The sequence below is a fragment of the Pseudogymnoascus destructans genome (genome assembly GCF_001641265.1).
Source record: "Pseudogymnoascus destructans isolate 20631-21 unplaced genomic scaffold scaffold_1, whole genome shotgun sequence".
Lineage (NCBI taxonomy): Eukaryota > Fungi > Ascomycota > Leotiomycetes > Thelebolales > Thelebolaceae > Pseudogymnoascus > Pseudogymnoascus destructans.
Genome location: NW_020167520.1, coordinates 1,477,703 through 1,539,468, shown reverse-complemented (window position 1 = coordinate 1,539,468; position 61,766 = coordinate 1,477,703). Strand labels below are relative to the sequence as shown.

Below are 61,766 nucleotides of genomic sequence, written 5' to 3'. Positions count from 1 at the left end.
GATAAATTTATCATAACGTACATGTATAGCGAAAGCGCCAAACAAGCGAAAGCGCCAAAATTATCTACCCTCACGACAAACATTGCGATAAATCTACCACAACATTAGAAATCAATTGAAACTACTCGGAGTCCTCTTCCTCAGAGGTGTCTATTACAATCTGACACGTGCGCGCATTGTGCCCAGTCTCACCACACTTGCCACAGCGATGGGCACGGGTTTCTTCCCTTGGCTTCCGACCACGGCTTGCCCTTATTTCCTGCTCTACCTGCTGCACAACATCCCTCTCATCCTGTAGCTCTTGCGCCCCTTGTTGACTAAGTGATCCTCCTTGCTGTAGTCGTGTTTTCCTAGCTCTCCGGCGCTTGCTTAGTACTTCATTTGCCTGTCGTAGGTTTTGGTTCTCTCCCTTTAGCAGTGCTAATTGATGCATTATTTGCGATGCACCCTTTGTAAACTGGTCAACAGCTGCATAGATTGAGGTTGGAGAGCTATTTTGATGGCGTGAAATCCGAGTTTTAATAAATGTAGACTGTGACATAGCTTCAATTGGGTTGTTTGGTGTCTGAGAAACCCAAGGTTGAGCAGTACCTGGGCGGGAGCTTGGAGGCGTTGGTGTCCTTAACTTAAGATCAAGTGTAGATATCACTCTCTCAGGGTCAAATGGAAGAAGCCCTGCCCCTCGGAACCCGCCTCAAATGTTACTTTCCGTCATTGTAGTGTTAAATGCAGCGTGGAAGGCAGGAAAGAAGTCATCCTTTGTAATATGAGAAATATGAGCCTGCATCATATCTTCAATTTGCCGACCATAGGCCTGCTTTAACGGGCCGAAACAGCCAACATCAAGTGGCTGGAGTAGATGAGAAGAGTGAGCAGGCATACAAAGCGTAATAATGTTGTGTTCCTTGCAGTACTCCTCAAACTCATCTGAGTGGTGGCTCTCATGACCATCAAGGACTAACAAGCGATAACCACCAACACTCCGGGCCTTTGTATGCTTCTCAAAGTGCTGAATCCAATCCATGCCTCTCTCGTTTGTAGTCCAGCCATTTTCAGTAACAGAAATCACCCAATCGCTTGAAAATCCACTATTCTCATACCAAGATGTAAGGTGGTTTTTGCCTGCAACAATGATAAATGGTGGTACTGCCCAACCTTGAGAACTAACGCCTTGGATTACTGTAACCCATTCCCGATTACCAGGCTGTACCTTCTTTGCTTTTGCCCGCCCGTCTGAGCTTGTTACAACCATAGCAGTTGAGATAACGCCCATCATAAACCCAGTCTCATCAAAGTTGTAGATATCTGCTTCATCGATACCATATTTCGCAATTGTGTTACGCACAAGCTCAAACCAGCCATTAATAACTTCTGGATCTTCGCACTTAGCCCTCTGGTAGTCGTATTTGCGCTGAAAGCGTGTCTGGAGCTCTACACGCCGCTTAACAAAGTTTGAAGCCCAACGCGACCCAACGCGTGACGCGTCGCGTGTTGCAAGTAGTCGACTTGCCATATCTTCAACAACAGACAGCCGAGGAGGAAACCCTTTGGCAGCTAGGTCGAGTATATACTGAACAAGGACGGACTCCTCTAGGTTAGTTAATTTCCGTGAGTTGGCTTGGATATCGCGTCGTGAAGGTACACCTTCTAGACGACGACCTAGCTTGCGGTGGTCCACAGAATAGATCCTAGCAGCAACTCGAAGGCGTAACTTTGGGTCGCTTTGCATAGCCTGGATAGCTAGCACTAATTGGCTTTCATCGTTTTTATGGGGCATGTTTTGTTGTTGAGGAATTTAACATTTAGTTGGGGGGTTTGGTCACCGCATCATTTTGGCGCTTTCGCTTGTTTGGCGCTTTCGCTATACATGTACGTTATAGATAATAAATTATGGTAATTACATTAGAGTTATAAGTGCCGTATGTCTCAGAATGCATCAGCTTACAGTGGCTTCCCTACCATCACCACCACCGCCATCGCACACAGGTTTGTGTCGACTTTGGGAGGCCAGCCTTCCTACCACCTAGCGCAAAGGTTGGTATCTATCGCAGTAGTTAACATAATATATTGTTCAAGCTGGTTCCAAATGCTATATAAGGCTAATTAGTGATATATTCCGTTACTGTGAGCCGTTACTCTAACCCACATCTGAATAGTACCCTCCTCTACCTTCTAAGTCATTGCGAATGTCGAGGAGTATCAATGGAGGCTTCATCATTCTGAAGGTCCTTATTTAGAACCCCAAAATTTTGCTTCCTCTGAGTTTCCAATCTTCCATTGTGACCTTGTGTAGCTCTATGTGGCGTTGATGGGTCTGGTAGGTCTTGTTCAGCATCCTCCTCATCAGATGATATTACCATCGTCATAGCAACTTGTCGATCAGAGTCCTCAATTATAGAGTCTGGGTCAGGAGCACCAAATACATGGTCTATATTATCCCAATGATTATCAAGTTCCCACTTATACCTATGATAGTGTTTAACAATCATCGACTCTCGAACTGTAGTCGTACTCATTTGTGCCCTGTGGTATTCATGGATATCGCGGGCAATATTAAATATGCGCTCAACTCCAGTACCAGTAGCTGTTTAAAGCGATTTGTAAGATATTTGCGTTACTCTTAACCGTTACTGTAGGAGCTTACCTGGTACTGCAAGGATATCCCTTGCCATCTTCGCAACTGAAGGGTAAGAGAGCTCTAAGGTCTTCCACACTAGGAGCACTGGAGTATCTGCATCAGCACTAACCACTGGCGCATTTAAATAACGCTCAGCTTCATTATAGCTGGTACTTGATGGGCTCTGCCACCCTTTATGTAGCTGCCGGTTCATCCGAAATACCGCATTAAGACTTGTTGGTGTATAGGGGCAAGGCGGTACTGCCTCATGCTGGTCCCTCGAATCTTTTTGATAGTAAGCCTTCCAGTAATCTAAGAATATTTGGCGGTACTTCTTTGAGTGGGAACGGTCCCATTCAGGAGCGTTAAAAATGTCCAGTTTCTGAGATGGATCAAGAATTGCAGCAAGAGCATACGTCTGTTCAACAGGACCACCAGTTTCAGTGTAATAGTGCCTTAACTTTGCAACACCTGCAGTAATAGCAGCAGTATACTCGTCTACCTAAGGATTAGATGCTGTATCCTTGTTATATAGCTTTTGATTGATATCATCAAGATGGTCAAATAATGTATTGTATACATTCCATGTATGGTTGATTGTAGTGTCTTTCGTGTTTCCAATAAGATGAGTAAATTTTGCAAAGGACCGCAGAAGAGCGACTAAGTATTTTAGTTTTTTCCAGTCGGTTGGTGATAATGCGAATTGATCAAGATGAGGCTCCTTAATAATCTGTTCCTCAAGCCAACTTTTAATTGGGATGCGTAGTCTTATCGCTCGGACTATCATGTCATATGTAGAATTCCAGCGTATATCAATATCCCGTTTTAGCTGCAGTAGTCTCTTTGCTTCTATATCAGATTGCTTCTGGAGCAATAATTCAGTTTTCTTTGCAGACCTGCTCACAAGATTGCTAAGAGTGCGTATCTGTGTATTTGACGTCAGTTGGCGTTACTATCAAGCGTTACTATCATGGACTAACCTTTCTAATAGCTGATGTGACTGTCGTATCATCAGTAATTGAAACACCAGTAACATCTATAACTTCTTCAGCTATGTCGACATTGAAGGCCTTTAGCATAGCTTTTACAACTAGCTGTATAACATGTGCCATGCATGGTATTTTTGTTGCATCACTACTCCACTCTACTTCTTGTGTAGTACTTCTCATGTAGCTCTCAAGTTCCTTGCGCATTGTTCCATTGTTTGATGCATTATCAGTTGTCACGCAAAAAAGTCGTCCCGTAATATTGAATTGTTCCAGTACATTGTGTACAACAGCTGCCATATTTTGTCCTGAGTGGACTCCAGTCATTGGCTCGAAACCAATAAGACACTATAAGATGTATGTTAGTAAGTTAATATATTATTATATAAGTTATAATCTGCTCACCTCTCTCCATTGCCAATCGTCAGTGATATAATACACAGTAATTGCTAAGAATGCTAATTTGAACGGACTTTGCCATCCATCAAGGGCAATTGAAACCTTTGCCATAGGCGGTAAATCCAATAGTAGCTTCTCCATGACGTTGTTAAATTGCATTGTTAATTCTTTGCGTATAACTGTCCGGTGTGGAATTTCCAGGTCGGGTTTCAACATGTTTAGAACCTTTCGCACCTCCTTGTTCTCCACTATTCGAAAAGGGAGGCTTGATGAAATTATGGCTATAATCAACTGCTCTCGCCATGCTGTATGTGTGAAAGGCTGTATGGTATTCCTTTCCAAATGCGCACGCGGCAGCTAAAGAAGGTCATTAGCGTTACTCTAGAACGTTACTCTAGACCACTGGATAGATAACTTACTAAGTGTAAATGAGTTTGCGATCTATCCTTTCTACTACAAGCGCCAGATTTGGTGTGTCGGGTTAAAGTAGATGTGCTACTCCCACCTTGTCGAAGCTTAGGGTGTGCAAAAGCCCTCCAACACAACTGACATAGTACCTTAGGATTGCCAGTTCGGACCTCAGCTCCTTGGTAGAATTGAGTCCATATTAAGGACCTCTTCGACCTTGTCCAAACCATATGTCGGAATATCTCTCGATTGATGTTGTTTGAAATCTTCGCAGTCCACCATTGATGCCATTCGTTAGCGGTATCCTCCTTCCATATAACATATCGATTATTAGGAGACTTGGGTAGTTTTTCAAGAAGTTCATCAAGAGGAGCTTCAATTCCACTCAGTACATCATCTTGGGAGAAGATAAGTGCTGGCTCGAAAGGCGAGTTGATATCCTCAGTGTCAGAGGTAAGCGGATGCTCAAATTGTGACTGATTCATCATTGTAAATGGGCTTGGGCTCGACATGTTGTTAAGAGGATAGAGAAAATGTACTGTAGTTGGAGTGTAGGTCAATCAGACGAATGATGAATGTCAAGTGAGGCCTTTTGGAAGGACGGCCATTTCTTCATAGTCTTTTGCAACAGAACAAATGGTAGTACAGAATACAAGAATTTGAACTCTTTGTCGTTACTCTTTGCCGTTAGTCATTGCCGTTACTCTTTGCTATTCCTATTTTGTGTTAGTTGAACATAGTATTATGGAGTTAAACAATTTTGTCTAGCTCTAATTAGGTTTACCATAACACTAGAGAGTAACGCTTACGAGTTTTAAATTACAAAATCAGCAATTTGGTTTCATTGGCTTAACAATTTTCTACATTAGCCCTATCTTATTTCAAAGTCTGAAGCTATATCTAGTACTATTAGCTGTTGCTACAGCATATAACAAGATAATGAGCAGTGTGTATAACCCTAAGTAGATACAGATCGATTATATTTCCTATGTAGCATAATATAAAGTTAAACTGTATAACCGACATTTGATTGTTAATTGGCCGGGCTGTATTCCTTGGCTCAGCCGAGGAGTAGAAGCATGCTGGCTTTTTGCTTTTGGGCTCTCTTCCATTACTGCTGGCCGTTACTGTAGCCTACGTGTAACCGAGATGATGAGTAGTAGCCCTTATTTTTATTGGATGCAGATCTGTATATCCTAGCTAGTGTAATATGAATTGGAATTGCAAAATAGGCGTTTGACTGTTAATTGGTCAGACTGTGTTCCTTGGCTCAGCCGAGGAGTAGAAGCATGCTGACTTTTTGCTTTTGGGCTCTCTTCCGTTACTGCTGGCCGTTACTATGAGTACAGTAGTCACTATTCGGAGTACTGACAAATAGTTTTATTAGATAGTAACGGCAGATAGTAACGGCAGAAGATCTCAAAATGGAATTCAGTAACCACAAAAACTCCATTGGTTTAGTATACTATAGTACAGTATACGACGTGAATTTACTCCTCCTCCTCCTTCTCCTCCTCCTCCTCTTCTTCCTCCTCCTCCTCCTCCTCCACCTCCTCCTCCTCCTCCTCCTCCACCTCCTCCTCCACCTCCTCCTCCTCCTCTACACGAACCCCGACTATGAAGCCGTTGAGGCTATCCTCGTCCTCATCATCGTCTTCCTCATCCTCTGATATAACCACCTCCACTTCTTCACCATCATCATCAAAATCTACCAGCCCATCTTCAACATCAGCATTGCTGTTATTCTCCCACTGCTTCACGAACTCTTTGATATTATCAGGGTTGCTAACCCCCCCAGCAAACTCTTCAATCTCCTTCCTTGAGAGTTCGGGCATAAGGATGTTGCCAGCAAGGGCAATATTGCGCTCCCAGCGCTCAATGACTGGGACCATGTTGCTGGCCCAGATATCCTTTAAGGTATTTTCTTCACCGCTGTCGCTAGTCGATGTCTTGCCAGTCTAACCATTATGTTAGATAGTATCGTCATGTTTTAGCTATTACTTACAGCTTTGCCTTCGCCCTTTGGTAGGGCCTTCAACTTCTCCTCCAGCTCCTCTGCATTAATGGCCGCAATAGCCGCACTCTCATCATTAATAGCGGCTGTGAGGCGGGAATTGGCGTCAATACCACGAGCGGTGCGCCTGTCCACGATATCCTGCTGCGTTGTAGCTAACACGGCAGCTTGTTCATTGGCCGTAAGGCCCTCCCAGTCATCTTTACCCTGGCGGGTACGGCGTGCACGGCTCATAGCCTAGCTTTGCTATCAGCTCTAGAACAATTGATATCTCAGGATGGTAGGATTGTTATACCTGTCAGTCCGCATTCTGAGCGAGCTCAATGGTGTGGGCAGTAGCTGCAATGACTTCCGCGCATCTCTCCTCATATGACTTCACAGTGGCTGGAGACAACATGGTAAAGTTGCGTTAGAGGCAATTTGGAGCTGATGAGCGTTACTATAGGGTGTTACTGTTAGCACTGGCTTTGATTATACTGTTTTGAGAGTACTTCAATGTGCTAACAAGGCGGACGTCTTTTGAAAGTAGGGGCGCAACTACTTATTGGTCGGGGTCGGTATAGTCAATAAATTTGGAAATCTAAAAGAAAGTTAATAATCAGAGGTAATCAAATGTAAGGGTGGTTTCTTTGCTAACTTACTCGTACTATTATTTGTTATTGACATGTCCGGATTTGGAACAAGAAACGGAGTTTTTTTTGTTTGCAACAACACTTAAGCGCCCTTACTTCGAATTCGATCCTAACTTCTACAACAATTCTGAGATAACGCGTCTGGCAACATTGGTAAGTTCAATCTTCTTTACATTTGATTTAACCCTACAGTAATGCTGTAGAGTAACGGTATTGTGTTTATTTTACTAATATACAAGTTCTAGCAATTTTTCTTTCTGTCACCAACCTTTGTAAGTTTACCCCTTTTGTTCTTTGGGCGTTACAACTACAGTAACGCCCAGCAGTAACGCCAAATTGCTACAATATGGCAAATTAACATGTTTTAGATATCGCTCTCGCTCACATCTGTACCATGGCTCGCACCAAGCAAAAGCCTGAGCGCCACGGTAAGTATTCCACCCTACCCTACAAGCAATACAAGGTTACTAACTCAACAAACAGTCGATATTCACAAGACTGCGCGCCGAGCCCACCAAGAAAAGATCTGGGGCTACAATGCCCAGAAAAGGAACTGGGAGCGGGATCACCCTGGCTCCAACTTCCCACAACAAGCCCCTCGCCCTGTCCCTCCTTTGAGCAAGGCTTCTGTCAACAGTATGCTATTCTTTTCTAATAGAATATTGTTCACACTACTAACTTATATGAAAGAACGGATCGTCGCCGAGATCCGACACTACCAGAGGTCGGCCGCCCTCATCCTCCCCAAACTCCCATTCCAGCGTCTTGTTCGTGAAGTTGCGCAAAGCTTCATGTCAGACCTCCGCTTCCAGTCTACTGCCATCTGTGCCCTCCAAGAGGCCGCTGAGGCCCAACTTGTGTCATACTTCGAAGGTAAGCTGTCTCTATGAACACCTACAAAAACTATACTAATAGTGCGAAGGGGCCAACATGTGCGCCATCCACGCCAAGCGTATCACCATCCAGAACAAGGATATGCAGCTTGTGTCCTGGTTCGCCAATTCTCGCAGCATTAGATAAATTAGTGTGTTCTTGTATAAATAGTCAATTGATGATTTCACAACCTGTCTTTAGTATTTCAGTCGTGACAGTAAACAGTAACGCTTAATTACATAATTTATGATGAAACTGAAGTTCATTATACTATAACTGTTATGCAAATGTTAACTATATTAATTAATAACTATTAAATTAACGTAACGTGCATGTATAACGAAAGTGCCAAACAAGCGAAAGTGCCAAAATCATGCGGTGACCAACCCCCCCAACTAAATGTTAAATTCCTCCACAACAAAACATGCGCCATAAAAATGATGAAAGCAAATTAGTGCTAGATATCCAAGCTATGCAAAGCGACCCAAATTTGCGCCTTCGAGTTGCAGCTAGGATCTATTCCGTAGACCACCGCAAGCTACGTCACCATTTACAAGGCATACCTTCACGACGCAATATCCAAGCCAACTTACAGAAATTAAGTAACCTAGAGGAATCAGTTCTTGTTCAGTATATACTTGACTTAGCTGCTAAAGGGTTCCCTCCTCAGTTGTCTATTGTTGAAGATATGGCAAATCGACTACTTGCAACACGCGACGCGCCACGCGTCGGGTCACGTTGGGCTTCAAACTTTGTTAAGCGCCATGTATAGCTCCGGACACGCTTCCAGCGAAAATACGACTACCAGAGGGCTAAGTGCGAAGATCCAGAAGTCATTCGTGGCTGGTTTGAGCTTGTATGGAACACAATTCTAAAGTATGGCATCAACAATGCAGATATCTACAACTTTGATGAGACTGGGTTTATGATGGGCATCATCTCAAGCGCAACGGTAGTAACGAGCTCAGATGGGCGGGCAAAGGCAAAAAAGGTGCAGCCTGGCAATCGGGAATGGGTTACAGTAATCCAAGGCGTTAGTTCTCAAGGTTGGGCAGTGCCGCCATTTGTCATTGTGGCAGGTAAAAACCACCTTGCATCTTGGTATGAGAATAGCGGATTTCCAGCAGATTGGGTAATCGCTGTTACTGCAAATGGCTGGACTACAAACGAGAGAGGTATGGATTGGATTCAGCATTTTGAGAAGCACACAAAGCCCCGGAGTGTTGGTGGTTATCGCTTGTTAGTCCTTGATGGTCATGAGAGCCACCACTCAGACAAGTTTGAGGAGTACTGCAAAGAACACAACATTATTACGCTTTGTATGCCTGCTCACTCTTCCCATATACTCCAACCACTTGATGTTGGCTGTTTTGGCCCATTAAAGAGAGCTTATGGTCGGCAAATTGAAGATATGATGCGGGCTCATATTATTCACATTACTAAGGATGACTTCTTTCCTGCCTTCCACGCTGCATTTAACATTGCAATGACAGAAAGCAATATTCAGGGAGGGTTCCGAGGTGCTGGGCTTCTTCCATTTAGCCCTGAGAGTGTAATATCTACACTTGACCTTAGGTTTAAGACGCCAACACCTCCAACCTCTCACCCAAACACCGCTCAACCATGGGTTTCTCAGACACCAAATAACCCAACTGAAGCTGTATCACAGTCTACTTTCATTAAAAACTGAATTGCGCATCATCAAAATAGCTCTCCAACCTCAATCTATGCAGCTGTTGACCAGTTTACAAAGGGTGCATCGCAAATAATGCATCAATTAGCATTGTTAAAAGCAGAGAACCAAAACCTGCGACAGGCAAATGAAGTGCTAAGCAAGCGCCGGAGAGCTAATAAAACACGACTACAGCAAGGAGGATCACTTAGTCAACAGGTAGCACAGGAGCTACAGGACGAGAGGGACGTTGTGCAGCAAGTAGAGCAAGAAATAAGGGCAACTAGTGGTCGGAAGCCAAGGGAAGAAACCCATGCACGTCGCTGTGGCAAGTGTGGTGAGACTGGACACAATGCGCGCACTTGTCAGATTGTAATAGACAGGTCTGAGGAAGAGGACTCCGAGTAGTTTTAATTAATTTATATTGTTGTGGTGGATTTATCGCAATTCTTATGGGGTAGTCGCGATATTTTGGCACTTTCGCTTGTTTGGCACTTTCGTTATACATGCACGTTAACCATATAATATTTATCAAACTATAGTAATAATTAATAGTAACATTAGTAGCTGCTATTAATGCTTAATTAAACTCATATCAAATATAAGTCATAACTAATTGACTAACGTACATGTATAGCGAAAGCGCCAAACAAGCGAAAGCGCCAAAATGATGCGGTGACCAAACCCCCCAACTAAATGTTAAATTCCTCAACAACAAAACATGCCCCATAAAAACGATGAAAGCCAATTAGTGCTAGCTATCCAGGCTATGCAAAGCGACCCAAAGTTACGCCTTCGAGTTGCTGCTAGGATCTATTCTGTGGACCACCGCAAGCTAGGTCGTCGTCTAGAAGGTGTACCTTCACGACGCGATATCCAAGCCAACTTACGGAAATTAACTAACCTAGAGGAGTCCGTCCTTGTTCAGTATATACTCGACCTAGCTGCCAAAGGGTTTCCTCCTCGGCTGTCTGTTGTTGAAGATATGGCAAGTCGACTACTTGCAACACGCGACGCGTCACGCGTTGGGTCGCGTTGGGCTTCAAACTTTGTTAAGCGGCGTGTAGAGCTCCAGACACGCTTTCAGCGCAAATACGACTACCAGAGGGCTAAGTGCGAAGATCCAGAAGTTATTAATGGCTGGTTTGAGCTTGTGCGTAACACAATTGCGAAATATGGTATCGATGAAGCAGATATCTACAACTTTGATGAGACTGGGTTTATGATGGGCGTTATCTCAACTGCTATGGTTGTAACAAGCTCAGACGGGCGGGCAAAAGCAAAGAAGGTACAGCCTGGTAATTGGGAATGGGTTACAGTAATCCAAGGCGTTAGTTCTCAAGGTTGGGCAGTACCACCATTTATCATTGTTGCAGGCAAAAACCACCTTACATCTTGGTATGAGAATAGTGGATTTTCAAGTGATTGGGTGATTTCTGTTACTGAAAATGGCTGGACTACAAACGAGAGAGGCATGGATTGGATTCAGCACTTTGAGAAGCATACAAAGGCCCGGAGTGTTGGTGGTTATCGCTTGTTAGTCCTTGATGGTCATGAGAGCCACCACTCAGATGAGTTTGAGGAGTACTGCAAGGAACACAACATTATTACGCTTTGTATGCCTGCTCACTCTTCTCATCTACTCCAGCCACTTGATGTTGGCTGTTTCGGCCCGTTAAAGCAGGCCTATGGTCGGCAAATTGAAGATATGATGCAGGCTCATATTTCTCATATTACAAAGGATGACTTCTTTCCTGCCTTCCACGCTGCATTTAACACTACAATGACGGAAAGTAACATTTGAGGCGGGTTCCGAGGGGCAGGGCTTCTTCCATTTGACCCTGAGAGAGTGATATCTACACTTGATCTTAAGTTAAGGACACCAACGCCTCCAAGCTCCCGCCCAGGTACTGCTCAACCTTGGGTTTCTCAGACACCAAACAACCCAATTGAAGCTATGTCACAGTCTACATTTATTAAAACTCCTCTCCAACCTCAATCTATGCAGCTGTTGACCAGTTTACAAAGGGTGCATCGCAAATAATGCATCAATTAGCACTGCTAAAGGGAGAGAACCAAAACCTACGACAGGCAAATGAAGTACTAAGCAAGCGCCGGAGAGCTAGGAAAACACGACTACAGCAAGGAGGATCACTTAGTCAACAAGGGGCGCAAGAGCTACAGGATGAGAGGGATGTTGTGCAGCAGGTAGAGCAGGAAATAAGGGCAAGCCGTGGTCGGAAGCCAAGGGAAGAAACCCGTGCCCGTCGCTGTGGCAAGTGTGGTGAGACTGGGCACAATGCGCGCACGTGTCAGATTGTAATAGACACCTCTGAGGAAGAGGACTCCGAGTAGTTTCAATTGATTTCTAATGTTGTGGTAGATTTATCGCAATGTTTGTCGTGAGGGTAGATAATTTTGGCGCTTTCGCTTGTTTGGCGCTTTCGCTATACATGTACGTTACTCTATGATCGATTTTAATTGAATAATATGATATCACTTGTAAATATAATATCACGTGTAAATATAATCACACGTGATTATTTAACAGTGTGTAAATGGAACTATTATAGTTATACTACTTTCAACTTATACCTCAAAATGCATGTACAGTAACGCTTAATAGTAACGTTATTAATATTCGATTGCACTTAAAGCTATTCCTAATAACATATCATGTGATGACATGTGGTGGCCCCCACTTATAATGTAAAAGACTGGACTGGACCAGACTGTTCTTAGGAAAGACCGAACGGTCTAGTCTTTTAAACAGTCCTCAATTTTCGCAAACAGTCCACACTCTAAAAAAAGACTGGACTATTATCAGTCCGGTCTTTTAAAGGGACCTCAACTTTTAGCAAACAGTCTACACTCTAAAAAAAAGACCGGAATGTTATCAGTCCGGTCTTTTTGTCTCAAGGTCCAGTCCTAAAAAAAAAGACTGGACCGTAAAACAGTCCTCACTCAACATTAAAAGACCGGACCGGACCGGACCGTGGCCAGTCTAATGGGAAGCTGTCTATAAGAACCAGCCATTTTTTGCTCGAGAGAGAATCTGGGGTAGTCTGTAAGGATGCCGCCTTACCTAGATACTCGAAGAACCTGCCTCAGAGCTATTACGGTCACTACAAGCATGAAACCAGTAGAGGAGCACATAGCGAGTTACACTATAGTGGGGGACGGTAAGGGTGTAGGGTTCAGGGTCAATGCCGACCTATTGCGATGGAAGGTTCAGGGCTAGGGTTGGGATAACCGAGTCGTGCCCGTTTCGGGTACTTAAGGAAACAGACTCAACGGGGTTCCCCCTTCATCTTTTTGGTATCCTTCGTAGTAGACCTATAGGATAGCATCCGTTTAGCCTCTGACTCGCACTCTCATATGCTATTACTGTGAGCTGGGTGCCCTGTGTCCTTACATAGTCAGACATATGTATCCTATCCTCCTGAGAGATGACAGGGTCAACCAAAGCTACACATTCCGCGAGGATGGCTGGGATATTTCATAGGATGTGAGAGTGAATCCATCTACAAAATATTCTCACCAGACAAGAATCAGGTCTTCCGAGTTGGTGTGGCTCGTATTGATGATGGCGAAGGGCTTACTGATCCCCACGCCCAACTGTCATTTCAGGATCGACTGCCTCTTCCCACTAATTCTTACAATAGTACAGAAATGGAATCTCAATCTAAAGGCACAGAGTCAGCTGATGACGCCTCTCAACACTCTCCTACAGAAGATTTAGAGTTTCATAATGATGCCTCTCAATACTTACAATACTCTCAAGCTGAAGACACAGAGTCTGAGTCTGAAAATGACACCTCTCAACACTCTCAAATGGAAGACGATCAAGACACAGCATCTGAAAACGAAGTCTCAAAATATTTTGCCTCTGCTGCAATCGCTGAAGACACCTCACACACAGAACCTCTGTTAGAACGGAAAAACGAGACAACTGATGAGGACCCATCTCTTCTCCCAAAATCCAAATGGTGATGACCAGATAACTCACAGTGTGATTGCTGCTTTCAGTATGGCAAACGATGTGATAGGGACGAAGTTGGCATACCATGTTCACCATGCAAAAAGGCTTCTGTGCGATTCTCTAATCAGACTCCCGAGACGCAAGCAAAACACATCCCAAAGCACTATTGAAACGACGTTAAGAAAATTGCACCACCAGAGGAAAATCTGTGTCGATTCTGCTATCAGCAAAATCAACCCTGTTGTAAACCTCAAGGACCAGATAGTCGCTGCAATGCCTGTGTTAAACGATCAGGAAAATGCAATGCAGACCTTACTGGTGCAAAGGCAAGAACTAGCGGTAAGGTCAAATGCCCACTAGATGCCCTTCCCTACCGAAAAGGTGTCCAAGACGATCAAAAATGCATGTTCTGCAAGAGGATGCAGCGCGCCTGTAACGGCAAATCACCATGCAACACATGCATTAGAAATCGCAAATGCATCCCTCAATATGACACTGCTGCAGTTAAGGCTAAGCCAAAATGTTGAGGATGCACAAAACGAAGCTTCTGTGACACAAATCGTCCATGCCAAGCATGCGTACGAAAAGGCAAAGATTGTATCTATGTTGACCAAGAGGGACTTGTAAAACGCCTCAACCATGTCACACACTCTACAACAAGCCGCTATAAAGACAAACCAGAGGTATTTAACATCTCTGAGAGCAATTCAGAATGTCGAACATGCATTACACAAAAACGAATCTGCAATGGAGACAAGCAATGTTTCACCTGCGTGAAAAGCAATGCACTACACCCAAAAGATTTAACAACTACCTTCTGCACCTACATTCGTACAGGAGGTATTGCTGAGACCTACACAACTCGGACCCATCAAATAAAGGACACAGCCGATGGAGGAGTACAGGCTGTCCTCTGACCGGATTATAACAAATACTCCTATCTTCCAACAGTTGCACGACCAGGCTCAACGCAAGCCTTTGCACGATGGGGCCTAGTTCCAGGAAAGACGTTTACAGGACCTAGCCACAATCTGCCAACCCAGGTAACGAATGACTCAACCTCTCCATTTCAAATAGCCTTCCCAAACGGCTATACTATGATCTCCACCCCTGGTACTGGACTTGAATGTGGACTCTATGCTATGCAGCGAAGCATCGCCGCCCAGTACCCAGGATTACCTCAACAAAATCTACAAGACCTTCGCTCTACACTTCAACATCCCGATCTCCTTGCAGCTAGTACTAGTGCAGGAGTAACAAACACCTCAAACTTTTCTGCCGACCAGTTAGGTGCCATTCTTTATCACTGGGCAAACACACACGCTCTCAATCTTCGTCTTGGATACATTACTGCTCAGGGGGAGACTCTTCAAATCAACACGCCTAGCAGTGATCTTTATCACTCAGTTACTATCTGGATCTATAATGACTATGAGGGCGACAGCCTACTAAGTGGATGCTACAATCATTGGTCGGGACTCCAAGCAGCATACCAAAATTCAGGAGCATCTATCACTCGATTGCAGCCAGATGATGACAACAGTCAAACTAGAGCCCTTACTCAGGAACATAAACGGACTATTACTGAGCTATCAGACTCTGAACCATTCTCGTCCCAAGATAACATCATTCTCATTCGTCGCTCGAAAATGAATGACAATCTCCATAGTTCATCACCACCAACTAAGAAAAGCAGACATGCTATGCTTGATACTATACAGTTGGTGCAATCCATTGAACTGAAGTCATATGCTGAAGCTATGCGATCACTGCAAGCAGTCTTATGGACTCAAGCTATCCAAGCTGAGATCCAAAGCCTCAAAGATAACAAAACCTGGGAAATTATCGACCTCCCAGCAGGAAGGAAACCACTCACTTCTCGATGGGTTTTCAAACAAAAACTTGGTGCAGATGGGGAAGTCTACAAACATAAAGCATGACTTGTAGCTCGACGCTTCCAGCAAATCGAAGGCCTTGACTATGAAGAAACCTTTGCAGCAGTTGTTAAGGCAGATGTAATGGTGGGTGCACCAGATGTGAGAATCTAGCCACCCAAGGAAGGGATGATTTTACTAAGACAACACACTCTCTTAGAAAACAGAGCCAAAGGGTTGTAGCTTAGACTATTCCACAACGCAGCAATCAAGTAGAGTTTGCGGCCCTCCTGGCCGCCAAAGAGGCCACCCCCCTCATCCCCGCTGACGTTGTCGCCGCTGCCACCGAGGCCAATTGGGTGGCCCTCCTGGCCATCCAGAGCATGCCCAAGTTCCGCTCTGAGGCGGAGGGTGACCTCTACAAGGAGGCACGCGCCACTCGGACTGCCCTCGACTTGGGGCTGGCTGTGAGTAGACCCCCTTCCCCTTGTGACTTGGTGTGGTTTCAATGCTGACTCTGGGCAGCAAATTCGGTCATCGCTGCACCGTCTCCGGACGGAACAGGAGAGCGTCCCTGCTCTCTTGGGGGAGTTGGTGGCTGCTGTGGGCAAACTGCCCACTGCTGCCGCTCCCGCGGTCGCTCCGACTCGGGGTGATGGAAGGAGAGAGGGGGAGGATGGGGAAGTTAGGGCGGCCTACGGGGCCTAGGTGGGGAAAGACCCTGTGTCGGAGGGGACTCGGGCCTGGCCCTTCGCGTGGGGTCACTTCGACCCTTCATCTCTCATGGTGGTAGCCGCTTGTTGCGATGCCGGTGAGATGTTTGGGATGGGTGGCTCCCGCAAGAGTTATGGTGGTGAGTGCACCCTGGCTCGGAGGGTATTTTAGCTTAGAGTCGCAGACAGTAACGACTCTGTTTCTTCCGCTTTGTCTTTCCCTCCGTGATTGTAGTTTTGTTCGTTCCCCTTCACCCCTGCCATAACCCCTCCGAGTAGTTCTTGAGGTGGACCTGGTAAATTTGGGTATTCCGTATGAAACTCTCTGAGTTTATGGGGAGAGTTCATGAAGTTTGAGGCTGGGTACCACTCCGGGTCCGGATCGTATCCGACCCAACTAACCCAGTATTGTAGTTGCTTCCGGCACAGCCTTACGGCGAGGATCTTTTTCACTTCCCATTCCTCTACGCCGTCTATCACTTCGCTGCTAGGCTCACGCAGATCCTGACCCGGTAGGGGGTTGTTCGGATCCTTCATGAGGACGTCTGGTGAGAACACATCGTGTATTGGAGAACCGGTAGGTAGTTCCAATCGAAACGCATGCCCAATCCGTTCCAACACCGTATAAGGTCCGACCCATTGTTGGCCCAACTTGCGGCTAGGGCGGGAGTTCTTCAAATTTTTTGTCGATAGGTACACTCTATCTCCTATGTCCCAGTCGATGGCCCTTCAGCATCGATTCACGTGCTTAGACATTTCCTCTTGTGCCTTTGCCATGTTTTCCTTTGCATGGACCCATGCAGTATGCATTTGGTCTGCAACCGCCTTGGCTTCCTCTCGGTTTAGGGTCTCCCGGGGGTTCGTGCTTTTCGGGGTGTTCCAATCCCAACTCGTACGTGGATCGGTTCCGTACTTGAGTCGGTAGGGGGTCATGCCAATGGATGCGTGGGGGAGTGTCATTTGCATGCGGTCCATTATGGGGATGAGTTCGCTCCAGTTATCCTGATAATGGGATACGAAAGGCCTCAGTCTCTGATCGATGTATCGGTTCATGATTTCCGTCTGCCCATCGGTCTGCTTATGATAGGCAGTCGACAGCTTAACCTTAACGCCGATAATTCGACAGAAGTCCTGCCAAAAGTTGCCATGTGCCGGGCAGTTGTGGTTTTGTAGCAAGGTATGGTCACCAAACTCTTTCCGAGTCTGTCCATAAACACTAAGATGCTATCGTATCTGTGCTTGTCCCTTGGGAACTCCTTGAAGTCCATGGTGAGGTGTTGCATAGGATATTCAGGTACGGGTAGTGGGTGTAGGAATCCTTGTTGCTTAGTGACATTGGTGTGAGAAAGCTGGCATGTCACGCAGTTTCGTACATACCACAAACAGTCCGCTTCCATCCTGACCCAATGATACTTTGGAGCGAGCAATTGGTAGGTTTTCCTGCCACTTGGATGTGCTGACGACACTTGATTGTGCGCTTCCCAGATCAGTTTGTACATAGGTCGGTGTGGCGATTCACACATAGGTAGCCTTTGTACAGGAGGAGCAGGTCGTTCATCGTGAATCCGTCTGGTAGGGGTTGTTTCGTGCGAGTCTCAGTGAATGACTTCGGATTGTCCGCACATAGCGCCTCTATTAAATTGAAGGGCACCTGGGGCTTGGGGGTGTCCATCGAATTAATGGATGCTATGTAGCTCTCGGCGAGTTCGGTGCTGATTCGGGGGTGCAGGCTGCTTGGACCTAACAATACCCTCGCCCTACTATCAAGCTTGACTTTCTGCTGCGTTACCAAGTCCTGGTCTCTTCAGCTCAGAATATCTGCCTTCTGGTTATTCTTGCCCGCGGTGTACGTAATGCAGAAGTTGAAGTCGGAGAGTAGCTCCATCCATCGAACCTGCTTCGCGGTGAGAACCTTGGTACACATGAAATATTCCAGCGAATGGTGGTCAGTGTACACGTCAACTCGGTGGCGCACCGAAGCCAACTCGGGCCTCCATTTTCCAAAGGCCTTTACTATTGCGAATAGTTCCTTGTCGTGGATCTCCTAGTTGATCTCATGTCCAGATAGGACATGACTGTAAAAGCTTACAGGGTACCATCACTTGTCAGGGTGTTCTTGAGACAGCACACCAGCTACCACTCTGTCAGAGGAGTCGGTCTACAGCTTCGTAGGCAATTCGGGGTTGAAGTGGTGAAGTGCCTGTACCGCTAAAAATTGTCATCACAATTCCTCAAACGCATCCTCACATTCGTCTGTCCACCGGAACGGCTCCGATGGACTAGTGATGGTGGTGAGGGGCTTTGCTATTTTGCCAAAATTACGAATGAATTGTCTATAGAAGCCACAGAATCCCAGGTAGGACTTCACACCCGTAACAGTGGTCGGTCGGATCCAGTTACGAAGGGGTTCGATTTTATCAGGGTCCGCTTCGACACCAGAGGTAGTGAGAACATAACCCAAGTATTTTGTCCTGGTGACGTCGAACTCGCATTTGTTCAAATCGGCTTGGAGTCCAGCTTCTCCGAGATGCTGTAGGACCTTATGCACATGGTCTACGTGTTCCGTAGGGTCCTCAGAGTAGATTAGGATGTTGTCTAGGTAGGCAGTACAGAAGTCGTCCAAATATTGCATTAGGACATCGTTCATATACCGCTGATAGGTTGCGTGACCGTTCGTCAGGCCAAACGGTAACACTTTGCATTTGTATGTTCCATAGCGAGTCCGAAAGGTAGTGTACTCTTCTGAGTCGGGGTGCATTCGTATACGATGGAAGGATTGTCTAATATCTAGCTTCGTGAAGATTTTGGCTTTCGACACCCGTCCTAGTAGTTCGTCGATACGCGGAATGGGGTAGGGATCATTCCGGGTGAGACCATTTAACTTCCGGTAATCGATGCAAAATCTTAATTTGCCATCCGCTTTCTTTACGAATAGGATAGGGGACGCAAAGGGGCTGTTGCTGTTGACGATGAATCCCTTTTCCAGGTTTTCCAGCAGGTATTGCTTGGTAGCCTTAAGCTCTTCGGTGCCTTGTCGGTAGAGTGGGGAGAAGGCGTTTGGTAGAGGAGCTTCGAGCTGTATCTTATGGTCGTATATGCGGTGCGGAGGGATCCGATCTGATTCCGACTTCGAAAAGGCATCGGCATAGCTTCAGTGCATATGCGGGAGTTTCTGTTGGATGAGGTGAAGTGTTTCTGCATCCTCGTCCAATTCCTTTTCATGAATGATCTGATCGATTTCGTAGATGCTAGTCTGAAAAAACTCGGAGTCGCTTCGCATCATCTCGTGGTGGAAAGCATTTCTTTTTTGGACGCAAAGCCGGATAATCATTGTCTTTTGGTCTATCGTAAGCCCCTTCCCCCCCCCCCTTTTTGATGTTATAACGCCATCAGCCTGGCTACTCTGAGCTAAAGCGCTTTGAACTGTAGCTGCTAGAGAGTCTTCGAGGATAGTAGAATTGCTAGTTTCATCGCTGGTTTGTGGCAATTCAAGCCAACGTTCGCTGGCGGTATCAGTTAAGAGTTCGTGAGGTGGTGGTTGGGTAGGCCAGGGCTGTGCCATAGGCACTTGATATTGCAAAAAGGGATTGGTAAAAGCGTTATTCATTATTATATATAACTATACAATTGATAATATATCTATGACTTCATTTTCCAATGTTGGATTTTACTTATAATACTAACCTATTTAGGACCAGACTTCCAAGACCTGAGCTGCTACAGTGTAGCAGGGAGCTGCTACACTGTATCAGCTTTTGACTACATTAGGAAATAGTGGCAACAGGGGGGCGCAAGGATTATAGTTACATCATTTCCTATCTAGGCTAAAGCTGCTATGCTGCTACACTCAAATTACGATGCTGAAGTGGCCTAATGTCCACAGCATATGCAATATTCATATGACCCACTTACTTCTCCAAGTCACAGGAAATTTCACACAATTCGCACGGCCTGGTACCGCATCTGCAACCTTCGACGCCCCCTCCATAGCCTCGATATCCGAAAATTCTGTGTGCGAGAATAATCGATCAGGTTGGGTTGGGGTGGAGGGGAAGGCTTGCCACAAATAGAACATTAGTGCTTCGCCCCAGGTAACAGGATCATATGATCTCATCTTCACTTGGTGCCAGAAAATCTGATTTCGAAAGATACTCCAGCGAGCGGGTCCTGGATCCTATGGGCAAGACGCAGCGTCGTCAGAAAGCTGATGATAGAGGTCAGTCCGGATACTTGTTGGATGCGAACATATGGCACGAGTAGCAAACACTGGTCTAGGATGATCACAGTACCACCACCCGGTCAGACATGTGCTAACTAATTGACCAGTTCATGGTCGTCTTGGTGTGCGACTTTGGGAGCTCATATCACCACCAACCACCAGCGGGTAAATCCCACGTTGTCAGTGACGAAATGCAACATTCTATGTCGTAGAACCTGGTATAATGATACCTAAGAAACGTGGCCAGCCATATACAGTTCAAACTCTATAGTAGAGTTGTACGAAGGGTGGAATGCTTAAGCAGTACTACAGTGGTGACGACTTCAACTGCCCAACAACGGTCTCAGCAACTAAAGGATCAAACTCCTCCCAATTTTCCCAGGCCATCCAACGCCCGACCCGTACCAACATCGGCACGTGTGCCATCTTCCGTGGTCAGCCCATCCGAGAATCCCTCTTGTGATACCTCTTCGGGCTGCCTTTTTGAACAGGATACAAGGAAGAACGGACACAACACGGTGTGAACCTTACCCCGCCTCGTATTATCTCAAACCGAGCCGAGCACACCGTAAAACTAACCCTAAGGTAATAGACAACTCACCTGTTCCAATAGCCTTGATCATCCATCCTCAGTCATCCATGCGAAGGCAGAAAACTATCAACAAAAGAGTTGTGAAAGTGATACCCACCGCTGCGATGGTGGGAGCATTGGTGGCAGCGTTAGGATTGACCGTATTGTATGTCCATCCCTTCTTTTAGAATCTCGTCCTCGGGGGCAAACAGTAAGGCCTGCACGTGAGGGGCCATCACGTGAAGGTCCATCACGTGGTTGGAACACCCTACCTACCTGGTGGGTTTTTTTGATACAGAGTACATTCACATTGTTTGGTAGAAGAGGGTGTTGTAATATGTCACATGATCTCAGCACCACTTCCCCGCAATTTCAGGCAGCAATAGATAGACAGGAATACACACACATATTACTCAACAGTTATGAGCCCGGAGCAACTCCAAGACGCATTTTGAAGCCTATAGAAACCCGTACGGACCTAATACCCCTCCTAGGAGTCGAAAAAACCATCATTATGGCGACCCTACAGAAGGCGGGGGTGGTCCTCGCAAGCCCTAGAGACTGGGACGAGTGGATAGAGACTATCAAAACTGCTTCAATGAAGGCAGGAGTATGGGGGTATATCGATCCATCAATCGAGGACCCTCCTACACTCCTACAGCCCGTTCGACCTATTCCTGAGTTCGTACGGAGTGCCACGCAAGCTGGTGGTGGTGTTACTGCTCAAACAAGACCTGGAGTGTCAACAAGAGCTTCAGGTAGCCAGACCATCCAACCTTCAGTAGAAGGCCAACAGCAATTAACGCCAATTACGTACGCATCTCTTACAGAAGATCAGAAGGAACAGCTTCGAAACCTACAAGCTGATTTCCAATATGAGCGCAAGGTGTGGGAAAAGCAGGAGGAAGCAATTCAGGGGCTTCGCTCTAAGATCCAAGAAACCATCAAACGCGACTTCCTACCCTATACCTACAATTGCGATACTCCGTACGATATGCTTAGAAAGCTACGAGACCGATTCGCACCTACTCAAAGAGCTAGAATCGGAGAATGGAGACTAGAATGGCAAAAGGCTGCGAAAATGCAAAGAGGCAAGGACCTTGAAGACTGGCTCCTAAACTGGGAGAATCTATACACTCAAGGCCGTACGCTACAGGCAACAGAGGTTATCGACCCTCACGATGCTATCTATACCTTCCTTGATGCAATAGGACCTTGCGAATTCCGAGGACCATGGAAACACAAGCTAGAGAAGCAGACAAAGTCGTACGAATTTGAGGAGGTCCTACGACAGTATAGAACCAACCGTAGGCAAGAGAGATTCACCCAGAAACCTAGGGGGGAACATGGAGTTTTCGCACTACAAAAGGATGACAATAGCGACCTACAGCCAACGCTCCAAGGCCGTACGAACAACCTACAACAAGGTCAGCAAGGTCAGAGAGGCAGAAAACAGAAAAATCAGGCTCGACTAGAGTGCCCTTGCAGAACAACACACAAGTGGCGGGACTGCCTCTATGTGATGAAGTGAAAGCGTACGAGGCAATGGCGCCCAAATAAAGAGATTGAAGCTAAAGTAGAGGCCTATATAAGTGACAAACCAGGATTCCAATACGTTATCCAAAAGGCAGAAGAACAGAACAATTTCAACAACCCGAATGGAGTACAATCCCGTACGAATACAGATCCACCTATGTCTTTCACTACAGTCTTCCAAGTCTCCCAAGGACTAAAGCCGAAAACCTCAGCCTATGAGCTCTCTAAAAGCATAATGCTCGACTCTGGAGCTACAATTCACGTCTGCAACGACCGTACGAGGTTCTACAATATCCAAGAATGCCAAGATAATAGCTACCTCTTAGCTGGAGACCAAAGGGTGAAGATTGAAGCGTTTGGGTCTGTAGATATTACAGTCCAAAACGGGGAGGATAAGAAGTCTCTACGGACTATCACCCTTACAGATACAGCTCTCGTTTCATCCTTCCACACTTCAGTCGCTTCTCTTAGACGATTCATCCAAAAGGGAGTTCATTGGAATACCGCCGCACAAGGACTTACGTATGGAGATCAACCATTCTGCAATACTCCAATGCTTCATGGACAATGGGTTCTTGAATACATCAAAAATGAGCCTACCCGAGCTGTTTATAGCACTCAGGATCAACAGGACAACGTTGTCCTATCTTCGTACGGACCTCGTAAGGACCTAAAAGGCACTTCAAAGGAATGGCATAACCGCATGGGACACCTAAACCAAAACGCCATTAGAAAACTCCAAGAGAAGACCGCCGGAGTTATCGTCACAGACCTAGACTCGTACGATACTCAGTGCGAAGTATGCCGACTTACGCATGCTACAAGGCAGATTTCTAGAAGATCTACACCACGCTCAAAAGTGCCATATGAGAAGGTCCACCTTGACCTAATCCAAATGCCAGAGGCGTACGATGGCAGCACACAAGCCTTACACTTCCTATGTGATAATTGCCGCATGAACCACGTCTATACTATTAAGGATAAAACACAAGGAACGCTCCTACAGACGATTAAGGACTTTGTGAGCTACGTACGGAGAAGATGGGGGTTCCAAATCCGTATATTCCACCTAGATGGTGAAGCCTCACTTGGAAATGAATGGGAGGGTTGGATTAAGGACGAAGGATATGAAATCCACATCTCTCCACCCTATACAGCAGAGCCGAACGGAGGAATAGAGAGGTCAGGCCGTACGATAATCACACGATCACGCGCACTTAAAAGAATCAGCCAACTTACCAGAAGGAATGTGGCCTGAGATTTTCAAAACAGCAGGGTACCTCATAAACCGCTCACCATCGTCAGTCATAAACGATGAGACCCCGTACGGACTTCTACTCCAGTCCTTACCTACAGAGAGCCAAAAGCCAGAGCTACTTAAGCCATTACTCTCTCATATTCGCGCTTATGGCTGTAGAGCCTATGCCCTTATTCTAAACAAGCCAAAGCTTGAGAGGATACAGAGGAACGCCCAAATAGGCTACCTAGTTGACTATAACTTTACAAACATATTCCGCATTTGGGTTCCGCAACTTAAAAGGGTTATAGTTACAAGAGACATTACCTTTGATGAGACAAAGGCTTATGACCCTTCGTACGAGGCTCAGCTTGTCCAAACAGAGCTCGAAAAGACAGTTCAGGTCATTGAAATACCAGATATTCAAGATCAAGAAGATGAGGAGTTTGAGGGGGAACAAAAGCCTCAGAACGGGACAACAATTCCGTACGAATCAGAGGCAACAAACACCTCCTCTCCTCAAGAAGAGCCGCCTACTCAGAAGGACCACGGAGCTACAGAGCTACAGGAACAACTTCAAACGCCTGAAATGACACCGGAACGCCCTGAGGACACTGTACGAAGACACGACGTCTACCTAGCTACAATAGCGATACCAGAAGCAAAGCTAAGCTTACACCAAGCTTTCCTAGTAGGAACGGAGTTCAATCGACAGAGCATACACTGTACGGACCTACCAGCTGCTCCAAAGTTCTGGAATCAACTCCAAACTCATCCACATCAAATAGGATTCCAAGCTGCAGCTGCAAAGGAAATAGGAGACCTTCGAAAGCAAGGAACGTTCACATCTGTCAACGACAGCTCCGTACGGAACTTTGTGATACCCCTTATGTGGGTTTTCACATACAAATTCAATGACAATGGCTACCTTCTTAAATATAAGGCTAGACTTGTTGTAAGAGGCGACCTACAACGCTATTCTATCCATGATGAGACGTACGCAGCTACGCTTGCTTCGAAAATCTTCCGAGCCTTAATGGCAATCACAGCCTACTTTGATTTGGATACACAACAATTAGATGCTATAAACGCATTCACAAACAGCCGGTATTGATGAGGAGGTCTATGTACGGTGTGCAGACGGCTACCAGGAGCAAGGAAAATGCTGGAAACTTAACAGGGAACTCTATGGACTTCGAAGGTCCCCCTTACTCTGGTTTCGAGACTTCTCAGAGACACTCAAGGCTCTAGGCCTCGTACAGGTCCCAGAAGCACAGTGCCTCTTTGTATCTTCAAAGATTATTGTCTTCTTCTATGTTGACGATATTTGCATCTTTAGCCATCCTAGCGCCACAAAATGGAGGCAACACAGTTCCGTACGAGACTGATGGAAGCGTATGAGTTTCGAGAAATAGGAGAACTTCAATGGTTCTTAGGCATAAGAATTGTGAGGGACCGCACCCAGAAAACCCTATGGCTGTGCCAGGACTCCTATATTGACAAGATCACAACTACGTACGGAGTAGCCTCTATTCAATCCACCCGAACGCCAATGGTTACAGACAACCTAACCCAATTTGACGGCCAGGCAGATAAGCAACAAATCCATCTTTACCAACAGAAAGTAGGATCAGCAAACTACGCAGCAGTCGTAATGAGACCTGATATAGCCCGTACGACACAGAAACTATCTGAATTTCTCATCAATCCAGGCCCAGACCACATGGCTGCAGTCGACAGACTTCTACTCTACCTTAAGGATACTAAGACCCTAGCTCTTCAGTTTGGACCTAATATTCAAGAGGCTCGCTTTCAATGCTCTAGTGACGCTTCGTACGCAGACTGCGAATCAACAAGAAAGAGCACAGAGGGTTATTTGTTTACCTTATTTGGAGGGGCAATAGACTGGCGCTGCTCAAAGCAGAAGACTGTGTCAACCTCTACAACAGAGGCAGAGCTTCTAGCTTTGTCCCACAGTGCAAAACAGCTCTATTGGTGGCAGCGTTTCTTCAACACAATCAAACTCGATCTAAATGAGCAATACTCACTTAATTGTGATAATTTGCAGACCGTACGGATCTTACTTAAGGAGTCTCCAAAGCTAGTTACAAAGCTGAAGCATATTGACGTCCACTCACATTGGTTAAGACAGGAGGTTGAGCATCGGAACCTCAATATCAAATGGATAGCTACGTACGAAATGCCAGCAGATGGATTCACCAAAGCCCTACCACACCAGAAGCATAAGGAGTTCATTAAGCATCTTAACCTAGTGGACATTAAGCACCTCCTTTAGGAGTGTGCTACTATGAAAACAACTCCGTACGAAGCATTGGCAACCTTCTAAACTCGGACAGCAGCCCTCTAGATCGCTATCAACTAGCTAGATCTACAAATCTATTTCAGTCGGCAGGTATTAGGACAACTCGAGTACTCGAAGCTATATAGCTCCGTACAAAGCTAGTACTCTCCAAATCAGCAGCCCCTATTACCATACGCTACGTTTTACTACGCATTCTTATTTCATAAAATCGTCAAGTTTCTCATAAAGATATTTCGAAGGGAAACCTTCTAACACTCATTTTTGCACAAGTAGTACTCCGTACGATACAGATACTACACTATGCACCAATATTTCACAGTCATTTTTCGAAATTTTAATTCCATTTCAAAAAAGGGGGAAGAAAGATGAAAACAGGAGAAATCCCCAACTTTTACTATACAAATCCAGGAGATTCTCACACTTCCTACTACGTACGGACATGTCACAACTAGAAAAGAAGAATCAAAGCGAAATCCATTGCCATTTACGACTATCTAAGCACCCAAGGTGCACAAACCAGATATCCACCAGTTAATCCACCACAACAGGGTTCTTAGCAGCCGTAGCTGCGGCCTCGCGGGCCAACTGGGCGGCGTGGGCACGGGTGCCAGCTCTCTTGCCAGCCTTTGGTGGCTGGGGGGGTGCTGGGGTGGCCGGGCGCCAGGTCTTCGCGGTGCCTATCCAGAAAGTCAATTCAAGCTACGTACAATACTAGGAAAGGAAGACTTACTAAAGGAGCAACCCGCCGCGTTGTGCTTGAGCACACAAGAGCCACAGGCGCCGCCCTGAAGGGCGCCGGAGACGACACAGAAGAGGAAGAAGGGGCGCGCATGGCTACTACTGTTCGCGTGCACACACTGGTCGCACTCCGGGGAGGTGGTACAGCCTGAAGCTTGGATATACCAAGCCGCAAGCTCTTGGGGGTGTGTAACCACCACCTCGCCTGGGCCCTCGTAGCCCCGCTCCAATTCCACCTCCATAAGAACCTCATCCTCCGAGGAGGGAGCAGAGCCTAAGTCGTAGGCGGAGAGGGAGTCGTGTAAGTCCTCACGGACTTGAACCATCTTGAGGTTGCCCTCGGTAACTTCGCCAACGACTGGCATCTTGATTGATTGATTGATTGATTGATTGTGGGGGGTGGTGGGTGGCAGGGTGGAGGGGTCAGGTTCGGCGTGGTTGTGTAGGAAGAATGGAGCCGACGGGCCCGAAGCCGAAGCTCTATACCCATACGGTCTTGCCGGGTAGCTTGGGGAGCAACCTTTCTCCTAATTCCCCTTTAATTTACTACTGTAGAGCTGGGATACGTGGGGGGTGTGTTGTAATATGGTCACGTGACCCAACTCAACTTCACCGTAATTTCAGGCAGCTACAATTAGACAGAACAATACACAGATTACTCAACAGATAGCATCCCGTAATTTCATATCGTGTTAACAAGATTATCGCGGTATCAAATACACGTGACTACGTTATCCAACTGTCCAAAGTGCCTTGAATGCCCTCATTTGCCTGCTTAACCTTGGCAAGCCTCCCAAGCTGTTCTAAAGTTCTTAAATACTCTGTACTTAATACGCCACTATTCCCAGCCTCAAGAAACTCAATCAGAACTTGTGTGGCTTGTAAAGCTGACTGAGTTGTTGGCACAGGCAGCAAGACTTGCTCACTGCTTTCGTCATCATCTTGAGCTCCAGGATCCTCAACATCTTGAGTATAATGTGAAAGAACTTCTTGTAATGCCTCTTGATCTTGGTCCTGCTCTCCACTACCGTGTATATTTTCTTCACTTGGATTAAGGAAGTTTGCAATATCCATAGCATCATGAATTTGCCCAGAGTTTCGTACTTGATTGTACAAGTTGTCGAGTGCTGGAAGAGATTGGATTGAAAGTTGTACTGGGTTTCAAAGCATTGTGCTTTTTCAGAAGCAGTTATATATTGTTGTATCTGTAACATCATGATGCCAGGACTAAAGAAGCCAGCGAATAGAGAAGTGTAAGTTAATAGAGTTGAAGGGACTCATGTTATTCTCAAATGCATTAAGCATGTATTCAGTCGACGGTAATGGGCTTTCAGTCGAAGGACGCCGGATATATAACTGCCCCTTTATACTCCTGGACCTCGGAGCACAAGATGTGATAATTGGGAAGCAGTTTTTCAGCCGCTTCTGAATACTACTCGACTCTGCAAAGAGCTGGTTAGTATGGCCAAAGGAGTACCCGCCGATTCCTAGCTGGAGCAAGGAGATCACCTTGCCCTACTACACATGAGAAACGTCCATTCGACATCCCGCCTACCAGCCGGATGCGAATCGCAGGGATGCTGCAATCCACCGCGAAGACAGACGCTGCGCAGGCGGACGCTCGATGGAAATGAAAGTGATAATTTCTGACTACGAAGAGATCACTGATACGCCATCGAACCCACTACGAAACCAGGAGGTTTCTCCCCCACCGCAGAAAACCCTAGTACATAGGTTTACGCCCATGTGTAAGGACACAGGGCACCCAGCTCACAGTAATAGCATATGAGAGTGCGAGTCGGAGGCTAAACGGATGCTATCCTATAGGTCTACTACGAAGGATACAAAAAAGATGAAGGGGGAACCCCGTTGAGTCTGTTTCCTTAACTCCCGAAACGGGCCCGACTCGGTTATTCCAACCCTAGCCCTGAACCTTCCACCGCAACAGGTCTGCATCGGCCCTGAACACTATACACTTACCGTCCCCCACTATAGTGTAACTCGCTATATGCTCCTCTACTGGTTCGAAACCCCACTGAGTCGGATTCCATGCTTGTAGTGACCGTAACAGTTCTGAGACAGGTTCTTCGAGTATCTAGGTATGGAGGCATCCTTACACCATGCATATCTGCGAAATCAGTGCAATGCTTTCCACCACGAGATGATGCGAAGCGACTCCGAGTTTTTTCAGACTAGCATCTACGAGATCGATCAGATCATTCATGAAAAGGAGTTGGTAGAGGACGAAGAAACGCTCCGCCTCATCCAGAAAAAGCTTCTGCATATGCACCGGAAGTACACCTATTTCTTTTCGAAGTTGGAATCGGATTGAATCCCCCCACACCACATATACGACCACAAGATACAGCTCGAAGCCCCTTTACCAAACGCTTTCTCCTGTCGATATAGGCTACCAACCAATATCTGTTAGAGAACCTAGAGAAAGGCTTCATCATTAACAGCAACAGCCCCTTTGCGTCCCCTATCCTATTCGTAAAGAAAGCGGATGGCAAATTAAGATTTTGCATCGATTACCGGAAGTTAAATGGCCTCACCCGGAATGATCCCTACCCCATCCCGCGTATCGAGAAACTACTAGGACGGGTGTCGAAAGCAAAAATCTTCACGAAGCTAGATATCAGACAAGCCTTCCATCGCATACAGATGCACCCCGACTCGTAAGAGTACACGACCTTTCGGACTCGCTATGGATCCTATAAGTGCAAAGTGCTGCCATTTGGACTGACGAACGGTCCCGCAACCTATCAGCGGTATATGAATGACGTCCTGATGCAATACTTAGACGACTTCTGTACCGCATACTTAGACGACATCCTAATCTATTCAGAGGACCCTACGGAACACATAGAGCATGTGCATAAGGTCCTACAGCGTCTCGGAGAAGCTGGACTCCAAGCCGATTTGAACAAATGCGAGTTCGACGTCACCAGGACAAAATACTTGGGTTATGTTCTCACTACCTCTGGTGTCGAAGCGGACCCTGATAAAATCGAACCCCTTCGTAACTGGATCCGACCGACCACTGTTACGGGTGTGAAGTCCTACCTGGGATTCTGTGGCTTCTATAGACAATTCATTCGTAATTTTGGCAAAATAGCAAAGCCCCTCACCACCATCACTAGTCCATCGGAGCCGTTCCGGTGGACAGACGAATGTGAGGATGCGTTTGAGGAATTGTGATGACAATTTTTAGCGGTACAGGCACTTCACCACTTCAACCCCGAATTGCCTACGAAGCTGTAGACCGACTCCTCTGACAGAGTGGTAGCTGGTGTGCTGTCTCAAGAACACCCTGACAAGTGATGGTACCCTGTAAGCTTTTACAGTCATGTCCTATCTGGACATGAGATCAACTAGGAGATCCACGACAAGGAACTATTCGCAATAGTAAAGGCCTTTGGAAAATGGAGGCCCGAGTTGGCTTCGGTGCGCCACCGAGTTGACGTGTACACTGACCACCATTCGCTGGAATATTTCATGTCTACCAAGGTTCTCACCGCGAAGCAGGTTCGATGGATGGAGCTACTCTCCGACTTCAACTTCTGCATTACGTACACCGCGGGCAAGAATAACCAGAAGGCAGATATTCTGAGCTGAAGAGACCAGGACTTGGTAACGCAGCAGAAAGTCAAGCTTGATAGTAGGGCGAGGGTATTGTTAGGTCCAAGCAGCCTGCACCCCCGAATCAGCACCGAACTCGCCGAGAGCTACATAGCATCCATTAATTCGATGGACACCCCCAAGCCCCAGGTGCCCTTCAATTTAATAGAGGCGCTATGTGCGGACAATCCGAAGTCATTCACTGAGACTCGCACGAAACAACCCCTACCAGACGGATTCACGATGAACGACCTGCTCCTCCTGTACAAAGGCTACCTATGTGTGAATCGCCACACCGACCTATGTACAAACTGATCTGGGAAGCGCACAATCAAGTGTCGTCAGCACATCCAAGTGGCAGGAAAACCTACCAATTGCTCGCTCCAAAGTATCATTGGGTCAGGATGGAAGCGGACTGTTTGTGGTATGTACGAAACTGCGTGACATGCCAGCTTTCTCACACCAATGTCACTAAGCAACAAGGATTCCTACACCCACTACCCGTACCTGAATATCCTATGCAACACCTCACCATGGACTTCAAGGAGTTCCCAAGGGACAAGCACAGATACGATAGCATCTTAGTGTTTATGGACAGACTCGGAAAGAGTTTGGTGACCATACCTTGCTACAAAACCACAACTGCCCGGCACATGGCAACTTTTGGCAGGACTTCTGTCGAATTATCGGCGTTAAGGTTAAGCTGTCGACTGCCTATCATAAGCAGACCGATGGGCAGACGGAAATCATGAACCGATACATCGATCAGAGACTGAGGCCTTTCGTATCCCATTATCAGGATAACTGGAGCGAACTCATCCCCATAATGGACCGCATGCAAATGACACTCCCCCACGCATCCATTGGCATGACCCCCTACCGACTCAAGTACGGAACCGATCCACGTACGAGTTGGGATTGGAACACCCCGAAAAGCACGAACCCCCGGGAGACCCTAAACCGAGAGGAAGCCAAGGCGGTTGCAGACCAAATGCATACTGCATGGGTCCATGCAAAGGAAAACATGGCAAAGGCACAAGAGGAAATGTCTAAGCACGTGAATCGATGCTGAAGGGCCATCGAGTGGGACGTAGGAGATAGAGTGTACCTATCGACCAAAAATTTAAAAAACTCTTGTCCTAGCCGCAAGCTGGGCCAACAATGGGTCGGACCATATATGGTGTTGGAACGGATTGGGCACGCATTTCGATTGGAACTACCTACCGGTTCTCAAATACACAATGTGTTCTCACCAGACATCCTCATGAAGGACCCGAACAACCCCCTACCTGGTCAGGATCCGCCTGAGCCTAGCAGCAAAGTGATAGATGGCGTAGAGGAATGGGAAGTGGAAAAGATCCCCACCGTAAGGCTCCGCCAGAAGCAACTACAATACCAGGTTAGTTGGGTCAGATACGATCCGGACCCAGAGTGGTACCCAGCGTCAAACTTCACGAACTCTCCCCATAAACTCAGAGAGTTTCATACGGAATACCCAGATTTACCAGGACCACCTCAAGAACTACTCGGAGGGGTTACGGTAGGGGAGATGGGAAAGGAACAAAACTACGATCACGGAGGAAAAGACAAAGTGGAAGAAACAGAGTCGTTACTGTCTGCGACTCTAAGCTAAAATACCCTCCGAGCCAGGGTGCACTCACCACCGTAACCCTTGTGGGAGCCACCTTTCCCAAACGTCTCACCGGCGTCACAACAAGCGGCTACCACCATGAGAGACGAAGGGTCGAAGTGACCCCACGTGAAGGGCCAGGCCCGAGTCCCCTCCGAGACAGGGTCTTCCCCCACCTAGGCCCCGTAGGCCGCCCCAACTTCCCCATCCTCCCCCTCCCTCCTTCTATCACCCCGAGTCGGAGCGACCGCGGGAGCGGCAGCGGTGGGCAGTTTGCCCACAGCAGCCACCAACTCCCCCAAGAGAGCAGGAATGCTCTCCTGTTCCGTCCGGAGACGGCGCAGCGACGACCGAATTTGCTGCCCAGAGTCAGCATCGAAACCACACCGAGTCACAAGGGGAATGGGGTCTACTCACGGCCAGCCCCAACTCGAGGGCAGCCCGAGTGGCGCGTGCCTCCTCGTAGAGGTCACGCTCCACCTCGGAGCAGAACTTTGGCATGCTCTGGGCGGCCAGTAGGGCCGCAAACTCTTCCCCAAGGAACCAGGGCAGCTTTCACCAAAGTCAGCAACGGCCAACCAAACCAAACACTGAACCCCACAAGAAAACCTACCGGGACGCAAGGCGAGTGCTGCGACGTGCAGTACCCACACTTTGAACTGGTCGGGGACCAGACGCAGTCGTGGGACTGGATCCCACGGGCTTTGGCCTGAAGGCAGCGCAAACAGAGCACACGGAAGGCGACAGTAAGAGCCCCGGAGGGGGTGGGAAGTGCCATCTTCAAATTTGGAATCTGTGATTCCGTCAGCCCAGCACAAGTTATCAACACCGCGCCAACGCGCTCTCATCACCTACTCGTTCTTGTGGATTGGATTTATACTATCCAATCTATCAGTATCAGAAACAAATGAACGGGGAGGGGCCACTTACTGGTCTCGGGTGGGAGGGTTGCTGGCGTTGTTGTTGTAAGGTAAAAACAAGAGGAAGTGGGCGAAGCGGAATACTCAAAACAATAAACTCTGAATCGGGCTAGCGCGGCCACTTCTTCTTTCACGTTTACGAAAATTCTACTCAATCGTGTAGCGGACACCTTCCGGTACTGTTTCGGACCCCAAGAACGAACGTGAGATGCAACAAAAGCAAACTCCAGTTTCGCATGCCACACGGACCCTAACGCAATACCACCTCGGGATGACTACTGTGGCAAACAAAGCACCTTCCCGACGCGCACGACAAACGAAGTTGTTCCGGACGCAATTACCAGCCAACATTATGATAACAAGAAACGCTCCGTTCACGGAGACGATTCAGAGACGTTGCAGACATGATACTAACCGCGTGCCTTGCGGACAAAGCACTCTCTCAGGAGGGGGGTAGTGTAAGGATGCCTTCTCGTCTCTCAGTAGTGTAATGATGCCTTCTCGTCTCTCATTCTAGGGAGTGGACTCTGGGTAGCTGCGGGGTCACGTGTGATCATTTGGGTGGGCTAACCGAGTCCGAACTGAGTCGGATGGGTTTCAGGTACTTGAGACAATCGACTCACGGGGTTCCCCCATCATCTTTTTTGTATCCTTCGTAGTAGACCTATACGATAGCATCCGTTTAGCCTCCGACTCGCACTCTCATATGCTATTACTGTGAGCTGGGTGCCCTGTGTCATTACATGGACGGATATCTTTAACAACTGATACTTGGTCTGCACGCAACTATTCTGAATACGCTGCAGTAACAGCACATTGGATCTCTGATAAGTGGCAGTTACGATGTACAGTCTTAGATGTTATTGAGCTACAAGAGCCAATTGTCATACTGACATTCATTGCACTCAGTTTGCTATCAAACTCAAGAGCAAACTTGGAAATCTCCTCCTCAAACCTACAAGTCACTATACATATTTTGGCTTATCACACCAACAACAAGAGCAATACTACTCAACGATTGCTACAACCATCTATGATTCATTACACGTCATCGCTCCTTAGTTACTGGGCCGATATTGCCACATAGCATATCTCTACAACCCTCTATGATTCATTACATGACATCACTCATACTACCACATGACATATATCTACCAACTAGAGGCCTAGGAGCATGAACGATAGCTCTAAAAGCTCCTACGAACCTCTATGATTGATTACATGTCATCGCTCTTTAGTTACCCACAAGATTGGTTAAGTTATGACATAATTTGTCTATGACATAATTTGTCTATGACATAATTTGTCTATGACATAATTTGTCTATAGGGGTACTCTGACCTTGGACCTCCTTTTACTTCCTATAGGCTACGAACCTAAGAGATGGTTCTATGGGATTCTCTTACGTCGACTACAGTTACCAAGCCTGGTAAGTCATGGAAAGTCTTGGAAAATGAGAGAACTACACTCCTTTAGCATAAATAGGATTGCCCTTTCCTTAAGAAAGGGCAAGCAGACAATACAGTAAATCGACTATCACATACTTCCACGTCTTTTCTAGCTTCCAAGCATTCATCTTGTTACTCCTTGTTTCTGAAATGTCAGTGAGGTGTTAACCTCTGACTTACCCCTGAGTTCCCAGACTCAACATTTGTTGCAACTTGTCTGAACCACTTCACTACATCATACACCTGATTGCTGCATTGTGGAATAGTCTAAGCTACGACCCTTTGGCTCTTTTTCCTAAGACAGTGTGTTGTCTTAGTAAATTCATCCCTTCCTTGGGTGGCTAGATTCTCACATCTGGTGCACCCACCATTACACCAATCCATTCTGGTGAATATCTTGCAGGGCAGTTAATAGCTGTTACAGACGACTATGGTATTACTCCTGCAGTTTTTACTATCACTCGTGATAACGCTTCTGCAAACACTACCGTACTCTCAGAATATGAGAACTTAGCATGCAAGAATGAAACTACATTACAGCAACTATGGGCATATACAACAAAAGAAGGCGATGTCAGATGTATTGGGCACATTATAAACCTTGCTGTTCAAGCTGCTTTAACACCGGCAGATGAGCCAAACGCATACCGCCTTGAGTATGGAGCTGCCTGAGTTCCATCACTACCAGAAAATGAGTCAGTAGCTGTTCTTAGCAAACTTCGACGTCAACCGACGACAATGGAAGGATGCCTAAAAAAGCAATGTGAAGCTGCAAATATTGAGTTTAAGAAGCTTAGCCTCAATATGCCAGTACGATGGAGCTCAACATATTATATGCTGCATTTAGCGTTAAGATTACAAGGTCCAATAACAGATCTCTGTGCATCTCAACAGCTTGATTTAAGGTGTTATTAGATTTTTTCTATATCTTTATACGCCCAACAGAGAAGCTACAATGACACAAAAGCTTGAAGTCTTGAAAGCTGGATATACAGAGAATAGCACAATATACGACGCTTGTTTAGCAGCATTAAAAAAGCTTAATGAGTATTATACACTTGCAACAAATCAACACCGGAGTCATTCAACTTTAGCTACAATATGCGACCCACGTTATAACTTTAACGTATTTGATATTATTTGGCCAAAAAGCATTCAAGACACGTGAAAAAGGCGGGCAAAAGCACAATGGCAAGACTGTTATTATAAATATTCAGGCAAGGCATTAGACATCCAAGCAGCAAAGGTTATGGAAAGTATCCAAGATGAGGAATTAGAAGATGAGAATTCTAAGAAGACAGAGTCTGATTCTGAGGATGAGCTATATGTCTCACAACGGCAGCCAGATTTAGATCCAGAATGGAAGCGCTGGATGAACGAGCCAACTCTTGGGCCTAAAATTGATATACTCAAGTTTTGGGCAAGTAAGCAATACCAATATCCAATACTTGCCGCAACTGCCAAAGATCATTTAGCAATTCCTGCTACATCAGCGGAATCTGAGCGAGTGTTTAGTGCAGGTGGCGATATTATTACAAAGGAACGGAACAGATTAGCACCATCTACACTACGATATCTTATATGTCTTAGGAATTGGGGCGTGGTATCAGCAGGTGAGGATTCAGAGGAAGATGAGGATGCATAGTTACTGTATTTCCATAGTCTATATAGCTATCAATCATGTTTTCATTTTTATACTCGAGTACTACTCTACTCGAGCCCAAAAAACAGTACTCTACTCGAAGATCTCTGAGTAACGTAAGTCGTGGCGTAACGCGGGGGATGGCGTAACGCGGTGGAAATTTGAAGAGAACACAACAAATCTGTAAATTTAACTACAATCAACGATAATACATGATCCACCATCACTCTTAGATTGTTCCCCTGCTTCTTCCTCAATATACTCATCAATTTCAATGTCTGAGGAGGCGTTCTTATCCTTTGTTTTGCGCTTTTTCTTACTTGGGTTATGTGTCGCCTTTTCCGCCTCCATCACCACATCACACAACTCTTGCATAGAAACATGAAAGTGACCCTTCAGAATAACCCTTTTCCCCTTCGTACGTACCGTACGTTGCTTTATAACTAATCGCAGGTTGTTGGCATCGAGTTGGTGGACAATGCTGCGTGCTCGAAGTTGCTCTGACGCAACTGTGAGTTTTTGGATGTACGTCCGCACTGGTGTTGACAGCACCCCACCACTATTAATCGTAGTTGTAAGAAGCGCATTTGCAGAGCGTAAGGTCATCCCATCTGGGGGGGAGCTGTTGATAAAGACTCGGTCAAAAATATCATACTGATGTGGTGTTTTTGGTCGGTCAGCCTCGACTGATGGTTCAGCATTGAGCAGCGTACGCAATGCTCGCTGGGGATTAAAAGGAAACAAGCCAGCGCCACGGTATGCTGACTCAATGTTCTGATGGTTGCATACATCAAGCCGTGCCTGGATGTATGCCTCCATCCATTCATACTTCTTATGCGCGCAAGTTGCGCTTGGTTGAGTGGGGAGAGCGCTGCTGTCAGACGCTTTTTTAGCGGGCCGAATATCGCAACATCCAGTGGTTGTAGTAAGTGCGATGTATGAGGGGGAAGTATCAGTAATACAATATGGTTCTGCATGCAATGCGCAATGAAACTCCCGCTAATGTGTGAGTCGTGGCCATCACATATAAGAAGCCGGTGCTGACCATCTGCTTTTGTACGTGTTGTTGGCTCGAAGATGCGTTTTAACCACTCCAACCCATGGAGGTTGCTTGTCCAGCCTTTCGTATTCGCAGAGAAGAACCACTGGTCGATGACTGCGGGCGGAATCCATGATTGGAGAAAGTTCTTGCCCTTAAAGATCCCGAGGGGTGGGAGGATGGTTCCATCTGCGCAGATGCACTCGACCATCGAAACCCATTCCTGACGGCCAGGATGCGCTTGATGCTTCGTACGAAGCGTTGAATCAAGTATAATTCGAGTAGATTCCATTGTCCCAATCGAAAATCCGGATTCATCCATGTTATATGTGTTCTCTTGCGTGATTCCAAACTCTTGAACCACCTTGGTGTACGCGTTAAACCATGCCGTAAGCACTGGTTTTGTTGCACCGTCCATGCGTACAGTTTCGATCCGTCGCCCAATAGCGACCTGTAGATGGGGATGTCGTTGTATGAATCGTGGTACCCAGTCGCGACCGAGGGAAAATCGTGGTTGGGGTAGAAGTAAGTTTGGCGTCGCGTCGTCAAAATTGAGTGACCGGTGCGACCGGAGTTCTTCAGCTATTTCCTTCAACAACTGATGCCCTGGAGAATAGCCGCTGATTGTTAGGTTTTTAATCCACTTTAGAAGTATCTGTTCTTGCGCGCCTGATAAATTCTGCTGTTTCTGGCGGGCTTGGGAGCGTGTCAAACCTCCATTGACGCGTCGCGTCACTGAACTCTTCGGCAGCCCCAGCACTTTCTCAGCGTGATATGCACTCTTATACTTCTTAGATTGGACGTCTAATACTGCCTGGGCTATTAAAGTTTCACGCTCAGCAACACCCAGGCTTTTACAGCGAACCATTGTTGAGTTATTCACAGTTATCAGAAGTCGGCGGGGTGAATTCCCCGCGTTGCGCCATCCCCCGCGTTACGCCACGACTTACGTTAGTACTCTGAGTAGTACTCGGGCAACACTGCTCCTCAATAGCCACTTTTCTTCCACAGAAACGAACAAGTCAAAATCGATCTAAGCTGGTTGAATGCTGCCGGACATCTTATGCTTATTTAGTAGATGCAATTTAATAATAATATTATCGTCAAGAGTTATACTTATCGAGGCCCACCGTATTGCGTGAGACGACGACAGCATTATGTGGATGACAGCAACGAGAAGATGACAGGAATGAGATGATGACAGGAACGAGAAGACGATAGGATTGATGAGACTAAAATGAAAGATCAAGCATTTGGAGGTCTTCGAGCAACCGACGTCTTCCATAGGACATATATGTAGTCGCAGATAAATTGAGAGGATCACTTCGTTCAGCTGGCAATTCGGTCGGGTACTGCATCTCCATTGAACATGAATGGGAGACTTATGGTAATCAAGCTACTGTACTTTCAATCTCGGAGTTATGAGGTAATAATAGGAGCACTCAGTCGTTACTATATATTTCGAGTCTCTAACTGGCTGTAGCCGCGGCCCATCTTCAGACCTTTGAGCTACACATGTAACACTTCCACAATGGCAACTCATCAATCCAATATCAATACCACGCATACCTAAACGACCACCCTACCCCTGAATAACCCACCCCTTCCCCAAAACCTTCTTCTGCACCACCTTCCTCGCCGGCAACGGCCAGCCCATATCATTCCTCCCCTCCGCCCTCAAATACGGCACAACCCAACACTCCTTCTCCAACCCCATCTTATCCAGCTGCTTCCCCTCCTTAATCGGCCTCCCATACTGCAACAACGGCGTTCCCTTCGCCAGCGCCGCAAGCTGCCCACCACTAACATCGACAAGCGCGTGCATCCTCGCTCTCGGCACACGCTCTGGAGTCGTCGCTGAGGGCGCTGCGCGCTGGAGATGCGAGTAGACGATGTACTCAGGGCATTCCTTGGGGGATCTGTGCGCTAGTGGTGAGGAGGGGTGGATGTATACAGCTTTATCCTCGTCGTCGCAGCGCGCGTGCGACGGGAAGAGGGTGAGATACTGGACCTCGATCGCACGACTCGGTTTCCGTCCCACAGGCGATGAAATCGGCGCTAGGTCCGCGCGAATGGCGACGTGGTCGATGAATCCCGCTGCAACCATCTGCTTCAGGGCCTTGATCTGCGTCACGCTCGGCGAGGGCAGTTTATCAACAAACGTCAGTCCCGCGAACGCAGGGATGTTGGTGCGCAGTAAATCCGTGATCTGGCGACGCAATTGCAGGATCTCCTTGAGCACCTTGTAGTGGACGTAATGCGCGCGACACCATGCTTCGGTAGGCTCGTGGGCGAATTCGCCGACGGCTTGGAGGAGCTTGATGGCGTCTGAGCGGTCGTCGAGGGAGCAGAAGGCGTGTTGGACGGCGTTGTATTTACGGCGTATCGCGTTGCGCGCGTCTTCCTCTAGGCGATCGGCTTGGGTGAAGTGGGAGTCCTCGTCATTCTCGTCTTTGGGGGTCAGGGCGGGAACAACCTGGTTCTCGGGGATGAAGATGTCTGCTGTGGAGAGACCGGCGACGAGGGCGATGGTGTAGGGGAGGCAGTCGTGGAGGTGTCCGATGAGGAGGATGCGGGCGAAGCGGGGAGAGAGGGGGAAGATGGACATTGTGGAGCCGACTTTGGTGATTTGGCCGGTGGGGGAGATGGCTGAGAGGTAGGTCAGGAGCCGCTCGGATGCGGCGAGGCTTGCTCTGTCGGGCGGGGTGGGGAAGGGGAAGTTGACGACGTGTTGGAGATTCATCGCCTTGAGCTGTAATACCACTCCCTCGATTGGCATACGTAGGATCTCTGGCTCGGCGAATTCGCGGAAATCGCGCTCGAAGACCGCGGAGGAGTACATTCGATAACAGTGACCAGGTCCCGTACGTCCAGCACGACCAGCACGCTGGCTTGCACTCGCTTTGCTGATCCAGCTGATCTCGAAACTTTGCACGCCTATCTTTTCGTCGTACTTGCGCTCCTTTGATCGCCCACAGTCAAAGACGTATCTGATTCCAGGGATCGTGAGAGACGTTTCAGCTACGTTAGTCGCCAAGATGACGAGTCGCGATCCATCGGGAGGTGGTTCGAAAACTCGCAGTTGTTCTTTGGTAGGGAGGAGAGAGTAAAGAGGTAAGACGTGCATCTTTGCCGGTCCGACCTCCTCTGCCTCGCCAATGTCAAACTCGGCATCATCGTTATCGTCGCCTTCAAAATCAACAGATTCATCATCCGAATCAAGTTCTTCTTCCATAAGACCACCAAAATCGACGTCTTCAGCTTCAGCCGGGGCATCTTGTCCAGAAATACGGACTTGCGGGCCTGAAGCCATGGTACCAATTTTGAAGGCCTCCTTTAACTTCTTACTCAAGTGCGTAATCTCCATTTGGCCAGTTAAAAACACTAAGAAGCCTCCAGGCGGAAGTTTCTTGTGGGCCTTGGATACCTTCTTAAACAGCTCCTCGACATAATCGTGGCGTGTCTGGCGAGCAAAATGGTTCGTGACAGTGAACTGTCTGCCCTCAGCCTGTACAACCGGGGGAGGTGTTGTGAAGAGGGTCTTGTTTTCCGTGAAATCTGTGATGCGTAATGTGGCCGACATAATAATGAGCTTCAACGGTTTGATGGAAGGATCTTCGAGTGCCATCTCATCTCGTAATCTGACTACTCGGCTCATCATCCCAATCAGGATATCCGTATTGACGCTGCGCTCGTGAGCCTCATCAATAACGACAGCTGAATACTTTCGGAGTGCAATATCCAGTGCAACCTCCCTGAGAAGAACACCGTCCGTCATGAACTTAATAGCCGTCTTCGGGCTCACTGTACCTTCAAAACGGATTTGGTAACCTACTCGGTCGCCATGGTCACCTAATTCGTCGCCCACGCGCTTTGCCATACTGACAGCAGCAACACGCCTGGGTTGCGTAACTCCGATCATACCAGGCGTGGGAGAATCGGGAGATCCATAGCCAGCTTCATACAAGAACTGCGGTACCTGCGTAGTCTTTCCCGAACCAGTTGCACCAAAGACGACGACAGTAGAGTTGTTATGTATGGCCTCCATAATTCTCTGCTCCTCTCCAACAACCGGAAGCTGCATCCTTGCTTCTTGAATTTCCGCCGACCGGTTGAATGAGACTGCAAATGCCTTTCGTGCGATGCTATTCGCAGTTTGGAGTTCTGCAGGTAAAGGATCCGACTCTAATGGGCGAGGTTGAAAGTTTTCGGGTCTAGGTGTGAGAGTGGCCAGTTGCGTCGTATTTGTAGGTTCGAACCCCATGGCTTCATTCCGTTGTTGGTTTGCCCATGACTTAAAGGCAGAAGATCTCTCCTTCTTGTTCTCGGTATTGTCTTCAGATTCACTATCGTCTGACGACTCCTCACTTCCATCTTCTCCATCAGACGTGGCTTCATCACCCCCCGATGTAGCCTCGTCATCTACTTTAGGCGAATCAAGTTCACTGCCACTCATGTCTGAGTCCATGTCCTCATCACCCTCTTCGCTATCTTCGAATGCCGAAAAGCCGGTCCAGGCAGGCTCAGCGGCCGCTGTAGGCATAGCTTTTGGTTCAGCCTTGAAGGAAAGCTTCGAGTTGACGCCGCCTCTTTTCTGTCGTTTCTGAATAACTGGTCTTCCCGAGTCATCCAACTCCAGTGGCCTCTTCAGTCCCGATCCAGCTGCAGCAGCAAATGGAGCTGGTTTTGTTTCGTTTGCCGTGCCCTCAGTAGTGGTTGTAGCCGCTCCCGACATCTCGTCGTCCTCGTCCTCCGCATCGCTGTCTCTGTCAACAGGGCCATCCTTCAGCGCCCGCTTTTCGAATAATATCTCGTCATTCTCCCCGTCCAAATCTATGCCTGCTGCAGCCTCTCTCAGCGCCCTTCCCATTCTTTGCCTTTTTGACTCCTTCCCTTGGCCCATCCTACTGGAGCTCGAATACAGACTCGTATCAGTCTTGTTCAACGCGAGGTTCTGAATCAAGATCCTGTTCTCATCTTTCTTCAGCTTCGTATCTATATATTTCTCCAACCGCTTCGCCTTCTTCCCGCTCATCTTCGCGCTCTCTTTCTTCAATTCTTCACGGAGCAACCGCTTCTTCTCTTCCAATTCAGCCTTCGCGGTGGGCATGATCTCGACCGTATTGCTGTCGGGGACGCCATCATTTTTCGACAACTCTTTAGTCCGCGCAATAACTTTATGCTTGCGCTGCCGGGGAACGAACTTCTTCATCTTGGCCGTGGGGACGAGGATCGTCTTGAAGAAAGTTGGATTCCTGGTCGCAGATGCCAATCCGTTATCAGTATCGCAAAGTCAATTATTATTTTCTGCCACCGCCTAGATGCCACCACACCGTATTTAGCGTCAAAGCTGGCTATTCTGCCACCGCCCTCACCTCCACACATGTACCCCGGCGGAGTAGGTCTGATAATAAACGGTGATGTTTACGCTCTACGGTATTGCGCAATTACAATGGCGGCAGAATCAACTTCTTTGGAGGCTGCGATCCAAGATATTTCTTTGGATGGAATTCAAGAAACATCTTTCCCAACACATTCAAAGACTGCTGCGGGGCTGGTTGGCGGGGCCGAGACGGACATCTCAAGCCTCGCTTTCTCTGACAAGATCTTGATTACAATATCCCAAGGAGGGCGATTATCACAATGGGTTTGTTGTCATAGATTTGTTTCCTTTGTGTGGACATTGAAACTAATACCGAGTAGATCCAAGTCCCTCTCTCGACCGCTTCGCCTACAGCGTTCGACACAGCACTACCTGCCGGGGGCGACGATTCGCTTCCTGCGCCTCACATAAACCCGAAAATCCTTCTCGGTGCGGGCGGTGAAGCAAGAGAAACTTTAGGGCACTTGATAGCGTCGCAGATTGCCAGTTTGGTGTTGAAGCGTGAGCCAGAGGAAGCTCGGACGATTCTCGTGGGAGTTGGGTTACTCAAGGTGGATTTAGACAGGTCGGCTTGGTTCGATCTTCTTGAGCTGCTCGCAAAGGTTGTTTGAGCTATGTCCGAGACAAGCATGCCTTATTTGAAAGAACTGGGGAGCTTCATCTGAGCACCCTAAAGGCTGCCTGTTCAGGCGATAATAGGCCACAAATGAAGGCAACGTCGAGAGTAGGAGTCATTAATTCTGGCAATGACGATCTCAAGAACGATGGCCACCGCCAAAAATGTCCCTGGAGCGAGCTACTTATTACGGGAGATAGTGGGCGAACCAACCCCATTTCAAATACCCATCTTCGGAGTAGCCGAGTTAAAAGCCGCGAAGTTGAGCGGTCGTATCAAATATCAAACTGTGAGCTTCCTCTTTTGGATATGTGCTACGTGACAAATCCTTATATCAACCAGCATCTCTGTGTGCATTCTGCAAGCAGGCATTTGTAATGGTTGAATATCATGTGTACAAATACAGTATATACTTATACAATGGTGTTAGTGGCTCTATAATACAGTAATGGGAACAGACTGAGGTCCGACGACGCTCCTGTCTCACAAACTCTACACCGGAACCTTCTCCTGCAATTCCGCCCAGGCCTCGTCGCTTACTTCGCCTTGGGATATGTTAACGTAGATTCCTTGAACACTTTGGTCTTCTTGGAGTGCGTTGACCAGGTTCTTCAGTGAAGAAAGGGCACTCTCAGAATCGAGTGGGACCATAGTATCCTCGTTCGGGTCCCATAGGATATCCGAGCTCTCTATCGTCAGCTTGAAACTTTCGGCCAAGGATCTTGCGGCTCCAATAGTTCCGCTGGGATCAGTCCAAACAATGAGGTTTCCATCATCGTCTACCTCAACATCGTCAGCGCCAGCTTCGATAGCTTCGTCCAGAACTTCATCCACCCCCAGCCCTCTCTCGTCCTTTTCAAATTGTACTCTTCCTCGGCGTTTAAACAAATAGCTCGTCGGAGTCACGGTTCCACCGTATCTCTTGACTTCATGCCGTAACTCTTGTAACGCGCGTGCTTTATTGTCTGTTTCGACATCAATAACTATTGCGATTGACGGCGGCATGATCGCTTCTATCGTTACAGACTCGAGCGAAGCGCCGGAAGCTGATTGGCCTTGTCCGCGGGCAATGGCAGCTTCTTGCGAAGCTTTAGGGAAGCCAGCTAACAGATAGTAAGCATGGTGCGGCAAAACGACGAGGAGGAGCATTGCCCCTTTATATACCTTTCTTTGCTTGGACTAAAACATTTGCTAGCGTTGGATTTGTTCGAGGATCGGCTCCGTACACTAGAAGGTAGTTAGAAATGGTTCTAGGTAGCAACGAAGTAGTTTGCATACATTTGGATGCTTGAGCTATATCACGAGAAAGCATAGATCTCAAGACATGCTTCTTCGCATCCACACCGGCCTTGTCGTGCTTGATTTTGCTCCATCTATTATGTCCCGACTGAAGGGTTCGGTATGTAGAGAACGTCGAACATTTTGGACAAACATAGTTTGCGAATTTATGCGATTTCCCGAGGAGTTGGAGCCCTCGCGGCGATAGAGAAGCCATGTGGTCTGGGGTTACAGTGAGGCTGAAATTATTCCAAGACAGTTCACGATACAAGGCTGTGGATCATCTAGGCTGTGGATCATCTAGGCTGTGATTCGCCAGCCCACTCTTTGGCCTCGCGAGGCCAGCCTTCAGGGAGCTTGGACAGCGGGACACCAGACACCCATTAATCAAACTGCACAATAAACTCTTGAAGGGATAACGATCTTAGATTTGGGGTGTGATTATTAAATATCACACAGCCCTATATGCCAATGTCGGGCGACACCCCCCCGCCCTCTACAAATGGCTCTGCCCCTACCACGACGGTGGAAGCCTCAGCAACTCCTGAACTCGACGTAACGAAACTCCAGGCCCTACCGTCGGAGCAGCAAGACTTATACCTCCTGACCTTTGTCTCGACACTTTCCAAGCATGTCCAGAGCCTTGATGCAGATGGCTGCACCTCCCAGCAATTCTACCTCAAGAAACAGCTCCTCCAAATACTCAACTTGCCAGCGCCAGCACCTACCCGAGTAATTCGAAATAGCCTGGGACGATGCTTTGCGCATATATTTGGGCTCGGAGATAGGAAGCTTCTGTTCGAAACTATCAACGAACTTATCAGCACTATTGGCGTCGGGAAGGGCAAGGCAGAAGGCGACCTGCGCATCAGCCATGCGGCATCGCACTGTTTAGGGGAGATATTTGCAGCGGCTGGGGACAGCGCAATTGGGCTACACCCACTTGCTTGCACAACTCTGATAAAGCTCCTGAAGGTGGCGCAGAATAATGCGGGATTGCGGGCTTCTACGTTTAAAGCTCTTGCTAAGATAACAAGCTGTGTTGGCAGGAGCGCGGACGAGGGCATCGCCAGGGACGTGTGGAAGCAAGCACGAAACTATGCCTCTGCGGATAAGGGTCATATTGTGCAAATCGCTGCATGCAAGTGTTTGGAATCACTATTACTGAATACCGCATACTTTGATTACTCGAGCGATTACGAAAGTCTGAAATCAACCATCTTGAAGACTATCGACTCTTCGACCCCTCTCGTACGCCAAGCTGCCGCTTCATGCCTGGCATCTGCTCTTGGAAAAAGCTATGTATTAGAAACGGCACAGGACTCTGAAGTTCCTCAGCTAAAGAAACTCAAGAGAAGCAATACCAAGAGACAAACGTCAATTCTTGCCGAAGATGACGACGAAGTACCACGGCCAGGAAGCCCAGCGCCCAAGAAGTCGCAGATACTGTCATTTACACTCTTGGACCTTCTCCGACAAGTTTCGTCGCATTACGTTCGGTCGTCAACTAGCAATAGAACACGGGCGGGCCTGGCTGTTTGCTATGGAAAGATTGCAAGAAGCCTCCCCAAGAAATTAATCGAGTCGAATTATATCAAAATAGCTGACCATCTGATGGGAGATGTCCTGAGCCACCCGAACATAATCAACAACAGGTATCGTCTCTTAATTACACGCAAATTTGTGCAAGTCGTACTTGAGAATATTATCGGACAAGAAATACTTGGCGAGTCCGGCCAGATTAACGGAGCTAAGAAGTTGATCAATGATGTCCTTAGAAACTATCCGCAAGTTATCAATGAGCGTTCTGAGCCCACAAAATATGCGCTCATTGCTGCTCTCAGCGCCATAACGTCATTTATTAAAACCTTGGGGTCCGCAGCAGCAGCATTTGGTGATGCATGCCGTGACGGCCTTCTGCAAGTTATTCAGCATCCAAGCTACACTGTTCAGCTTTATACTTCGCAATGCCTGCGAACTTTCGCTCTGGCATGCCCCCAACAATTATTGCCATGCCTCACTATTTGCATGAACAGCCTCAACAGGGAGATGAATCTATTAACGTCAAATACTGGGAGACAATCTCCTCGCCGCTGTATAGGCTATGCGAACGCTCTATCAGCTCTCATAAGTACATCACCTTTACAACCCCTGTATAGCTCGGTGGATGTGGACAGTAGAGTTCTGTCCCTGGCGACAGGACTCCTGAAGTCGAGTGGGAAATCGGAGCTTCGTGTATCCGGGACACAAATTCAAGTCGCCTGGATCTTGATAGGTGGTCTTATGTCCCTGGGGCCAAATTTCGTGAAGATCCACCTCTCTCAACTATTACTACTCTGGAAGAATGCTCTGCCGAAGCCACTGGCCAAAGACAACACTGCGCAGCGCAGCTACCTGGAGTCATCCTTTTTGACACATGTTAGAGAGTGTGCGCTGAGCTCTATCCTGGCCTTCTTACAATTTAACGGAAAACTCCTGACGACAGATGTCTCAAAACGGATTGCCGCTATGCTTCAGAATACGAGTGCTTTCCTAAAGGGTCTGCCTACGAAGAAAACTACCGAAGACGTACCTCAAAGATTATTCCCATCTTTGCAGTTACATGACCTCGATCTCATGACTCAACGACGCGTTCTGCAATGCTACACGAAGCTTGTTAATCTCAGCCCTGGAGGCAGCCAATCTATCCTTCAATCCAACCTTTTGACTCTTGCCGTCTCGTTCTTTTCGGACCCCGATAATTATACCCCGAGCTCACTTAGTACATCTATCGCAAGCTCAGCAGGCACCTTTGAAACAATATGGGATATTGGCGATAATTGTGGTTTTGGTGTCACTGGCATGGTCAAGGGATTCAAAGTTGAGCAGTTGCCAGGGGAGCATGTCAAGGAGGATCAACGAGAATGGACGACGGACCAGAGCCCAGAAGCAGCAATTAGCTCGGTGCTTTTATCACCAATTTGCAGTTCTTTAGAGCACGATTCTCTGGCGCTGTTTGTTGATTGCGTTGGGGATGACGATAGCCTACCTGATCCGCCAGCTTGCGAAGTCGTCAATATTGCCATTAAACTTTTTGCAATTGCCTTCCCGCTTACCTCCCCGAAGATTCAAGAGAGCATTCTGGAGCAGATGACGACCTTTTTAGCAGCCGGCTCGCTTCAGAGGGATCCTGGACGCAAGGTGGCGATGAATGTCAATGTTGCTACTGCATTACTATCAGCCCTAAAGGTGGCCGTGAAAGAGACAAGGTCTCCGTCAGGGGATGTATCAAACCCCGCCGTTGAGAAACTTCTCTCGGAAATGCTTCGCGGTTTCGTTACTCAGCCTGATCAATATGTCCGAAGCATCGGCTACGAGGCACTGGGAAGGCTCTGCAATAGCTCTGGGAATGCTTATACTAATCAAGAGATCAAATGGCTCATCGATACCATCGTTGCTATCCGCGAACCCACCGTGAGGGCTGGATGCGCAATGGCACTTGGTTGCATACATTCTCAAGTTGGTGGAATGGCAGCTGGATATCATTTGAAAACTATCCTGGGAATTCTGACGTCCCTTTGCAACGATCCACATCCCACGGTCCACTTTTGGTCTCTGGAAGCGTTGTCGCGCGTTGCAGATGCTGCTGGATTGACATTCTCTGGATATGTTCAGGGCACTCTTGGCATGCTCGGCCAGCTTTATATTTCTGACGCGCATAATGACGATCAACAATCCCTTATCAGCTCCAACTTGGAGCTCGAGCTACCCACGTCTGCTGTTGTTGCAAGATGCGTTGACTCTCTCATAAACGTTCTTGGCCCAGATTTGCAATATATGGTTAAAGCTAGAGAGCTGATCCTGACTCTGGTGTATCAATTCAGAGAAGAGCAAAGCGTCCTGATCCTGGGGGAAAGCTTGCGCTGCCTCGAGCACTTATCGTTGTACGCCCCTGGCCACGTCAACTTTGCAGAGTACGTTGTTCTCTTGCAGAAAGACCTGTACTCGGATGTTGTTGAGCTACGGGATATTGCGGTCGACGGTTTACATAACTTGATGAAGCGGAATTCGGAAGATGTAATTAAAGTCGCTGAGCCTGGCTTCGAAGACCAGCTGTGGCTAGCACTGGATGCTGCACCAACCCACGACGGTCTCCGAAATATCATCCGAAATTGGCTGCAGCAATCCTGCATTTCCAATACCGCCGAATGGATCCAGAGATGCCAGTCTGTCCTGGCCATGACCAAGACAACAAAGGACAGCGCCGCCGAGAGTACTGCAAAAGCATCAGCTGGGCTGGACCTCCAAGATGAAGAAGTTGCCGGCTTCGCAGCCGCTGCCGGTGCAGCAAGCCACGATGCCCCATCTGTTGCTGGCCAGGGACAAGAACAGCTCCGTTGGCAGGTTCGAACATTTGCAATGGGCTGCCTTGGAGAAATCCTTGTCTTCGTTATGCGGGACGTTGCATCAAATGGATCCGGGCCTTCTGAGATGGCCATACAGAAGAAGGTTGCTGATGTCATTCGAATGGCATTTTCGGCTTCAACATCTAGTATTCTCGAGCTCAGAGTTTGGGGTATGAAGATTATTGACTTGGTTCTCAAAATGTTCGGAATTACTCCTGATCCCGATTTCCCTGAAGCGCCGCTCTTAGAACAGTACCAAGCGCAGATCAGCTCCGCCCTTACGCCCGCGTTCGCCGCAGACTCTTCGCCGGAACTTGCCTCTGAAGCCGTTAACGTTTGCGCCGCCTTTATTGCGACTGGAATAGTCACAGATGTTGATCGGATGGGCCGTATCTTGAAGACTTTGGTCAGTGCGCTCGAAAATTTCTCTACGGATGCCGAAACCGCCTCAATTGGCGACTTGAAGGGGTTGAGCTCAAATGCGAATGTTATGGTAAAGATGGCTGTGTTCTCAGCCTGGGCGGGATTGCAGGTTGCCAGTATCGAGCAGAAATACCTCGTGGACGTTATGAAACCACATATCGCGAAACTAACTCCTCTGTGGCTGTCTTCTCTCAAGGAATTTGCCAGACTTCGCTTTGAGCCTGAGATTTCCATGAGCTTAGGCCCTCCTTCTCTTTCGGGCAGTCTGGACAGTATCTACTCTGCACTAAACAGAGAAACACTACTGAAATTCTACCAAGACTCGTGGCTGAAGCTTGTCGACGCAATTGCAAGCTTGATCGAGCAGGACAGCGAATTCGTTTTTGATGCTCTTGACGGTAAAGAAGTCGATGAACCATCCACCGATGAGAAGTCAGCCGTGAAGCGCAAAGGAAACGAGATCAACTATCGTGATGAACCAGTTGCGTTCTTTTTCGTATTGTTTGGTATTGCATTTGAAGCCTTGGTTGCCAAACCTGGCAACGATGCTCTAGCAACGAAAGAGCAATCTCTCGAAATTCTCGTTGCTTTGAAACGGATTTTGCACCCGAGCGTTTCTGGTCATGCGATTTATAGAGAAGCCATCTTCTCGGAGACAATGGACCTTCTTGATCGTCTTGTTCTCACGGAGGGATTGGATGTACAAAAAGTCATCGTTGAAATCGCTCGAGGGCTCTGTGTCTCGCATCCTTCAGGAACTAAAAACGCAACATCGCCAGATGGCAGCGATTTATCTGAGGACATTGAGCAGCTCTTCGAGTTGACACGCATAATAGTCCTTGTACTTGCTGGAATACTTCCAAGCCTGGCAAAACAGCAACAATCCAACCGATCGGCAAACCTCACGGAAGAGGCCGTGTCGCTGATCCGCCTTTCATTGAACGCCCTTGTGGACGCCGCTGAGGTTTTCCCGTCCATCATCAAAACAGATCTGCACGCCTGTATAATCCACATATTCGCAACCGTTCTCGGAACACCTAGCTACCAGACCGTTGTTGTTCCCACATCGCTACCGATCCTGAAACGGTTTATCAGCAGCATTTCCAAGGAAAATGCCATGAAGTCTGACGAAGCCAGCCAAGAGCAACTGAGAGGCTGCTTGAGACGATTCATGTCAATATACATGCACGCCCAAAAGCGAGAGTCTGACAATGCCCTTCCTTGTGTGAAGAACTCGCTATTGGCGTGTACTGTTCTCATGACGAGCGGTGTGAACACGTTGTCCGCCAGCGACCCCTTGGTCGTCAAGTTTCTAGACGAAACCTTGGACTGCCTAAACGATTGCATGGTAATACCTCCCACTCTATATGTATGAAATAAATTACTAACTGGGTTCTAGGCTGCTAAAGTGGCAGCGAATTGCATTCGCACCCTCCTACTTCAGACTCCCAAATCGGCAGCAGATCAATCTATTGCAAGATACCTTCTCCCACACCTCATCGCCTTCGTCTCCAATACAGAGACCGAAGACCCCGAGAAAGCACGATACTTAGTCGCGCAAACGCTCACAAGATATGTTGCTACCCTCCCAGACGATAAGAAGGGAATTGCGATGTCGCTGGTCATCCCAATGCTACTGGCAAGGGCCAACTCGGAAGGAGAGGGAGACGAATTTTACCAAGAGACCGGCGCCAGGTTGCTGGGTCTCGCGGCTGTAGACCCAGGAGGTTTCAAGGCCGTGGTTGCCGGGCTAAGTGAGAGCCACCGGGCGTTTATGGAAGAAGTCCTTAGAACCGGGCAGAAGACCGGCAGGAAGGTCGAGGTAGATACAGGGAAGGATGAGCCAAGTATTGCGCTCAGGATGAATTTCGGGGGTAATTAAACGACTGCAGATACATGTGTATACATAGAAATAAACAACATCCTGCTCCTCCTCAAACGTCACCCCACAAAACCACTTCTGCCACCCCCGCACCACCTCAATCGCCCCCGTGTAGAGGGCATAGAATGGCACGCCCACCCCAACAAAAATACCTAACGGGATAATATCAAGCATCAAATACTGCTTCTTCCCGCCGCCAACATACCAGCAGAGCAAACCCCACGATACGAATCCCGAGCTTGCAACCAGAACGAGGATGCCGTAGAAGCACCACCCGATAATACTCCAAGCGCCGAGCGGTGCGTTTGGCTCGACCTCGGGACAGTAGTTCAGGTGCTGGAAGCCGAAGAAGAGTGTGGCGAGCGCAAACACCTGAGCAGCAAAGAGGATCGTTCCGAGCACGAATGCAGATGCCGTATCTCTGGGATTCGGAAAGTCGACTACTGCCTTATCCGACGCTGGTTCGGCGGCAGATGGGGACGAGGCACGTGGTGCATATGGGGGCGGTCATTCTCAGATTCGTCGCTCTCTGGCTCTGTGCTTGATGTCGCAGCGGCGGCTGGGGCCTCTTTCTCTTTCGAAGAGGGCCTAGCAGTGTTTCGTAGCCAGACAGTCAGCGCTGAGATCGCGATTATGGTGACAATGACAGTAAGGGTGACGACGATGTCGGAGGCCGAGGAGAGGAAGCCCGCGCGCAGGCATTTGGCCGATGCGAGATGAGTGCTTTGGTGCACTGTAACCTTCCCCATTTTTTATTTGTTTGAGAACAAGTCTGTTTCTTTCAGGATGATGGGAGAGAGGGTATTTTGTCGTTATGCGCTGTTTTATGAGGCTGAGATGATGATTGTATCGTTCCACCCCTGTAGTTTGTGACGATGGAAGGATCGGCTTTGCTGCGCATCTCACCCTTTCTACATCAAATCAGGATTTAAGATGTTGAGGTATTTAACCCTTTCCTTTAACGGTAAATGAAAATTATACGCTGTAATTTGACCGTAATAAAAATTCTACCCTGTCGTAATTAATAAGTCACCACGTGACGCTCACCGTCCCCCACAGCCCTCCTCTCGCCATGAAGAGCGACAGCGACTACCTCCCTTACTCCTCCACCCTTTGCTGCCTGTAAGCACCCTATACCCCCCTATTAACCTCTCTGATGCCTCTATCACATATGAGGCCAGCAGCAGCTCCTAGCGTTGTGGTTTGAGGTGGCTTGACGAAGCCATCTTATGCCACAATGAGAGCGGCGGCTGGCGAATCAGCAGGACGAAGCTACGCCAGGACAGGTGAGTGTTGTACAATTATCACTTTGGAGAGCTGGCTGTAAGCCTCACGTGGTGGGTTAGTAATCACAACAGGGTATAATTTTCATTACGGTCAAATTACAGGGTATAATTTTCGTTTACCGATTAAATGCGCCTTACGTATGTACTATAATTGCGCAGTATTCGTCCTGGAGGTTGCCTGCCCAGCCATGCCGCCGCCATGGCGTTGTTTGTGAGCAAGGCGGTGGACCATGCCAAGCTCCTTGGAAGAGCAGTTGCCAATTGGCAACAAGGTCGCTATATCCACAATGTAGATCCCTGGACCGATATGGCGAACCCCAAGGATTTAGGAACGGAAATCTGACCGAACAATACCCACCAAGTGTCAGCTTATTATGGGGCTTCACCGTTTAGTAAGTAAGGAGTTTCCTCGTCGATATTATGTATTTAAGCAATGTCTTTCCTTCCTTCGCCTTACTTTACCGTCACCCAAAGGCAAAGGGCAACGAACGAAAGCTACGGTTGATAGAGCATCATGGCTGCCTCACATGAGACCCACCAGACCACCCTATCGTCTTCCTCAGGGTTGGACGATGACACCAAGGAAAAGCGGAGCTTGGGCGCCTATATCTACAATTCCTGGGTGCTGAATATCTACGACATCTGGGTCCTCGGCATTAGCAACAGCTATGCCTGGCGCTGTCCAACCTCGAGCATCCTGCTCCCCTTTTTCAAGGCCAATTTCTCGTCAAATCACTTGGATGTCGGCGTAGGAACGGGATACTTCCTTGCGAAGGCCGTTTTGGACCAGCCCACCACCCCAAGTGCCGACAGATACAACACTCAACAGATCACACTTGTTGATCTGAACCCTAACTGCCTATCCACTGCAGCAGCACGCATCAAAGCTGCGCAGCCCACACTCGCCCCGGCCCGGACCGTTGCAGCGGATGCATTCGAGACTTTACCTCTAAAGTCGAGCAATGGAAGCGTAGGAGATGAGGCAACGGGAAAAGAGAAGTTCGACTCGATCTCCCTGTTTTACTTGCTGCATTGTGTCCCAGGACCTTGTTCCGCCAAATCCCGTATCTTTGAGAATCTCAAAACGCACCTTACTGCGGATGGCACCTTGTATGGCGCAACTATCCTGGGCCAGGGTGGGAATGTCCACTTCAACTGGTTCGCGAGTGCTTTGATGGGTTCGTACAATAAGAAAGGGATTTTTTCAAATTCTGGGGACACGGAGAAGCTGTTTGTCGAGGCGCTGGAGAGGAACTTTGAAAAGGTGGAATCAAGAGTGGAGGGCTGTGTTTTGCTTTTCAAGGCTTCGAAGCCAATAGTATGAGATGACAGGAATGCAGGAGAGCTCGAGTAGATATCTAGAATATAGTGTAGCGAGAAACCCACCGTGCCGAGAAAATTGGGAGTGCCTTGCTACGATGCTAGAAATCGTCATCAACTCATTAAATGTGACAAACTATATCTGTATGATGGAGATATCAGGCTTCGGCATCTTGCAGAGGGGTATATTCCTGTGCTTAATAGCTGGATCTGGGAGATGGGTGATCATGCGAGCCAAGCTGCATGTTTGGGTCGTCTGTTATGTCACCTCCTTATGAGCACACAGCTATGGAACCAAGCAGCGAGAACCTATTATGGTACTCCTGGATACTCGCCGAGAGTATTAGGCGCCCATCCATGCCTCCCGCGAGTATCCAGTCGATCTATTTGATACTACATTGGGATGGAACCGCTTCCTGCTATGGTAGTATGACCTTCACGACCAGGCAAGGAGCGGTGGGACGCCGACTCAGCCTAGGAGTGGGAGAAAATGTGTTCGGAGCAGGGTTAGAAAATCAATTATAATCACGATTAGTTATTTATAAAGCGTATAAGTCAACGTAGTTCACAAGCGACCCGCCATCCCAAGCAACCCGTCATATTTTTCTTAGCATCGTACATTTGACTTTATATCTAAATAACTTTTTTTTTAAACATGACACATTCGTACGAAGGAAGAAATATGATTCTTGCACTTCAAGTGCTTCAAACGAATCCACAATTACAACTTAGTCGCGTTGCTCAAATCTACAGAGTTCCTCGTACGACATTGAACGATCGAAGAGCTGGAATTGTTGCAAAGTATAATCTAATCTATACTGTCTTATGGCCAACCCCTGCTGCTTCGTTGGATCTTACGTGCTAGAATTGATTGGCTATTAAACGTCAAAATTTGTGATTGGTTGCGTTAGCCTAGAACCCACTTATTGCCTTACGGGGTCTAATGTGTATGAGAATTTTTCACCTACGGCCCTAGACCCGTAGCGGTCCGTAACCCCTGTCCGTAACTCCTTACTTTGCGTGTAGTTCTATCTGTAGTTGTAGCTGTGTTCTGTGTTGCTTTTGAAGATATAGGCCTGCTATATAGGTGCTTGCGATGAGTTCTTCGCTCCCTATTCGGTGTACGTATTGCCACGCCTTCCGCGAGGCGTCACTCTTCCGTACAAATCGGCTCGGAAGACGCTACGGGACCTGTTCTACGTGCGCTTCTACCCGTACTTTTTGCCGTACCCAACGGAGGGTCTCGCCACGTATTATAGCACCCGTTGCGGGTAGCATACCGCCTTTTACGGCGTTACGGACGCTATTCAACCGCAAGCGCAAAGGCGTCGTCGTGGTCGGCCGCCACGACAGCCACAACTTATATTACCACACCCTACGCAGTCTAAAGTTATTGAGGATCCCGTTGCAGTCCGTCACTCTAAGCCGCCTGGCTTTCTCTCTTCCTTTATACAGGCTACTCCGCATAACCTTGGTCAGCTTAACCGTGAGTGTGAATATTGCGCTGCCCTGCACTGGGTAGAAGAGACTACACAGGATAAGCAGTATGAGATATGCTGCAAGGAAGGAGATGTAGACCTTCTGACGTTACGGATGCCCCCCTTATATTTACAGAAGCTATTTACGGACCAGGACCCAAGAGGGAGGGCCTTCCATAAGGAGATCCGCGAATATAACAATGCCTTGGCTTTTACTTCCGTAAGCTATTGTAAGGCGGCCCTCACGTGAGGGCACGTGAGGTGTCACGCTCTTACAGTGGACCTGGCGGGCTCGGTAAATTAGGGCCTACGGGTTCCTGTATATAAGGGGCTGGAGGCTCGGAGTGATGCCTCCATGTAATGGTGGGTGCACCAGATGTGAGAATCTAGCCACCCAAGGAAGGGATGAATTTACTAAGACAACACACTGTCTTAGAAAACAGAGCCAAAGGGTCGTAGCTTAGACTATTCCACAACGCAGCAATCAGGTGTGTGATGTAGTGAAGTGGTTCAGACAAGTTGCAACAAATGTTGAGTCTGGGAACTCAGGGGTAAGTCAGAGGTTAACACCTCACTGACTTTTCAGAAACAAGGAGTAACAAGATGAATGCTTGGAAGCTAGAAAAGACGTGGAAGTATGTGATAGTCGATTTACTGTATTGTCTGCTTGCCCTTTCTTAAGGAAAGGGCAATCCTATTTATGCTAAAGGAGTGTAGTTCTCTCATTTTCCAAGACTTTCCATGACTTACCAGGCTTGGTAACTGTAGTCGACGTAAGAGAATCCCATAGAACCATCTCTTAGGTTCGTAGCCTATAGGAAGTAAAAGGAGGTCCAAGGTCAGAGTACCCCTATAGACAAATTATGTCATAGACAAATTATGTCATAACTTAACCAATCTTGTGGGTAACTAAAGAGCGATGACATGTAATGAATCATAGAGGTTCGTAGGAGCTTTTAGAGCTATCGTTAATGCTCCTAGGCCTCTAGTTGGTAGAGATATGTGATGTGGTAGTATGAGTGATGTCATGTAATGAATCATAGAGGGTTGTAGAGATATGCTATGTGGTAATATCGGCCCAGTAACTAAGGAGCGATGACGTGTAATGAATCATAGATGGTTGTAGCAATCGTTGAGTAGTATTGCTCTTGTTGTTGGTGTGATAGGCCAAAATATGTATAGTGACTTGTAGGTTTGAGGAGGAGATTTCCAAGTTTGCTCTTGAGTTTGATAGCAAACTGAGTGCAACGAATGTCAGTATGACACTCCAGTCAATAGTCGCTGTATCAGCGTAGACCTATTGTGCTTCACACCAATATAACCCTTACTTCCTGCCTCCTGACCTGATTCCCTGAACTCCCGTGACACCCTGGGCCCTACGCCTTTACAATTCTATTGACTCAACCTATATTCAGCCTACCAGATTAGGATGGCAAGCCAGGAAAAGAGGATTACCCGGGCGACCTCCGAAGGAGCGACACCCTCGACGGAACCAACAGAACCTGCCCCGAGGCCTATAGCACAGGAAGCTGACAGCCCAAGAGAGGAGATGGCCTCGAAGCTGGCTAGCCTCCGGAGACGAATAGATGAGGAAAAGTCCTACTTCAACACCATGGAAGAGGCCCTCCAAGTATTCTGACAGTCGCACGGCGAAGACTATAGCGCCTACCCTGAAGAAGTGAGGCTCTTCACGGAAAGGCAGGCCCGGATACGAGAGGAAAGCCGGAAGAGGCGACACCAGGACAGCGAGGAAGAGTGGGAGAATCCTCCGGACGAGGAAGCCCAGGGAACAGCCTCTACTCTGTCGACAGAGACGACGCCAGCCCACAGACCCTTCGGAAGGGTCAAGGACCCCAAGGTCTACAAGGGCGAGTCGGCTAGGGAGCTCAACGAATTCATGGCCTCAATCTGCACCTCCTTCCGGTACCAGCCTAGGATGTTTCCGACCGAACAATCCAAGGTGGCCTTCGCAGCCCAATACCTCGAGGGCGACCCTATGAAGGAATGGGACAACCGCTGCGCCTCCCAGGATGAGGGCTTCGCAGACCCCTTGGATATCGCTGGGTTCGAGGAGTTCCTCCGCGACCTCCACGTTGACCCAGCCAACCGACAGCGTATTGCGGCCCTTACGTATAACGGTGCCCACCAGCGCAAGGGACAGGGTATCCGTAAGTTCGTCACGTACCTTGAGGAATTGGAACGGGAAATGGAACCATATACCGAGTCCCAAAGGACCACCCACCTCCTGACGAAGATCCACCCAGATATGAGGCAGCGGCTCCTTGAGGGAGGGTACGCCGAGCGTTCCTCCACCCACAGGGAGGCTGTCGTCAATATCCTAGCGATGCTGGAAATGACCAACCGTTGGGTCACAGAGAAGGCTCCTACCTCAGACAAGCCTAAGGAGGGAAGAAGCTCCCCTCAGGGCAACTTCCCGAACTGAAGGGGCAGTTTCAGCAGCAACCGGGGATCTCGGTCCACCACCCCAGGAGAGAGAACCCTTCCCTGGAACATGTTACGATATCAAGTGCACCTTGCAGCTCGAGTGGGGGTTCAGGGGTGTGGGGAGCTTTCTGGGGTTGGAGTGAAGTTTTCAGTTGTGGAGTGAATTCTCAGAACTGGTCTCACTAAAGAGAATTCACTCCACAATAGCTGTATATAGATCGAGCCACTGCTCGAGTGCTCCTCTTCTCTTTCCTTTCTTCTCTAGATTGAGTTTAATTCATAATACCCAACTGGCGCCCTATGCCTTGGTGAACCGTGACATAAAACTCAATCTCTCTTATACCTCTTTTCCTGCTCTTTGAGCTGAACCCTCTTCTGAAATCGAAATCGAAATCCACTCTTTGAAAACCCCAGAACCAGAAACCTTATCCGGAAGTCGATTCCAGGACGATCTCGAGGCAACCCCTCAAAGTTGGCTTTCGACAGTCAGCTCGACACACACACACCACCTTCGCAAGTCAGACCTTTTACAACGCTCCCTCGACAAGGATATAACTGTGAGGGAAGTGCGCTCCTCTCGAGTGGCTCCTACGGCCAACAACTGCACAATAGGGCCTTTGGCAATATGTGTCTGACTTGACGATATAAACCGAAATTGAAATAGCAACTCGCTATGGCTTATACTGCTGAAGAAAAAGCTGCAATGGCAGCTCGAAATGATCCAGAACAAGACCAGGAATCCCTGGCAGAAGGAGCATCAATTCCAAGCTCTGCAAACCAAACCAATGAACTTCATGATCCTAATTTCAAATCCGAAACCTTCCTTCATACTCTGGGCAAAACAGCTCAAGAGAGACATGAATCTATACTTGCAAATCGACATGAAAAGGCTGAATGGAATGTTGAAACCTTTGACGAATTCCAGAAACTATCTGTTGCCAACCAGAAAATGGCATGGACTTTGCACAAGAACATTCTTCGGGACTATTTGGCCCTAGCAGAGGACTCAAATTCGATACTGGCTGAAAAGGATGATGCCATTCTCCAGTTACAGGAACTGATCCAGAGCAACGAGCAACAAATCACAGAGCAACAAACAATTCAGAAATATCTTGAAAAGCAAACCCAACAAGCTCTGAAGAATGAACCAGGACACCACTCTCACAGTCGACTGTCAGCTCGGATTCCAGACCCTCCAATCCTCACAGATGGGATAGCCAGCATTTGAAGACTGGGTTGTGAAAATTCGCCTCAAGCTCGAAGCCAAAGTCATTTTCGAACAACATGGGCCAAACTCAAAATCAGGGCCAGGCACTTCGAACTTCAGTCCCTCAACCTACAATGGATTCGAACATGCAAAACAAGACGCAGAAGCTGTATCGACCACCGCATCAAGATCCAGCAAAAGAAATGCTCATGAAACTTGGGAAATGCTTCATATGCCGACAAAATGGACATCGAGCTCGAGACTGTCCCCAGAAGCTCAAAGCTCAAGTGAATGAGGTATCTACAGCTGAGTCTATCATCAATTCGGAAAACGAATAGCCTCTAGACAAGTCATCACTAGAGGCAGTGCAGCCAGAATTGCAGCTTCTTCCTCGAGATCCAGTTTTGATCCGGACACCCCTTTCTTAGCTACTTGTAGAATAGGAAAATACAAAGCTATTGTCCATGCATTGATCGATACTGGTGCCACAGGTGGAAACTTCATTAATGCTGCTGATGCAGAAAGAATATGTGAAATCGAAGGGATAGCCCCAGTCGAACTTGTGAAGCCAAAACAAGTTGAAGGATTCAATGGAGAGGCTGCCCCTGCTATCACACATGCTATATATCCTCTACTACAAGTGGGAGAGCATGTGGAAAGCCTATGTCCATTATTCATTACTTCGCTGGGAAAACATTCCATCATTCTCGGGAAAGCTTGGATGAAGCAACATGGAGTTGTTCTCGATATGATCAATGATCAAGTCCTCTTCACTGGAGATTATTGCAACCATTCTATACCAGATCGAGCCCTCGAAACAGAGCCTATATCTAAAAGCGAAAGACAAAGGCCAAAGAAGAAAGCCAAAGAAATGCCTCCTCCGGAACCTGCTCCGAAAGTGAAAAAACCAAAACCTTGCACCATAGCAATGATTGGCGCAGCACCATTTCGAATGCTCATGAAGCAAAGAGGAGCTCAAGTCTTTGCTATATCAATGAAGGACATAATCGAGCACAAGAACAAGACCAAAACTGAAGAAATTGACTCTCGACTGATCCTTCCGAAGGAATTTCATGAATTTTTGGATGTTTTTTCAAAAATGGCAGCAGACAAGCTACCTCCCCATCGACCTTCAGACCATCATATTGAACTCGAAGGTGATGCAAAGCCGGGATATGCACCACTCTGGAATATGTCAAAGGAAGAACTTGATTTGGTCGAAGAATATGTCTTCGAGCACTTGCCAAAAGGGTTCATTGAAGCAAGCAAAGCCCCATACTCTTCACCCATTATGTTTGTGAGAAAGCCAGGTGGTGGTCTTCGATTCTGTGTTGACTACAGGAAGCTAAATGCCATAACGAAAAAGGATCGATATCCCATACCACTCATTGATGAAACGCTGGCCCAAGTCATAGGAGCAAAATATCTCACCAAACTGGACATTCGACATGCCTTCAATCGAATTCGAATGCAGACAGAAGAAGATGAAGACCTCACTACATTCAGAACTCGATTTGGATCCTACAAATACAAGGTCATGCCCTTCGGACTCACAAATGGTCCAGCAACATTCCAGAGGTACATGAATGAAACCCTTATGGATTACCTCAACCAATTCGTCACCGCATACATGGATGACATTCTTATCTACAGTGCTACTCGAGCGGAGCATACAGAGCACATAAGGAAAGTCCTACAGAAGCTTCGAGAAGCTGGACTGCAAGCAGATATCTCAAAATGTGAGTTTTTCGTCCAAGAAACCAAATTCCTAGGACTCATCGTGGGAGTCAATGGCATTCACATGGACCCTGCAAAGGTTTCTACTATATTGGAATGGCGAACTCCAAAATCGCTCAGGGATATGCAAGCTTTCATTGGACTCTGCAATTTCTATCGAAGGTTCATCCGAAATTACTCCAGCATCATGAGGCCATTGGTGAACCTTACCAGAAAGGATCAGATATTCGAATGGACTCATGCATGCCAAACTGCATTCGAGCTGTTGAAACAAACAGTCACAGAAGCTCCTGTCTTGAGGCATTTCGATAGAAACAAGACAGCCTATGTCGAAGCAGATTCCTCAGACTTCATCTCATCAGGAGTCTTGTCACAAAAAGATGATCAAGGGGTTCTACATCCAGTGGCATACTTCTCGAAAAAGCTAGCACCTGCAGAATGCAATTACGAGATATATGACAAGGAATTGCTTGCAATCATCAGATGTTTCGAAGCATGGAGACCAGAACTTGAAGGGACAGATTTTCCAGTCCAAGTCTTGTCTGATCACAAAAGCTTGGAATACTTCATGTCCACCAAGAAGCTGACAAGAAGACAAGCTCGATGGGCTGAATTCTTCTCTCGATACAACTTCCAGATCATCTATAGGCCTGGGAAGCAAAATGGAAAAGCAGATGCTTTGACTCGAAGGCCTGGTGACAGACCAGAAGGTAATGATGAGGATGATCGACAAAAGCAACAGCTTCAGGTGTTGCTACCACCTTCGAGGCTACATCCAGACATTCAGAAACTCAAAGAACAAGGCCAAACAGCTCAGCTAGCTCCAGTGGAAACTCATATCAGAGAAATGACAATTCTTGAGAAAATCCAAAAGTCTCAACTGGAAGACAAATTCTGCAAGGCTACACTACAGAAGCTTGAGAATGGTGATCGAACAAGCAAAGAGGTTGCATTGGCTTATTGCGAACTCAAAAACGGCATGCTAGAATATCAAAATCGAGTTTGGGTGCCAGAAACCATTCAGGTGGATGTTACGACGGAACAAGAAGGCTGGCCAACTACAGGACAGGAAGGAGGGAGGTCGCATGAGACCGGCCCTGGTACCTGGAGGGGCAGCGGGGAATAGTAGTTCCGAAAGTATCACGTGACGGACTCGCAGGATGATGAGAAGAGTCCTAAGAGTCCAGGACTCCGAGGACTCGAGTGAGTTCCCAGGAGTCCACTAGGCACGT

The 61,766-nt window shown here is 47.6% G+C and overlaps 9 protein-coding genes across 9 annotated transcripts; 4 read left to right on the top strand and 5 right to left on the bottom strand.

The window, feature by feature from the left end:
- Window positions 1–5,900: 5,900 nt before the first annotated feature.
- On the bottom strand, window positions 5,901–6,658 carry VC83_00378 (uncharacterized protein; the record flags this gene model as incomplete). The annotated part of the gene is made up of 2 exons (XM_024464072.1): window positions 5,901–6,368; window positions 6,416–6,658. 2 exons carry the CDS (start codon window positions 6,656–6,658, stop codon window positions 5,901–5,903), a joined length of 711 nt encoding a protein of 236 aa, XP_024328474.1.
- Window positions 6,659–13,273: 6,615 nt separating this feature from the next.
- On the top strand, window positions 13,274–13,594 carry VC83_00377 (uncharacterized protein; the record flags this gene model as incomplete). Its single annotated transcript, XM_024464071.1, has 1 exon — window positions 13,274–13,594. One exon carries the CDS (start codon window positions 13,274–13,276, stop codon window positions 13,592–13,594), a length of 321 nt encoding a protein of 106 aa, XP_024328475.1.
- An 18,627-nt stretch (window positions 13,595–32,221) lies between these two features.
- Window positions 32,222–32,823, bottom strand: VC83_00376 (uncharacterized protein; the record flags this gene model as incomplete). Its single annotated transcript, XM_024464070.1, has 3 exons — window positions 32,222–32,404; window positions 32,463–32,597; window positions 32,659–32,823. 3 exons carry the CDS (start codon window positions 32,821–32,823, stop codon window positions 32,222–32,224), a joined length of 483 nt encoding a protein of 160 aa, XP_024328476.1.
- A 3,253-nt stretch (window positions 32,824–36,076) lies between these two features.
- VC83_09582 (uncharacterized protein) lies at window positions 36,077–38,058 on the bottom strand. Its single transcript, XM_024472995.1, has one exon. The coding sequence runs from the start codon at window positions 37,960–37,962 to the stop codon at window positions 36,658–36,660; it is 1,305 nt and encodes a 434-aa protein (XP_024328763.1). The 5' UTR covers window positions 37,963–38,058; the 3' UTR covers window positions 36,077–36,657.
- A 432-nt stretch (window positions 38,059–38,490) lies between these two features.
- On the bottom strand, window positions 38,491–42,351 carry ECM16 (putative ATP-dependent RNA helicase DHR1). Its single transcript, XM_024464069.1, has one exon. It carries the CDS (start codon window positions 42,304–42,306, stop codon window positions 38,677–38,679), a length of 3,630 nt encoding a protein of 1,209 aa, XP_024328477.1. The 5' UTR covers window positions 42,307–42,351; the 3' UTR covers window positions 38,491–38,676.
- Window positions 42,352–43,388, top strand: VC83_00374 (uncharacterized protein). Its single transcript, XM_024464068.1, has 2 exons — window positions 42,352–42,741; window positions 42,798–43,388. Exons 1-2 carry the CDS (start codon window positions 42,478–42,480, stop codon window positions 43,086–43,088), a joined length of 555 nt encoding a protein of 184 aa, XP_024328478.1. The 5' UTR covers window positions 42,352–42,477; the 3' UTR covers window positions 43,089–43,388.
- An 85-nt stretch (window positions 43,389–43,473) lies between these two features.
- On the bottom strand, window positions 43,474–44,602 carry VC83_00373 (uncharacterized protein). Its single transcript, XM_024464067.1, has 3 exons — window positions 44,372–44,602; window positions 44,258–44,320; window positions 43,474–44,196 (listed from the first exon to the last, which is right to left on the bottom strand). The coding sequence occupies exons 1-3, from the start codon at window positions 44,586–44,588 to the stop codon at window positions 43,586–43,588; spliced, it is 891 nt and encodes a 296-aa protein (XP_024328479.1). The 5' UTR covers window positions 44,589–44,602; the 3' UTR covers window positions 43,474–43,585.
- Window positions 44,603–44,700: 98 nt separating this feature from the next.
- On the top strand, window positions 44,701–52,239 carry VC83_00372 (uncharacterized protein). Its single transcript, XM_024464066.1, has 2 exons — window positions 44,701–50,527; window positions 50,579–52,239. Exons 1-2 carry the CDS (start codon window positions 44,837–44,839, stop codon window positions 51,059–51,061), a joined length of 6,174 nt encoding a protein of 2,057 aa, XP_024328480.1. The 5' UTR covers window positions 44,701–44,836; the 3' UTR covers window positions 51,062–52,239.
- A 622-nt stretch (window positions 52,240–52,861) lies between these two features.
- On the top strand, window positions 52,862–53,671 carry VC83_00371 (uncharacterized protein; the record flags this gene model as incomplete). Its single annotated transcript, XM_024464065.1, has 1 exon — window positions 52,862–53,671. One exon carries the CDS (start codon window positions 52,862–52,864, stop codon window positions 53,669–53,671), a length of 810 nt encoding a protein of 269 aa, XP_024328481.1.
- Window positions 53,672–61,766: the final 8,095 nt, after the last annotated feature.

Coding starts and splice junctions, on each gene's coding strand:
- VC83_09582 (XM_024472995.1), bottom strand. CDS start 37,962: ATGGTTCGCTGTAAAAGCCTGGGTGTTGCTGAGCGTGAAACTTTAATA.
- ECM16 (XM_024464069.1), bottom strand. CDS start 42,306: ATGAAGAAGTTCGTTCCCCGGCAGCGCAAGCATAAAGTTATTGCGCGG.
- VC83_00374 (XM_024464068.1), top strand. CDS start 42,478: ATGTACCCCGGCGGAGTAGGTCTGATAATAAACGGTGATGTTTACGCT. Junction 42,742..42,797: donor GAGGGCGATTATCACAATGG/GTTTGTTGTCAT, acceptor AATACCGAGTAG/ATCCAAGTCCCTCTCTCGAC.
- VC83_00373 (XM_024464067.1), bottom strand. CDS start 44,588: ATGGCTTCTCTATCGCCGCGAGGGCTCCAACTCCTCGGGAAATCGCAT. Junction 44,321..44,371: donor TATAGCTCAAGCATCCAAAT/GTATGCAAACTA, acceptor ACTACCTTCTAG/TGTACGGAGCCGATCCTCGA. Junction 44,197..44,257: donor TTTAGTCCAAGCAAAGAAAG/GTATATAAAGGG, acceptor ACTATCTGTTAG/CTGGCTTCCCTAAAGCTTCG.
- VC83_00372 (XM_024464066.1), top strand. CDS start 44,837: ATGCCAATGTCGGGCGACACCCCCCCGCCCTCTACAAATGGCTCTGCC. Junction 50,528..50,578: donor ACTGCCTAAACGATTGCATG/GTAATACCTCCC, acceptor ACTGGGTTCTAG/GCTGCTAAAGTGGCAGCGAA.